The sequence below is a fragment of the Vicia villosa genome, linkage group LG1 (assembly GCF_029867415.1).
Source record: "Vicia villosa cultivar HV-30 ecotype Madison, WI linkage group LG1, Vvil1.0, whole genome shotgun sequence".
NCBI lineage: Eukaryota > Viridiplantae > Streptophyta > Magnoliopsida > Fabales > Fabaceae > Vicia > Vicia villosa.
In genome coordinates this window covers 130245436-130317524 of record NC_081180.1, presented here as the reverse complement: position 1 = coordinate 130317524, position 72089 = coordinate 130245436, and the positions used below count along the sequence as shown (strand labels likewise).

The window sequence follows — 72089 nt, the reverse complement described above, 5'->3', positions numbered from 1 at the left end:
AAGCAAAGTACTTTTTGACTATGTCCGCATTCACAGGGTGTGGGAAATCCTCGCCATTCATGGTGGTAAGCAACATGGCACCGCCGGAGAATATTTTCTTGATTATGAATGGTCCCTCGTAGGTGGGGGTCCATTTGCCTCTGGGATCACCTTGTGGTAAGATGATGCGTTTGATAACCAAGCCACCAGTTTGGTATGCTTGACTTTTGACTTTCTTGTTGAATGCTTTGATCATGCGCTTTTGGTATAGCTGGCCATGACAGATAGCTGCAAGTCTTTTCTCATCGATCAAGTGTATTTGGTCGAATCGAGTTTGAATCCAATCGTCTTCGTCTAGATCGGCTTCTTTCATGATCCTTAAGGAAGGAATCTGGATTTCGATTGGGAGAACTGCTTCCATACCGTAGACTAACGAGAATGGAGTTGCCCCTGTTGAAGTACGCGCAGATGTGCGATAACCATGAAGAGCAAAAGGTAACATCTCATGCCAGTCTTTGTAGGTTACTGTCATCTTTTGTATGATTTTCTTGATGTTTTTGTTGGCGGCTTCGACAGCGCCGTTCATCTTTGGTCGATATGGAGAAGAATTATGATGTTTGATCTGGAACTGCGTGCAGAGTTCAGTAATCATTTTGTTGTTTAGATTCGTGCCATTGTCAGTGATGATCCTTTCGGGGATGCCGTACCGACAAATGAGATTGTGCTTGATAAACCTGGCTACCACATTCTTGGTGACAGAAGCATATGAAGCTGCCTCTACCCACTTTGTGAAGTAGTCAATAGCGACCAGGATAAAGCGATGTCCGTTGGAAGCAGTAGGTTTGATTTCTCCAATCATATCAATACCCCACATTGCGAAAGGCCAAGGAGCCGTCAGAACGTTTAATGGAACTGGAGGTACATGCACTTTGTCGGCATATATCTGGCATTTGTGACAAGTTTTGGAATGATGATGGCAATCTGTCTCCATGGTAGACCAGTAGTAACCTGCTCTCAAGATCTTTTTAGCCATTGTATGTCCGTTGGAATGAGTACCGAAGGTACCATTGTGTATGTCTTCCATGATTTGTTCTGCTTCCTTCTTGTTTACGCAACGAAGTAAAGTCGAGTCATGGTTGCGTTTGTACAAAGTTCCATTGCTTAGGAAGAATTTGGAGGCAAATCTCCTTAGAAACTTTCTGTCGTTAATAGATGCCCCTTCAGGGTACTCCTGGGTTTCGAGATACCTTTGTATTTCATGGAACCATGATTTGTCTTCCATTTGTTTGGTATCGATCTCATTGCAATAGGCTGGTTTGTCTTGCCTGTAAATGGTGATCATAGGAGCTTCGTCGTCCCAATTGACTTTGAACATGGATGACATGGTAGCTAAGGCATCAGCTAGTTGATTTTCTTCGCGTGGGATGTGTTCGAAAGTGATCTCCTCGAAGTAAGGAATCAAACTCAACACATGTCCTTTGTATGGAATTAGATTTGGGTGCTTTGTGTCCCATTCCCCTTTGACTTGGTAGATTACCAAGGCCGAGTCTCCGTAGACTTCAAGGAATTTGATTTTTAGATCAATTGCAGCTTTGAGACCCAGAATGCATGCTTCGTATTCGGCTATATTGTTGGTGCAATTGAAACACAATCTGGCGGTGAAGGGTGTATGACCTCCTGTGGGGGAAATGATCACAGCTCCGATGCCATTGCCGAGCGCATTAGAAGCTCCGTCAAAAACCATAGTCCATCGGGATCCTGGTTGTTTGTAGTCATTGACTAGCATAATGTCTTCGTCTGGGAAGTCAAAGTTCAATGCCTGATAATCATCTACTGCTTGATGAGCTAAATGATCAGCTACCACACTTCCTTTGATTGCTTTTTGCGAAGTGTATTGAATGCCATATTCTGTTAGGATCATTTGCCATCTTGCAATCCTTCCAGAGAGAGCAGGTTTTTCGAACACGTATTTGATTGGATCCATCTTGGAGATCAGGAAAGTGGTGTGATTTAGCATATACTGTCTTAGTCGGCGAGCTGCCCATGCTAAGGCACAGCAAGTTTTTTCGAGTAGTGAGTATCTTGTTTCACAATCGGTAAACTTTTTGCTAAGATAGTAGATTGCGTGCTCCTTTCGACCGGAATCGTCATGTTGTCCGAGTACACACCCCATTGAATCTTCTAACACAGTTAGGTACATTATCAGAGGTCTGCCTTCCACAGGAGGTAACAAGATTGGCGGTTTTTGAAGGTATTCTTTGATTTTATCAAAGGCTAACTGGCATTTGTCATTCCATCTTTCCACTTGATCTTTCTTCAGTAATTTGAAGATTGGCACACAAGTAGGAGTCATATGGGCAATGAATCTGGCTATGTAGTTTAGACGTCCCAAGAATCCTCTGACTTGTTTCTCGGTACGGGGTATAGGCATTTCTTGAATGGCTTTAACCTTGGCAGGATCAACCTCAATACCTTTACTGCTGACGATGAAACCTAAGAGTTTACCGGATCTTACTCCAAAGGTACACTTGTTCGGGTTCAGTCGCAATCTGTATTTCTTGAGTCTGTCAAACAGCTTGTGTAAATGACTCAAATGTTCTTCTTCGGTGTTGGATTTTGCGATCATGTCATCGACATACACCTCTATTTCCTGATGAATCATATCATGAAATAGTGTTACCATTGCTCGTTGGTAGGTAGCTCCAGCATTTTTTAGACCAAAGGGCATTACTTTGTAACAAAAGGTTCCCCAGGGAGTTGTGAAGGTTGTTTTTTCCATGTCTTCGGGTGCCATCTTGATTTGATTGTACCCTGAGAATCCGTCCATAAAGGAGAATACCTTGCATTGTGCGGTATTGTCAACTAGTACATCGATGTGCGGTAAAGGGAAATCATCTTTAGGGCTTGCCCGGTTCAGATCTCTGTAGTCTACACACATTCTGACTTTCCCGTCTTTTTTGGGTACAGGCACGATGTTAGCTATCCAAGGAGGATAACTTACAACTTTTAGGAATCCGGCATTGAATTGTTTTTCAACCTTGTCTTTGATCTTTTTTGACATATCAGGCTTACTCCTTCGCAGTCTCTGTTTGACCGGAGTGCTTCCTTCTTTGATTGGCAGGCGATGAACTACAATGTCCGTGTCAAGGCCAGGCATATCTTGATAAGACCAGGCGAATATCTCGGCGTAGTCTTGCAACAATTGAATCAGTCTTTGCTTGACACTGTTTTCTAAGTCAGCCCCAATTCTGACCTCTTTCTTTTCTTCGTCACTGCCCAAGTTGATGACCTCAATCGGCTCCTCATGAGGCTGTATGGCTTTTTCTTCTTGTTCTAGAAGTCTTGCAATTTCTCTTGGCACTTCACAATCTTCCTCACTTTCGTCCTCAGTTTGGTAGATCGGATTTTCAAAGTCATGACGGGCAATAGCAGAGTCGTTATTGACTGGATCCAGCGTGTATGTGAATCTGCATGGTAGATATGTGAGTGTGTATGAAGAGAAAAACATAGCTATTTGAAAGCGAATAAAGAAAGAAAAAGGATCACAAAATTTTGAACATGCAAGCATCCCATGATTTTATTGAATGCACATAATCATGATATGACAAACCCTTTTTATAGAAGGACCGTTGTGCCAAGGCACACGGCTTTCAAGCTCATGGTTCGATTGTTCAGGAACCACTTTTATCTTTGCACAATATACACAAAGAAAACAGGAAATGGCATTTACTCCTGATCAAAGGAGATCACATCCTCTGCTTTCCAGTTGTTCAATCCACCGTTGTTAGCAGGGAGCACCCAGCTGTTCCAGTTGCAGTTGTTCTTTTCGTCTTCCGTAGCATTGATTCCGCTAGTGGGAAAATGCGTAGGTAATTCCTCAGGATAAGTTGGATGATTTGTTGGATATGAGAATCCAGGTGGAGGTCCCTCTATTGGCTGAGCGAGATGCTCGATAAGGCCGTCCCATGCAGTAGGAATGATGTTTTGAATAGAGACTTGTGCATCCTGATAAGGAGTGTACTGTGACAGAAAATAACCTTCGTTGTTTGGCATCTTCCTGGCTTCTTCAAGAGCGAAGTTGTCGTCGTACTGTTCGTCCCATCCAGTCGGGACAATGTCTTTGATGGGAGTTGAAAAGCTCGGAGGAGCGGAATATTTCACCATATAGTCGTATTTGCCGCTGGGTTCTCCTAGCGTGTCCCATACTTCTTTGGGTGGATTTTGATATTGCTGAGTGACGGGACTTGTGATACTTCCGTCATTTTGATTACCCTCTTCTGTTGGAGTAAGATCTTCCAGAGCAATGTAAGAATTCTGAGGTGTGATATACTGGTAGTTGTAACCGTCATTTGGTCCTCCCACAGCATCCCACATTCCCATGGTAATGGGTGGAATTTCGTCTGGATATGGCTGAATGATGTGGTTCAAGTATGTTCCTTCATCATCAATGGCGTTTACTTCTTGGCTGGCGAAGTGTGATATTAACCCTTCAGAGCGAGGATTTTGATCATTCTTTTGATTTTCACCATTATAGCCCAGACCTAGCTTGTCGGACTTGTAGGGTATATCAGGGAGTTGTCCCCATACTGTGCGATCACCCTGTTCAATCATGGCTTTGGCATCTTTGAGAGAAGCCATAGTTGTAGCTGGAGTAGCAGGAATATGCTTGGTGGTAGAGATATCTGGAGATACAACCTCAAAAGCTTGATACGGAGTTTCGATGGATTCGCCCTCCATCTCAACATACTTGTCGTTGCTCAAGTGACTGACCATATATTCTTCTTCGCCATAGACTGTGACAACCTTTCCTTTTACTGGGTATTTTAACTTCTGATGCAGGGTAGAAGTTACAGCGTTTGCCCCATGTATCCAAGGGCGTCCTAGTAAACAGGAGTATGTTGGAAGAACGTCTATTACGGAAAAGATAACATCGAAAGTTTGAGAGCCCACTCTGATTGGGAGCTTAACTTCTCCGTACACCGTTCTTGTTGACCCATCGAAAGCTCTTACAACCACATCACTTGGTTGTAGCACAACTCCTTTGAAGTCAAGTTTTTCCAGTATTACCTTTGGTAACACGTTTAGAGAGGAACCATTGTCTATTAGCACATGAGACAGAGTGGTGCCGTTGCATTCGATAGAGATGTGCAGGGCCTTGTTGTGATTTCTTCCAGCAGGAGTTAGATCCACATCAGAGAAACCAAGACCATTGGGCACTGTAAGACTGGCGACACAATTCTCAAATTGGTCGATTGGGATTTCTTGAGGCACATGCGCAGCTTGAAGGAACTTCATTAGAGCTTTAGCATGAGCTTCTGAATATTTTAGCAGAGATAACATTGAGATTTTTGAAGCAGTATGCCCCAGTTGTTCGACAATATTGTAATCACTTTTGCAGATGATTTTCAATATTTCGTCCATCTCTTGCTTTGATGGATCCTCAGCAGTGATCTCTACCGGATTTTGAACTGGTTCGATCAGTGGCTCTTTGCCTCGAGTGTTGATATCTGGAATAGGAATTGGAACCTGGATTGGACTAGCAGCAATATTTGGAGAAATTTCTGGTGAAAAGATTCTTCCACTTCTCGTGATCTTGCTAGTGCCTGCAATGTTACTTACAGCTGAAGTAGTTAGTGTTGCGTCCTCTTTAGTCGAGGGATCCTGCTTAACTCCATGAATGTAAACATTAGTGTCATATCCCCATGGGACAGCTTTGTCTGAGGAGTATGGAAATGGAGTTGGTCTAGCAATGACTACTGATGCCACTTTGAGTGTAGCAGAAAGTTTGAATGGAGCCTTGGTAGAGATTTTGAATGGTAAGCTGGAGATCACTGAGACGTCTTCCATTCTTATCCCGTTGGCAAAGACTTTGCCCAACATGTCCATAGAAGGGAGCCTCTCAAACATAATGATACGGCGATCCATGTATTTTTGAATTCCCATCTTTAGATTTTCACAACCATTGGGTTGGCGTGAGCAATAAAAGCAGTCGGGATCACAACCTGGAAAGTAACCAGCTTGGATGAACTTTCTTTTGACTTCGAGGAGTGGAATTGATACTTCGTTCACATCATAAATGTAAACTGTGTCTATGATAGCATTAACAGTTTTGTCATGCTTTGGCATAGGTGCTGTGATGACATTTGGAGTTTCTGGAGGATCGAATTCAATTTCCCCAGCATCTATCATGTCTTGGATTTTGTTTTTCAGGGCCCAGCAGTGATCTGCGTCATGTCCTGGACAGTTTGAATGATAGGCACATGTTGCATCAGGGCGATAATTCAGAGAAGAAGTGTTGACATTCTTCGGAGGACCTCTTAATGTGATCAAATCTGCTTTTAGCAAGTGCTGCAATGCCTGAGAGATTGGCATGTTGATTTTGGTGAAAGTTCTTCTTGGTGCATCTGGTCGATGCGTATATTTTGGCTGTTGATCTTTTTGAGGTGCAGATGCGGAGATCATAACTGCCCCTACAGATTGATGCTGATCACTTTTGTGACTTGTCTGAATTTGCGCTGTATTGACCTCATTTCTGATGGGCCTTTTTGTAGTACCAGAGGAGGATCCTACTTGAATTTTTCCATTTCGAATGCCACTTTCGACACGTTCTCCGGTCAGTATTAGGTCAGTGAAACCTGATGATGAACTTCCCAGCAGATGGCTATAGAATGGGCCAGTTAAAGTGCCCATGAACATGTCGACTAGTTCGCGATCAGATAAGGGTGGTTGAACCCTTCCAGCCATATCTCTCCACTTTTGTGCATACTCTTTGAAACTTTCTTTTGGTCCCATAGACATGCCTCGCAATTGAGTACGAGTGGGTGTAAGATCAGCATTGTATTGGTACTGTTTGTAAAAAGCAGCAGCTAATTCTTCCCAAGTATGAACCTTGGTATTTTCTAGCTGGTAGTACCATTCGAGTTGTGTACCTGACAGACTTTCTTGGAAAAAGTGAATCCACAATTTGTTATCTGTTGTATGAGGTTGTATCTTCCTCACATAAGATCTCAAATGTAGTTTTGGACAAGAAACTCCATCATACTTTGCAAAGGTTGGAACTTTGAATTTTGGAGGGATGACAACATCCGACACGAGTCCCAGATCATTGAAATCTAAGCCAGGTATTTTTTGTATTTCCATAGCTTTCATACGATCCTCCAACTGTTGGTATTTGTCATCATCCTGTTCGTCTCCAGAATGATCTTCTTCTTCATTTGAAGAGAGAGAGGGTTTAGCAGAACCCTGGTTGCTTTGATTATCTTCTTGTTCACCATCACCGACTATTTCAGGGATTGGTGGCTTTTTGATCTTTTTGACAGGGATCTTGATCTTCCTTCTCAGGTGACTCAAGCCTGCAGATTCTTTGGGCTTCTTCTTCTTCTTGAGTATCAGGGCTTTCAGCTCTTGTTGCCCCTTTGCCAGTTCCAGAATTGCCACTTGAACTTGGGCATTCTGTACTTCGAGATTCTTGATGCTTGCCTCAGATTCCATCTCTTCTGACTGAAATAAACAGCGAAGAGATGAGAAACCCGTCATGAGAACCTGTTATGAAATGTGTATGACTGGATGCCATGTATGCAATGTGTATGCAATGTATATGAATGCAATGTATGAAATGCAATGTATGAAATGCAATGTGTATGCAATGCATGTGAATGCATGTGTGCAATGTTTTCAAGGATCATAGAGTCTAGATTTGTTAAAGAAGCAACAAACGTTAGTTAATCAATTTATTCTTTTTTCTTTGCCTCATTTGGGCTTACAAGACAGAAAATAAAATAAATGATCTTTCAGGTCTCCCGTGGGCGCTTTTTCTTTGTCCCCAGGAATGCGTTGATTCTTTGTTCTTCTTGAAGCTGTCTGGTGAGCTCGAATAGCCTTCTCTCATAGTCCTGACAGTGTTCTTTAAAGGTGTCTCTTTCCTCTTTGAGTTGAACCCAGGATTTTTGCAACTCTTCCAAGTCAGTTGGCATATCCGGGTGTAGAATAACTTGAGGTTCGTAACCTTCGACTTCTGATTCGATAGTCACAGGTAGAACAGCGGGATAGGGCATTATGAGTTTTTGAGCATGAGTACGCACCCATCTGAGGTAAAGTTCCATAGGAATAGAATTCCATTGCCCCAGAGTTTTGCTTTTTATTCTATAGACACTGTCCCAAGCCTGTATGAATCTTCGTCGGTGTCTGTGAGAGTCATTCTCGTAGTCAAACACAATGCCACGGATAATCATGTCATGAGGACCGTTGTTTCTTGCATATCCGAATTGGCGTAGAGCTAGAGAGGGATTGTAAGTGATACCTCCTTTAATGCCGAGTAGTGGCACGTTAGGGTATTCTCCACAATGATCAATGATAGTAATGTCTCTTTGAAAGAAGTTGTTCCATCGGATATCTGAATGAGATAAAGACATGATTCTGTAAGACCATTGTGCTCTTTGTTCATTTCTCAGTACTGATCGGGGAAGATGACATGTAAACCACCTAGCCAGCAGTGGTATACAGCACATGAGAGTTCCTCGCTTCTTCGTGGTACGAGTGTGTAGAGAGTGTAGGATGTCTCCCAGCAATGTTGGTACCGGGTTGCGAATTAGGAAAAGGTTGATGATGTGTACACTTATGAACTGGTCGGAATTAGGGAACAAAACCAACCCATAGATCAAAAGAGCCATAACTTCTTCAAAAGCTGGATAACTTTTGTTTTCTAGCAGTAGTCGAGCCTTTTCCAGTAAGAATTTGGCAAGCAAACCCTCAACTCCACTCTTTGTTTCCCAATTGGATTTGATTTCTGACTTTTGCAGATGTAAAGCAGCAGCAATGACTTCAGGTTTTGGTTTTCTTTCTAAACCAGTGAAAGGTAATTGATCTCGGATTGGTAATCCAATTAATTCAGAGAATTCTTCCAAAGTGGGTACCAACTGGTAATCAGGAAATGTGAAGCAATGATGTTCAGGGTCGAAGAACTGGAACAGGACCCGTATCATGTCTTCTTCAAACTTTGAGGTAACCAAATGGAGTAGGTGACCATGCTTTTCAGTGAATTGAGCATTCCTGGGGAATTCTGCTACCAAGACTTTGAGTTCAGATGGCACCGTTGAGATATTGATTCGGATGTAATCTCTGGTGGCGGGAGCCATTACCTGCAAAAACAAAAGTAAACTCTTTGATCCTTGAAATGTGTAGTGAAAAATGATGTGTTTATGATGCAAACATGTGGCACACAAAAACAAATCAAACAATAGCCTTAGGTTTAAAGGCTTGCATGAGGTTGATAGGTGATACCCTCCCCTCTGAAGTTGAGTTGGTTGAAAACCTGTCCTAGAATAGTATTCGGGTTCTATGATCCTTGGAGACAACATCTCAATACGGCGCTCGGACGGCCGATCAAGAATATTCCTCGAGGATAACTAGCTTCGATCAATTTCAAAGCTAGCCACTTAATAGGCCACAAGTCAAGTTCAACTAAAAGGTTCTAAGACAAATTAGTGTTAATGACACTTCGGAAGCCTAATATACTCCTTGATCGCTTTCAAGGGACATCAGTATAAACCAAAGTATCACACTAACGATGACTACCAGATCAACCGTATCGGTACATGCCGTACAGTTTCCTTGGTCTATTGTCATATACTTAAGGTATCTCGAGATTCGGGTTAGAATCTTTCACACAAGCAAAGTACCCAAGCAAACCTGTGAAAAGTAAAGCAATCAGATCAAACAATTGAAAACATCGAAATGATCTATACTCTAAAGGTAACCCCTTTTGAAAACATTTTGAATTTGTATTCCCCAGCAGAGTCGCCAGTTCTGTGGACCGTCCTTTCGGGCCATACCCCTCCCGTGGGTGGGATACGTGAACTGACTCTTTTTTGTCGATCGGACGCTTTCGCGTCTCTTTTGAAAAAAAGTTTACAGAGTCGCCACCGACCTTTTATTTTATCCAATGAAGGAAAGGTTTATAAAAGAAACAGAAAAAAGACCTTTGAGAGATTCTGGGTAAGGGGGTAGGTTATACAAAGGGAAGGTGTTAGCACCCTTTGTATCCATGGTTATCCATGGGCTCTTTAGTTTGCTTAGCTCATTTGCTTTACTTTTCAATTGATTCGGAATGCTTTACCTGTGTTTTTGAAATACCTTTGCAAATAGAATTTGTAATGATCCTTGTGCGAATATATACAAATGCTTGTTTATCTTTCGAAAGATGTTTTGAAAAGATCGTTAATTCTGTAATGATCCGTGTTTGGATGTATACAAAATATTGTCTTTTGGAAAATTCATTTTAAAAAAACAACAGTGTATGAGAATTTTGTTTGTTTTGATTTTGAGCAAGCAAACTAGGAGGTCTACCCTGAGTTAGGAGGTCTTTATCCTTGTTCCCTTTAAAAATCTATCCATTCGTCGGATATAAACAAAAGGTTCGATTTTGTACTCGAAACAGTAGAAATGTAACTTTGATTTTGAAAAGAGTGAAAAGGGGTTACCCTAGGAGGTGCAAATGTGATTGTGATTGAATTCAGATATTTATCTTTGAAGTCAGTGATCTGACGGTTCAGTTTTATCTTTGACATACACGCAGTTTATATGGGTGCTGGAAATTAAAATGCAGAAATGTAAAGTGCGGAAAGTAAATCTACGCTATTACATCGATTGTGCGGGAAATGTAAACTAGCCTATTTACATGAATTTGACATCCTATACATTTATCTAGGAATTTTAAATTGCAAGAAATAAAAGGCATATTTTTGTATTTTTGTGATTTATTTTAAATATAATTAATGCATTATTAATTAATTTAAAATAAAGAAAAGATGGAAATATGATTAAACCTAGCAAATAAGTTTAAAAATATGTACAAAATGTTTGTTAATTGATTTTAGAACAAGACTGATTTTTTTGTAATTTTTGCAATTGTTTTTGGATTTTTTTTAAGTTAATTAAAACATAATTATATAAATAATTACACAAATAATTAATGCTTAAAGAGAAAATTATCCTAAATATGTACAAAATTAGTTTATGATATATAAACAATATTTGATATGAAGAACAATTTTTTTTATGATTTTTTGACTAATTAAAATAATTAATAAGCAAATATATAAATACATACTAATTAATTATGAAAAATATTGAAATTTTGAAGAAAAATAAAATATTTTTATTTCAGAAAATAATATATATTTTTAGAAGTCTAAAATATTTTTTGTGGGATTTTTTGAATTTTAAAAAGATTTTTAATTAATTTAACAAAGAAATTAAAATAAAATAGAAAATAAAATAGAAATAAAAGGATACTAATCCTGTGTGGTTTGATTGAGGGGCCATAGCATGGAACTGCGTGTCTGGAGCGTTGGATGGTGGATCAATGAGATCAGATGGTGTTCAAATTGAGACACATGGCACAAGCGTGAGCTGCAAAGCATTGGATCAGAAATTTTTTAAAATAAAAACACGCGCGCGCCCTGGCCAATAGGAAGGAGCCACGCATCATCTTCTTCACCAGACCCAGTCTTTTACACCTTGCGTTTGCAGGTGGTGTAAAAGCTTCCATCTATTACACCTGCAAAAAATAGCGAATGCAAGTAAAACGAAGCATTAATCTGGCGCGATACCATGGTTAAGTTCGTCTGGTTCATACGAATTCAATGGAACCTATTTGAACCTATAATTTGGCCTATTTCAGGAAACCCTAATTTTGAGCTATGAAACCCTAAAATGGCAGATGCATCAAACAGTCATGGAAATCCAATTGAAGCTCCAGAAACGACCAGAGCTTCAAACCAAACATAAATATGCAATTACATCGTGCTAGATTTACGTGTATGATCAGATATGAGTCAATCTTAGTTTGCACCAACCGTGGCTTGTATAGCTCGATTCAGTGGGTTTTAAGACTTGGAAATGATTTGAATAGTTTCAGTGAATCTTAGAGATGATGTTTAAGTGTTTAGTTTGAACTGAAACCAGCTGGAAATTAAAATTCGAATTTTAAATTTCCTTGAAAAAGAACAAGTGAGTACAAGTATGTTATACACTATTCTTTTGTTCTGAACTTGTCCCCCTATGTTATTGAAGTATGCTAAGCTATATATAAGCATTTGAATGCTTATAATTGAAGCTAAGTTGCCTTGTTGCCTTTGTTGAAAGTTTGGTTTTTAAATATTAAAAACCTTGAATTTTTGACCAAGTCTTGACTTGCCTTCAATGCACTTGCCTTGCTCTCCAATCTTCTGCAAAAATCAGAGATTCTTTGTGGTGAGTCATGCTTGGAGACCAAGCAACCATTATCCATGCATTTTCTTTTTAATTTTAATCTTAAAGTAAGATAAAATTATGCAAAAAATGGCCAATAAAGATATGGGCTTAATCTTGGTCGTGGGAGGCCCATAGTAACATGGCAAAGATGTTTGGACCATAAAAACTTGGCATCTTTTGGAAAAAAAAACATTTTTGAGCAATGTTGATTTCATGCATTTTCCCAAAATTTAGCCAACTTCAACAAGGTGTAAATCCTTCAATTTTTGTCATATGAAGGAGATCTTGCACTTTTTGGAAACCTCAAAGAGTCCTCTAACCAATGTCTTTGGTCTCATATCAAAATGATTTTTGGTTCTCCTTGTGTGTCCATTTAAAAAAAGTGTCTTTTTGTTGACTTTGAAAATGACCTGTAATGTCTTTGGCCATATTTTTCAAATGGTGAATGCTATGACCATGGGATCAATTGCATTTGAAAGATAATTGAATTTCCTTCAAAATGAGCTTTGGTTGACATTTTTTGGATGAAGGATGAGAGAGTTATGATCAGTCAAAGTTGAGTTGACTTTTCAGGCAAAAACCCTAATTTTGAATCTTAGGGTTTTGTTGATTTTTGATCTTTCCTTGATGAATTGTGATCATCCAATGATCAAATGTTGAATCCTTTGACAAAATATGGACTTTGGCAAAAAATTTCATTTTTGACTGTCAGTTGACTTTTTTGGTCAAACGGGTCGTCTGTTGACTGTTTGAGCTGCTGACGGTGCGTCTGAGTGAATTGAAGTTTGAAAATTTGTATGATGGTACTTTGAGATGTATGGATGTATATGAAATCCATTTGAGCTCTCAAAACTTGTTGCTCCTGTTAAAACAAGAAAAACCCTGATTAGGGACTGTCTGTATAGGAGGCAGTTAAGCGTACCTGATTTTTGTGCAGTGCTGAGTTTCTGCTAATCGCGTGATATTCAGAAGACTTCTAACACAAAAATCTTGGAAATTTGAATTGTGAATGATTGATTTGATTGATTGTACAAAACACTGTGAATTGTACTGTCTGCAGTTTGTCTGTCAACTGACTGTTCGTGTACTGAAGCAGCAGTTAAAGTGAAAAATCAACCGTCAAAGTTAATTTTCTTTTTTTTTTTTTGTTGTTATTTTTGTTTTTGTTTGGTGTGAAGCATGAAAATTTATTTACATGACTTGTTAGAAACAGAAACATAATAAATAACTGATATTTACGGTATGCGGGCAAAATTACCGATAATAACCTGAAAATTGTTTACTGCACAGAAATAGAAATATTTGACTGGCAGAAAACACACAAGTTAAGATTTGATTTTTGAAAAAGAGATTTGAAAAGATTTTGAAAATAATGGAATATAGTACAAAAGTTAGTGGGAAACCAAAAACAATTGTTACCAGTATAGTGTGAGTTTCCTGCTTCTGCGCCTGCAAAAAGAGTTAACTCTGCATGAACTGTGTTAGTACTATTTATCTGTAAAATAAATAAATAGTATTTGCGGTGTAATGAACAGCATTTGGCGTTTGCGTAAGAATAAATTCCACTGTTAGCCAAGTTACTGTGTAAGAGAAATTCTGAAATTTAAGCACTTCATATGTTTAGGATATTTGAAATAAAAATCCATGTTTATATGAAACTCTTAATTTTCAGATTGAAGTTTTCTTAAAAAAAGATGTGGGCAAATTTTGGGGTATAACACTATACTATTCCTACTTGACACTTTACAAGCCATGTGTCCTTATCCATTAATAAGCATATAGGAAGCCAAGTCCAAGCTTCTTGAAGCGGCAAAACTTCATGCTCACATAGGTGATCCTTTTAATCTTGCACCTGCATTTGCAATTTTTCAAAAGAACCATTAAGAAGATATACTTCAACCTAGCCATCACTTGCAGGTCTGAGCACATACCTTAGGAAGATAAACACAATTGCTCCAATCTTTAATTATGATCTTTCAACATTGAATTCTGCTTCTAACGTTGTATTAAAAGGGAATTGGGTATACCATAGTTAATAGATTTAAATGGACTTTAATCCCATCCCAATTACCGACTTCTTCACTAAGTCTCTAGCTAACCCCTTCGTCAAGTGGTCAGCTAAGTTTTGTTGCGACCGAACAAACTCAATAGATATCACCCCATTCATGATTAATTCCCTAATTATACTATGTCTAATACCCAAATGTCTAGACATTTCCAGTGTGGCACTACTATCACAACGGATAGAAATTGGTGATATCGGTTTAGGCCATATCGGAATCTCATATACCAAGTTCCTTAGCCATTCTGCTTCTTTACCAACAGCAGCTAATGCTACAAACTCAGATTCCATTGTGGAACTAGTTATACATGTTTGCTTCTTGGAAGCCCGTGAGATGGCACCTCCCCCAAGCAAGAACACCCATCCACTTGTAGAGGATGAATCTTCAACATTATTTATCCAACTAGCATCCGAATAACCCTCTAACACCGAAGGAAATCCCATATATGATAATCCATAATTCATAGTACCCTTTAAGTACTTGAATACCCTAGTTATCGCATGCCAATGATGTCTACTAGGATTACTAGTAAATCTGCTCAACTTTCCAACCGCATAAGCAATATTCGGTCTAGTGCTAATCATAGCATACATCAAAGAGCCTATAGCTCTTGAGTATTCGAGTTGATCCACAGGTTTACCTGTATTTGGCATAAGCTTTTCTCCTGGATCCATGGGAGTAGGAGAACAATTTTCATAATTGAACTTCTTGAGTATTTTCTCAATGTAGTGAGATTGCGTAATTACGATCCCCTTATTCTCCCGTTTAATCTTAATACCAAGAATAATGTCCGCTTCTCCCATTTCCTTCATGGAGAACTTTGATGACAAGAAATTCTTTGTTTTATCAACTTGATTTTGGTCGGTGCCAAAAATCAACATGTCATCAACATATAGACAAATGAAAACTCCTTTACCAGATGTATCAAATTTGCTATATACACATTTGTCAGCTTGGTTTAGAATAAAACCATTAGACAAAACAACCTCATCAAACTTTTGATGCCACTGCTTCGGAGCTTGTTTCAGCCCATACAACGACTTAACTAGCTTACACACTTTATGCTCATTACCAGGCATTACAAATCCTTCAGGTTGCTTCATATACACTTCTTCTTCCAAATCACCATTCAAAAATGCTGTTTTGACATCCATTTGATGAATCACTAGATTATGAATAGCCGCCAAGGCAATCAACAATCTAATAGTAGTGATACGGGCAACTGGAGCATAGGTATCGAAATAATCAATCCCTTCTTTTTGTCTGAAGCCTTGGATAACTAATCTAGATTTAAACTTGTCAATTGTACCATCGACTTTCATCTTCTTTTTGAAGATCCATTTGCAACCCAATGGTTTGCAGCCTGGTGGTAAATCAGATAATACCCAAGTATTATTTTCCATGATAGAACCAATCTCTTCATCAATGGCTTCTTTCCAAAAAATAGAATCTCGAGATTTCACAGCTTCATCATACGTTCTTGGATCCTCCTCTATACTATAGCAATAATAGTATTGAGTTTCAATCTGATCCTTTGATCCCTCAACTAAATATAGTTGAAAATCAGATCCATAAGATCTATATTTTCTAACATTTTTGCTCCTACGGGGTTCAAGTGTCTCACTTGGCACACCATATGAATGATCATCCCTTAGAGATTCGTCTGAATTAGGTATAGATATCTTTGGTCTAGGTATAGAAGAGAAACAATTCTCATCAAATATGGCATCTCTTGATTCTATAATTGTGTTAATAGAAATCGAGTCATTAGGTTCTATAACATAAAACCTATAAGCCTTGGAGTGTTCAGTATATCCAACAAAAATGCAAGCTACACCTTTTTCGCCCAAAGTTTTCCTTTTTGGGTCAGGGAGTCTAACCACGGCCCTACAACCCCAAACACGTAGAAATGTTAAGTTGGGTCGTTTCTTATACCAAATTTCATATGGGGTAGTCTTGTTCCTTTTATTAGGAACCCTATTTAACAAATAACAAGCCGTTAACATAGCTTCTCCCCAAAACCCTTCACTCAAACCAGAGTAAGATAACAAGGCATTTACCATTTCTTTAAGAATTCTATTTTTCCTTTCAGCCACACCATTTTGTTGAGGTGTATAAGGTGCCGTAGTCTCATGAATGATTCCTACGGATTGGAAAAATACAGGATCATAATATTCACCACCTCTATCGGTACGTAATGTTTTAATCAGCACATTCAGTTGCACTTCAACTTCAGTTTTATAAATTTTGAATTTATCTAAGGCTTCGTCCTTAGCATGCAACAAATAAACATAGCAGAATCTAGATGCATCATCAATGAAAGTGACAAAATATTTTTTATTCCCTAATGATGGAGTAGCATGCAAATCACATAAATCACTATGTATTAACTCAAGAATGACAGATTTCCTTGTTATACTTTTAAAAGGTTTCCTAGTGATCTTTGTTAACATGCAAGTTTTACACTTTTCGTTATTTTCATTAAAAACAAGAATTAAATCGTCTTTAGACATTTCATGCATTCTTTTATAATGTACATGTCCTAAACGAGCATGCCATAACGAAAAATTGATAACATTCGAAGAAGACATAAATATAGAACCAGAATCTTTAGGAACTCCATTCAAATTCATCATAAACATTCCATTATTATAATATCCAAATCCTACAAACACACCAGACTTTGATAAAACATATTTATCGGATTCACACACTTGCTTGTATCCAAGCTTATTCAATACAGGACCAGAAATTAAATTCTTACGTAAATTAGGAACATACAATACATTAAACAAAGTAATAGTCTTTCCAGAACTAAATTCTAGCACCACGTTTCCTTTGCCTTCAACGGGAGCGAAGTGATCATCTCCCATGTATAGAACAGAACCATCTTCCACAACAAAAGTCTTGAACCAGAAACGATCCTTGCAAACATGTGTTGTGGCGCCAGAATCAATCCACCACGCGATAGCATCATCCTGCACATAAAATGCCTCAGAAGTTAGTGAAACTGAATGTTTAATCAAATTATTCAAATCACAAATTGATTTCTGACCTTGGTTTTCAGATTGGTCCTTAGACCCCTTTCCTGAACCACTTGCGTTCGCGTTGTCGTGCTTTTTGTCGAAACGAAAATCCTTCTTGAAGTGGCCTGTTCTGCCACACTTCTAGCATTCTAGTTTCGGTTTCTTGTTAACACCGAAATTGCCCTTTTTGTTATTGAAAGCACGTTTCTTTCCTTTGTTTTTGTTGTTATCGTTCTTACCACCCTCTTCGAACATATTAACCGAGGGTCCAGCAATTTCTTTGCCTTTTCCTTTGTTATCCTCATGCGCTCGTAGAGATTCCTCTATGCGCAAGTGACTTCCAAGTTGGATCAAATACAACTCGTCTTTTCCATGTTTCAGATTGTGTTTGAAATCCTTCCATGAAGGAGGCAACTTGTCTATGATGCTTGAGACAGATATTGTTTCATCCATCTTCAATCCATGTTGTGTGAACTGTCCAAGGATTCGGAGGAGTTTATTGAATTATTCCATGAAAGACCTCGATTCAACCATTTTGTAATTGTTGAAATCGGTCACCAGGAACTTTTTACTGGATGAGTCCTCTGCCATGTACTTGGCTTCGAGACAATCCCACAATTCCTTTGCAGATTCCACGTTTTGGTAAATATCAAATAAGGGATCAGACATACCGTTAAGAATGTGCCCTCTACATATGTAGTCGTCGTTCTCCCACTTTGATCGGCGTCTCAGATTTTCAACCGTGTCATCCTCCTCAAGTTCTAGAATTGGTGTAGACAGGATGTGTACCACCTTCAACGTTGTCAACATGAAATGCATCTTCTTCTGCCAACGCCTGAAGTCTTGTCTTGAAACTTGTCCAATTTCCCGAAACTTTTAGTCATCTCCTTGACGGTGCTTCCTCCTCCAGCCATGACTATCAGAAATAATACTTTGTTCGTTTGTTATAAATTTGGTATGATAATCCTGGATATCTTCGAAGAATCGTGTTCGTTCACTTTCCGAACAAAGTATTTCGACCCTATTCTTGTCTGGGTTCACGAAATCTTTGCAGGGATAATTCTCGAAGAGCAATCTGTTTTCTGACAATAGAGAACAGATCAGAATGTAGAGAGGAAGTATATTTCGTGTACCAAAATCGAGGCCAAATGACTCCTCATATAGGAGACCAATAACAGAATACGAACAGACACACCTTTTCGGAAAAGAACGGTCATGTCTGTTGGGAAAGGGGCGGGACCCCAGCCAGGGGCGCTGCCCCTTGGACCCCGGCAGGGCGCTACCCCGCACCCCGCCAGGGGCTCTGCCCCTTGGACCCCGACGGGGCGCTGCCCCGCACCCTGCCAGGGGCTACGCCCCTTGGAACCCCGTTTCTATTATTCGTATTCAGTTACACGTTTGGCTCGACGAGCGTGCACTCCGCACTACCCTAACTCGTTTCAAACTTAACGCATAATTGCATTGGCCTATAGTAAATCACATTACTACCAAAATACATTGATGATACTAAAATCACCAACAACCTCCATTGAGAAAGGATCTACCCCGTCTGGGTTATCCACAAAATTATCTTCTAAATATTCATGAATGATATCCCTATCATAAGGCACTTATCACCCCCTGACCCAATATGCTCTTGATATCATAGTATCATCATCTGAAGGTTTAGCATTAGCGTAAAATTCTTTGATGATATCAAGATTAATTTCTTCAGGTGGGTCTGCCAATACATTTCTCCCTCGATTTTCTAGTTCTTTCAAAAAACTTGAAAAGTTTCCAGAGTCTTCCAATTGTGCCTTTGTTTCAACAACTAATTTTCTATTGCTAAATTGGTTATAAACCTCTTCATGATTAGGGATCTCAAATTGGTTACGATTATACGAGACTTGCCAAGATTTAATTTCTGATTGCATTTTCCTTCCTATAAAAGTCATTGAACAAGATATATTTTGACAATTGAATTTGGTTGCTGCATTGTGGTTGTGATGTAGATATAATTTTATTATGTTTGGTATCTGAAGTCAGAATCCAATGTGATTGCACCGCAACCATTATTATCACAGTCACAATCAAAATTTTACTATTGTTGTGGTGCGGTGCTCAATTTAGAACAATAATACAATGTTTTTTTTTTTACGAAAAAGTATAACAGAGATATAAGAAATCTTAAAAAACTGTGAATAATGAACATTTACCGTATTTAGAAAACAATCATTTCCTATTTGCCCAAATTTCTAAATCTAAATTTGTTCTAAGCTTAAGCACAGTGATTGTAATCAATCAACAACCTTTAAAATCAAACATAAATTGCTAAACATTAAATAACTTATAAAAGAGCTCTAACTCGTGATCCCATCTACAAGCTTCACACGATTCAATGTCATCCTCTTCATCGTTCAATAATAACCATCTACCTTTCTTCACTCTCTACCCCTTGCAAGTGTCCTTTGAGTTGCACAGAGGAGTTTGATTGTGTGCCTATACGTCGTTATTTTTCCATAAAGAACTTGTTAAATATTGAACATTCTTTCTTGTAATCAAAATACATTTCGATATCCTCAATTAACGTGTATGCTTAAGTCATTCTTTTCTTGATTCGTAATCTTTAGAAGATAACATGATCATAGTGTAAATGTATATGACTTCCTTATGACCCTTTTGAGTGACTGTTTTTAGTCTCTCAAGACCACTGATATTTCCATTCGAATTACTAAAATATTTGAGAAATCCTTCTCCGAACAAGTTTTTAATATTTTCACTTTCCATGCAACACCTTAAAAAGATTATTCTTTCTTGTTAGGAAAGTGAAACCATTGGATCAATGGAAATTGATTTAGCGAAACTTTTGTATGTTATTGTGAGATGAGGAGAAAAATTAACTCATTTTATTCAATAATGAATCAGCCAATAAATAGGCAAGATACATCAAAACTACAAAGCTACAAACTTGGGAAAATAAGTGCAACGTGCAGAGTGCTGCAACAACCTCCTAAAGATTTGGTAAACTCAGTTAATATCTAAAACTAATTAAATAAAACAAATACATAACTTCCAGCTAATTAATTAATTTCAACAGCCTCCCTTAAACTTAATGTTTCAAACATAAGTTTAATGAACTCAAATCTAAAACACGTTCAAGTCCCTTGCACGGCTTCTTCCACTGTGCATACTTCAAGCAAGGCTCTAAGTTTCTGGAATGATGCTAATTTGATAGGCTTTGTGAACAAATCAGCTACTTGATCTTCACTTTTGCAGTGAATAAGCTCAACAATTTTCTCCTTTGTTAGTTCACGCAAGAAATGGTATCTCACGTCAATATGCTTGCTCCTTCCATGTAGCACTAAAATTTTTAAGAGTTTGATAGATGAGTTGTTGTCACAAAAGACTTGTGTAACTTCTAATTGTTTGAACTGTAATTCCTCCAAAATTCTTCTTAGCCATATTTCCTGACAAGCGCAAGCAGTTGCAGTAACAAATTTAGCTTCTGTGCTAGACAAAGTGACTATCGGTTTCTTCTTGGAGGACCTTGAAATAACACTTGTTCCAAACATGAATGCATAACCCGAAGTGCTTCTCCTATCATCTTGATCTCCTGCAAAATCAATATCAGTAAATCCCAACAAATTTGAATTTGTACCCTTCTTGTAAAATAGCCCAAAATCTCTTGTTCCTTGCAAGTAACGAAGGATTCTTTTGGCAGCTATCAAATGTTCTTCTGTAGGATACTTCATCTACGTGCTAACTAAGCTTACAGAATACATTATGTCTGGTCTTGTTGCAGTTAGATACATCAAACTGCCAACATTTTGTTTGAAAAATGTGTTGTCAACTTTTTCCCTTCATGATCTTTGTGTAACTTGCAACCAAATGTTGTTGGAGTTGTTGCAGAATTACAATTATGCATGTGGAATCTGTCCAAGATTTCTCCCACATATTTCTTTTGGGAAATAAAAATACCAGCATTTGATTGTACCACTTATGTTCCAAGAAAATAATGCATCATTCCAAGATCAGACATTTCAAACTCATTCATCGTAGACTTCTTAAATTCTTTGAACATGGCATCACAATTTCCAGTAAAAATAAGGTCATCAACATATAAGCAAACGATGAGAATTTTCCCTTCATCCCTAGTTTTAATTAAAAGTGTATGCTCATAAGGACATTTTTAAAAACCAGATTGAATGAAATAAGATTCAATTCGACTATACCAAGCCTTAGGGGCTTGTTTTAGTCCATAAAGGGATTTCTTCAATTTGTAAACTTTTTCCTTAGTTCCGATCTTAACATAACCAGGGGGTTGATCAACATATACCTGTTCTTCCAAGTATCCGTGCAAGAAAGCGGATTTGACATCGAGCTGGAAAATTTGCCAGGATTATTGTGCTGCCAACGCGACCACCAATCTAATTGTGTCATGCCTTGCAACCGGGGAAAACACTTCTGTGTAATCAGTCTCATATTTTTTCTTGTATCCCTTAGCAGCCAAACAAGCTTTGTACTTGTCAACTTCACCATTCTCATTCAACTTTGTTTTGAAGACCGATTTCACACCAATTATTTTTTGTCCTCTTGGAAGATCACACAACTCCCATGTGTCATTTCTTTCAATAGCATCAATATCATCGCTCATGGCTTTGCGCCATTTTTCTTCTTTGACAGCACTCTCAAAAGATGTAGGATCACAATCTGCAAACAAAGCAAAGTGAGTAATTGGATTTTGAATTCTAGTTACCTCGTAATATTTCATCCACACTGGCCTTCTTCTAACACGAGAATGAGATTTAATTTCTTCTTCATTGATGCTAGTGGTTGTTTGTGAAGTTACAACAACTATAGGAGTTGAATTTGTGGAGTTTTCAGGCATGTAAGGTGCGAATATTTTCTCGTGTTCAATATCGTTTTCGTAAATGACTTGACTAGGTTGCTGCCTTTCCCATTCCCAAGTGTTTTCTTCATCAAAAATAGCATCCCTGCTGGTCACAATCTTCTTTTTTAATGGGTTAAACAATTTATATGCTTTCGAGACCTCACTTATATCAAGGAAGAAACATTTTTCAGCCTTGTCATCCAGTTTCTTTCTTTTTGACTCTGGTACATGAGCATATGCTATGCATCCAAAGATTCTGAAATGATCTACCGCTGACCTCCTCCCTTTCCAAGCTTCTTCTGGTGTCATATTTGGACTTCTATTCAAAACATGAATGCTCCAATTTATTGCTTCCGGCCAAAATGATTTTGGGACAGTTCTTCTTTTTAGCAAGCTTCTCACTATGTTGAAAATGGTCCTGTTTTTTCTCTCTGAGACACCATTTTGTTGTGGTGTATATGCAGTTGTAAGCTCTCTTCGAATGCCATGATCTGCACAAAAAATTTCAAATTCTTTGGAGTAATATTCACCACCTCGATCTGTGCGAAGAGTCTTTATAGACTTTCCTGCTTCATTTTCAACACTTGCTTTGAAGCTTATAAATGTAGAAAACACTTCTGATTTTTCCTGTAGAAAATAACCCTAAGTTTTTCTTGAAAAATCATCAATGAAGCAAATTAAGTATCTTTTACCTCCATTAGAAGATGAGTTTATTGGACCACAAATATCATAATGCACCAGTTCCAAGATATATTTTTCTCTCCATGACTTTCCTTTTGGAAATTGAGATCGATGTTGTTTGCCAATAACACATTCTTCACAAACTTGGGAAGGAATAGTAATTTGAGGAAGGCATGTCACCATGTTTTTTTGTTGCAGGGTCTTCAGTCCACCAAAATTCAAGTGACCATAACGAAAGTGCCACAACCATGATGGATCTTCCATGCCAGTCTTGAAGCAAGTCTGAATACTTTCAATTTTCAATGGTAACAATCTGTTTGAACTCATTTGAACAATTGCAATGGCACCTCTAACATAATCATAAATTTCACATGCTCCCTTCTGAATTGTAATGACATAACCCTTCTCTTGTAATTGACCCGCGCTTAATAAATTGCTTTTTAAATCAAGAGCATACAACACATTTGAGATTGTTTCCACAAAACCATTCTTGGTTTTTACCTTGACATCACCTTTTCCCATTACTTTTATAGAAGAATAATCACCAAAACTCACAGTAGAATGAAAATCTTCATTTAAATAAGAAAAAGAAGACTTACATACTCATGTGGTTACTGCAACCTGTATCCACATACCATATATTTGACTCAGTTTTTCCTCCTTCTTGAATAGCCATCAGTAGAGTTCTGGCTTCCTTATTTTCAGTAAAATTTGAATTTCCCCCCTTTTCTCTATCATTAGGAAGCCTAGAATAGCATTCAAAAGCATAGTGGCCAAATTTGTGACATCTAAAGCACTCTAGCTGGGATCTGTCAGAGTATTGTCCTCTGCCTTTGCTTGCAGTATTAGCTTGTGATTCTTGTTATCTTCTCTTTTTCCACGTTCTCCTCTTTCTCTACAGTTACCTCTACCTCTCCCCTTCCCATTCCTCTAAAATCGGAGGAATGAGTATTGGTAGCGGTAGAGGCCTTCAGTGCTCGCTCCTCTGTAGTAGAACTTCTGTGCATTTTCTGCTCATGAACCAACAAGGAGCTTTGCAATTCATCAATAGACATCACACCTATGTCTTTTGATTCTTCAATTGAGCAAACAACATAATTGAAATTTGTTGTTAGAGATCGCACAATCTTCTCAACAATAGTGACATCCGTCATCTTTTCGCCATGGAACCGCATCTTGTTAATAATCTCCATTGTTCTTGCAAAATAGTTGGTCACAAATTCTCCATCCTTCATAGCCAATGTCTCAAAATCTCTCCTCAAGGCTTGAAGTTGTGCACGTTTCACTCTGACAGAGCCTTCATATTTTCTCTTCATGGATTCCCAAATATCCTTGGAAGTTTCTTTGCAAAGAATAGTTTCCAAGATTGCATGATCACTTTCCTGAAAGAGGTAATTTTTTGCTTTTAGGTCCTTCAACTTTCGAGCTTCAAACTCTGTTTTCAGGGCATTATTCAAGACTGCACCTACTGGCGATTCTTGAATCCCTGATTCAATAACTGACCAATATTCATTTGATCGTAAGAAATTTTCCATGAGCATACTCCAATGGTCATAGTGACCATCAAAGTGTGGGATGGCTGCTTGCACAAAACTAGACTCAGTGGCCATGGGAAATGAAAGAGGCTCTTGATACCACTGTTACTGTGAGATGAGGAGAAAAATTAACTCATTTTATTCAATAATTAATCAGCCAATAAATAGGAAAGATACATCAAAACTGCAAAGAGACTGCAAAACTACAAACTAGGGAAAATAAGTGCAACATGCACAATGCTGCAACAACCTCCTAAAGACTTGGTAAAATCAGTTAATATCTAAAACTAATTAAACAAAACAAATACATAACTGCCAGCTAATTAATTAATTTCAACATTGTAACCCGTAGTTTTCTTCCGCGACTTCAAGAAAATCTCAAGAACATAATTTCATGCTGTAAAGATCAACAAAAGATTGGGAGGTTACACTTATAACCATGTCAAGTAACAAATCTCTTGAAAGTGATTGTATGGAAGATGAAAAAGGTAATGCATCTTGTTTTTTTTTTGTTTTTTTTTTCTTGAATGATATCTTTGGTGCCATTTGGGTTTTCAAGAATATTGATTTCTTGGACTCAATTATTTGAAAATTTCTAATGTGTTTTCTTATTTAGTAGTATCAATTTGAGTTTTTTTCCTCTAAAAAATTGATCAAAAGAGATTCAAACGGGTGATTTTTATACACAAATTTAGACTAACCTTTTGTTTTTACCAAATCTTAGATACACCTTTTTTTACTAGTCAGTAAAATTTATTTAAATTCCAACAAATTTAAATGAGATTTACATGATTTAATTTGATTTGGTTTGACCCATATAGATTTTAATCAATGACATATAGTACTATGTTAAAAAAGAGAAAAAATTTGTATAAAAGTTAATCTTGAAGAGTCAGAACAGGTGGGCCAGCAGCGACAACGTGATCTTCGACGATGGTTGAGAAAAAAAGGGGGTTGTACCTGCAAGGCTCTCCGATGTCAAAGTAAGAAAGAGAGCAAAGGTACAACATAAAGTATAGGTTTGAGATAGAGAGTTCAATACCTTGCCCTCAAGGAGGTGAGGGCTATTTATAATGCTCTCCTTAGTGTATGTCTATTGGGCGTAATATTCCGGGCTAGACGTGATTCAAGGGCCCAAACACGAGTGACTGTTAGATTAGTCCTCGTTCATTCGGGAAGATCGAACTAGATGTTGGCGAGGTACAACCCCTTTTTTTCCTGTGAAAGTCTAATAACGGAGAGTCTTGCAGGAACAACCCCCTTTTTTCTCAATAACTAGATGTTGGCTCTCCGTTATTGGACCTGCACGGGAATATTAGCGTGCTCGACTAGTCCTTCATTGCGAGGGAGCTGTCGTTCGCTCGTGCTCGATAGGTGGGCAAAGGGGGAAGTGCAACCCCAGCTTGCCCAAGTGTATGGACCAACGTTTATTGGACCGTTTTTCACTTATGAGTGGATTGGGCCAATTCTAACAATTGGACTAGTCTATAACATAAACTAAACTAAATCCTTATTTTTAGAAACAAACAATAAGAAGAGAGGAAATTTGTAATTTATTTAAAAAATTTAATTGAAATCATAGAATGATTTTGATTATGAAAGAAAAAAATATTTGACTTTTATTTTTTAATTAATTAACTTTAACTAATTGTTTGTAAAATCAAGTATTATGTTTGGGTCTACCTAAATCTAAATTTTTTTAGTAACAAATGTGTGTTGTTAGGAATTAGTACTTTTAAAAAAGAATGTACTAGAGAGAGATAAACAAATCTATTATTTAATGACAAAATTATCTTTAAATCATAAGATATTAACATGAAGTTTTGTGGAAATCAAGGTACCTCCACGTACTTTGAAATTGCAAAAAATTTAATGAATGATTGATTTGATAATAAATTCTTCAATTTAAATAAAACACTTTTATATTACACGGATAAAAGTAATTTACAGTTCTAATTTTAAAAATTATATTTCACTAAGGCGCATTTAAGATATAACTAAGGCATAGTTTAATAAAAGTCCACAATTTTGGTTCAAATTATTTCAAGTTTTTTTTAAAAAGAAAAAATCATTTTTAAAGTGTTATATATTTTGGTTTAAAAAATTATAATATATTTAAAAAATCATATGAAAATTTAATTATTTTAATTATTTTATCATTTTACTATAATTTGTTTGAATATCAAAATTTTAAAATCACTTGAATTTGAACTTATTTTAAATAATTTTTCATTAAATTATTTTTGAAATATTTGGATTTAAAGAATATATTAATCTTCAATAATAATATTTAAAAAGTATTTTAATAAAAAAACTAAAAAAATACAAAATATATCTATTTTTTAAATGTTAAAACATATGGACCCTTAAAAACACATCTTATGACTTGGAGAGGTATTTATAATGTGCTATTATCATTACTTATATTAGACATAATATATGAAAGAAAATAATAATAATAATAATAATAATAATAATAATAATAATAATAATAATAATAATAATAATAATAATAATAATAATAATAATAATAATGGACGAATTTAAAGAGAAGGTATTTTTGGTTGGAACTTGCAATTTTACACTTTTTATTTGGAATGGCAATGTCAATAAAAGAAAGTAGGTTACTATTTCTTGGAAGAAAGTTTATCAACCAAAAGTTAAGGGTGGGTTTGGTTTAAGATCACTGAGTTGTTTGAATGAAGCTTCCAATCTTAGGCTTTGTTTTGATTTCCTTAAGTCTGATGAGGATTGAGCCTGTATTCTTAGAAGCAGAGTTTTAAGATCTGGTGTATTTTTTAACAATACCGAATGCTTAAAATAGTCACTTTATTTTGTAGTTGTCTTAGCTGTGATTGAGTCTTTTGACAGTGCAGGTTTTGACTCGTGATTGTGTTGCGGCTATAAACGTGCTTGCTGCATTCATAATCCAATGCGATTGCAACCACAACCGAGTTGTTATTACAATCGCAATCAAAATGTTACTACTGTTGTGGCGACGTTCATAATTTAGATCAATAATACAGTGTTTTCTTTTTTTATGAAAAAAGTGTAACAGAGATAAATCTTAAACAAACTGTGAATAATGAACATTTGCAACATTTAGAAAACTATTATTATAAGCTAAAAAAGCCATATAATCACTTAAAAAGTTTGATAAATTTCAGAATGAAACTAACAAGACAATCATTCACTATTTGCCCAAATTTCTAAGTCTAAATCTGTTCTAAACTTTAAACATAGTGATTGTAATCAATCAACAACCATTAATTACTAAACATTAAATAACTTATAAAAAAACTCTAACTCGTGATCCCATCTACAAGCTTCACACGATTCAATGTCATCATCTTCATCGTCAAATAACAACCATTTACCTTTCTTCACTCTCCATCCCTTGCAAGTGTCCTTTGAATCGCATAGAGGAGTTTGATTGCGTGCCAATAAGCCGTTATTTTTCCATAAAGAACTTGCTAAATATTGAACCTTCTTTCTTGTTATCATAATACATTTCGACATCCTCAAAGAACGCATATGCTTAAGTCCTTCTTTTCTTGATTCGTAATCTTTGGAACACAACATGATCATACCGTAGATGTATATGGCTTCCTTATGACCCTTTTGAGCCGATGTTTTTAATCTCTCAAGGCCACCGATATCTCCATTCGGGTAACTAAAATATTTGAGAAATCCTTCTCTAAACAAGCTTTCTATATTTCCACTTTCCTTACAACGGGCTAAAAAAGATAACTCTTTTTTGTTAGGAAACCATTGAATCAAGGGAAATTGATTTAGCGAAACTTTTTGTAACACGTAGTTTTCTTCCTCAACTTGAAGAAAATCTCGACAACACAATTTCATGCTGTAAAGATCAACAAAAGATTGAGAGGTTACACTTATAAGCATGTCAAGTAACAAATCTCTTGGAAGTGATTGTATGGAAGATGAAGAAGGTAATGCATGTTGCTTTTTGTTGCTTTTTTTCTTGAATGATATAGTTGGTGCCATTTGAGTTTTCAAGAATATTGAATTCTTGGACTCAAATACTTGAAAATTTCTAATCTGTTTTTCTTAGTTACTAGTATCAGTTTTATGCTTTTTTTTTTCTTTCTCTAAAATACTGATCAAAAGAAATTCTACTTGCTACTTTTTATACACAAATTTAAACTAATTTTTCTGTTTTTACCATGTCTAAGATACATTCTATTTCAACAATTTTAAATAAAATCTATATTTGATTTGATTTGGTTTGACTCATAGATTTTTTTCAATAACAGATTGTACTATGTTAACAAATGTTTGTTATTATTACTTATTTGAGAGAAAAAAAACAGTTATTTAATGACAAAATTATCTTTAAATATTAAATAATAAGACATTAACATGTAAATCAAAGTTACCTACCTACACGTACTTTAAAATAGAAAAAATTTTAATTAATGATTGATATAAGTAATAAATTCGTCAATTTAAAACACTTTTTATACTACACATATTTTAAGGAGAAAATTAATCTACTCTAACCTCAAAGGGTTGGCTCAGTTGGCAAATGAGCTTTCTCCAAAAAGGGATGGAACCGACTAGTACCCAGGTTCGATCCCGGGGACCACGGTGCCGTCGCCTCCGAGCCCGGGTCCGGATTAGTCACGTGGGGCCCCTTTCCCCCGCGGATACCGGTCGGTTAACGCCAAAAAAAATAAAATTAATCTACTCTTGTAATTTTAAATACTATATTTCAATAAGGCACATTTAAAGCTGGATCTAATAAAATCTCCCAATTTTGTCTCCGAATCTTTCTTCTTAAAAAGTTTGCAATTCTCTTTTTTAAAATTACAAATAAAAATTATTGAATAAGGCAATATTTCAATAAGAATCGGAATATTGAATAATTATTAAAAATTATTGAATAAGGCAATTTTTTAAAACTGAAGTATTGAAATATTGCCTTATAAAATTTTTTGAAATTTGCACATTTTAATACTATATTTCAATAAAATTACTAATAAATTTTTTTTAATACTATATTTCAATAAGGCACATTTAACTATATTTCTTAAATAAAAGGTAAGCACTTTTCATACTATTTTTATTTAAAGGAAATTGCAAATTTCTAAAAAAAATCAAATAAAAATTGAGTTTTTAAGAATATTTAATTTTTGCTTTCAAATACTGGAAAATGTCTAATCTGTTTTTTTAACTTATTAGTATCAATTTGAGCTTTTTTTTCTTCTAAAACAACTGATCAAAATAGATTCAACCGAATACTTTTTACACACAAATTTAAACTAACTTTTTTATTTTTATCAAATCTTAGATACATTCTATTTCAACAAATTTAAATGAGATTTACGGATTTACATGATATGATTTGATTTGCTTTGACCCAAATAGATTTTTATCAATAACAATAGTACTATTAGTACTATGTTAACAAATGTTTGTTGTTAGTACTTAACTCTTCAAAAAGAATACTACTATCTTTAAATTATAAGACAATAACCTGTAAATCAAAGGTACCTACACGTACTCTAAGATAGAACTTATTTATTTTAATTAATGATAACTTAAATAATAAATTCTTCAATTTAAAACACTTTTCATATTACCCATATTCTAAGGATAAATTAATCTACTTTTTAAATACTATATTCCATTAATGCACATTTAAAGTTGGATCTAATCAAATCTCCCAATTTTATCTCCGATTCTTTCTTTCTTTTTTTATTTTTTAAATAATTTTAATAGTATCATATATTTTTATTTAAAGAAATTTTAATACTAGAAATACACGTATTATCTGCAAGATTTTCTGCGGAAAAATTTCCGCAGATTTACCTGCAGATTTTCCTAGGACTTTCTTAAACAAAATAAATTTTTCTGCGGAACTAAAATTGGCAGAAAATTCCGCAGGTAAATTTTCCTAGGACTTTCTTAAACAAAATTAATTTTCCTGCGGAACTAAAATTGGCAGAAAATTCCGCAGGTAAATTTGCCTAGGACTTTCTTAAACAAAATAAATTTTCCTGCGGATTTTCTCAAACAGAAAAAGAAACTATAATGCAGAATCCGCAGGTAAATCCGCAGGAAAGTTTCCTGCGAATTTTGCTACGGATATCTATTTTATTAATACCAAACTGTTATACAGAATCCGCAGGAAAGTTTCCTGCGGATTTTGCTGCAAATTTAACTATTTTCTCAAAATAATAATAATTTTTGTCTAAATTTTTTTAAATAATTAATTATTATATTTAATGGTTTAATCATTAAATAAGTTAAATATTTAATATTATTATATTAATTAATATTTAATATATATATGAGAAAACGGATGGTGCACTAACACTGTCAATTATTTTTACACTGTCAAATAATGACAACTAGGGGTGGCAAACGGGCATGCCCGCCCCGTTTAAGCCCGCCCCGCAAAAGCCCGCGAAAAAATGGGACGGGGCGGGGCGGGCTTTTTTAAGAGTGCGGGTCTAAAACCTTGCTCCGCCCCGCAAAAAAGTGAGGGCGGGGCGGGGAAAGCCCGCGGGCATTTGGCTTTTTAGGCCTAAAAATAGTAAAATTCTATGAAAAAACAAATGCCCGCAAAAGCCCACAAAAAAATGGGGCGGGGCGGGCACATTAAAGAGAGCGGGCCTAAAACCTTGCCACGCCCCGCAAAAAAGTGCGGGTAAAACGGGCTTTCCCCGCGGGTCGGGCCCGTTTTGCCACCCCTAATGACAACTATGTATCCTGCAAACTATATATATTAACGTGAATTAATAATATATTAAAATATTATATTATTTAATATAATTTTAGTAATATATTTTATTTTAAAACAATTTTCTACCACTAAGAGAAAAGGGATCATGCACTGACAGTGTAAAATACTTTTACACTGTCAACCAATCACCACCATGCATCCAATTAAAACATTCTTTTATTTAAAAAAAACTTTAATGACATGGCACATTCATGACTCCCTATTGGATGACAGTGTAAAATAGTTTTACACTGTCAGTGCACTACCTTTTAACTCTTTCTCTAAAATAAAAATTATCCATCATTTACTAATTTCTCTTTTAAAATATGGCCGCTTAATATAAATTTAAATTAAAACAAAAAAAAAATCAAGGAAAGGAAGTGGAAAAGAGACGATCAATAGCGCTAAGGACTTTTTCCAAAAACTCCAGGAGCCCTAAAAGCTATTTTTTCTCTCATCTTCCTCGCGTAACAACAACAATACGCTCAAACTCTCCATCTATTTTTCAGATAAAGAGTTTCACGGTTATGTTTGGTGTTCGAAAAGGTTTTCTGTTCAGAATCGGGTTGCTACTCAGTTTTGTTTTGGTTCTAGTTTAGAGGTTTCAACTCAGTGCAGAGTTTGGATTCGAGCAGAGCTTTTTCACAGTATAGATTTTGCATTCTAGCCAAGTTTTTGGTACAGGTTTGTTTCTAATTCAAAACTTTTGTTTAGTTTAGAATTTGATTTACTTTCTGTTCAGAATTGGTTGCGTTTTGAATTCTTGCATTTTTACGGTTTCGACTCAATTACGGGTTCTACTACAGTTTGATTGTGATTCGATTTCGGTGCAGTTTTTGGTTTGAATTAAAATTAAAGTGAGTATACAACATCATAAATCTAAATTGGATGAGAGCTTACCGGTAGGAATGAAGAAAAATGCAGAATTTGTCCTCGCGAGCGAGGTGTTCGATGAAATGTCCCAACCGAATTCAGAAGAGTTTACTCTTCGTGCGTTTCTAAATGGTGATTGATCTTTTGGTCTTTCAGGAGAGTTTACTCTTCGTGCGTTTCTAAATGGTCGATTGGATCATATATTTTTATTTAAAGGAATTTACAAATTTCTAATTAGAATTCAAATAAAAATTTAATTTAAATAACTTTTAAAAAAATATGATTTTAGGTATTTTATCATTTTACTATAATTTTTTTGAATATTAAAATTTTAAAATATCACTTAAAGTTGAAATTATTTTAAACATTTTTAATATTTTTGAAAAATATTTGGTTTTAAAAATATATTAATCTTCAATATTGAATATTTATATTATAAAATTAATATTTTAAATTATTAAAAATAAGTTAATTTTTTTAAATATTTTAAAAATAAAATCTATTTTTTTTAATGTTAAAACAAATGGATCCTTAAAACACGTCTTATTATTGGGAGAGGTATATCTATAGTGATTTCCACCCCTTACATCATGATCCAACATAGGATTTTCTGTTCTCCCACCAAGTCGAACTATGGCTCTTAGTCATTTGTAAGAAAGTTCTTGGGTATAACATATCAAAAGCTCAAATATATTATTTTAGTGGAATTCTCAGGAAGAATTTTTTTGGAAGTGAAGTAGGCCAAGAGATCAAAATAACCTCTAAAAATTCTGGCGAAATCTCTATAAACTCTTTCTCTTCATTTTCTATCGTTTCCTTTTATATTTCCATGCTTTATTTTTCCGCTGCTTGGAGGAGGTGATAGAGTGGAAAATCTTGACTGGTGCGTGGGGGTGACGGGCTTTTGATATATAGTCCAAAATGAACTGCAAGTGCACAGCCTATCAAAGTAATATATAAGATTGTCAAACCATAGAGACCAGCCGTCAATTTATCAACTTTATTGCTAAGGTGCTTATCTAAGGTAAATCAATATAGTGAAATGAGTGTAGTGCAAGGAAATTAAAGGGATAAAGTAAATAGCAGATAAAAATAACGGGATCGAATGTAAATCACGTAGATCAGACAATGTTCCAGTTACACATGTATATAACTACTTCTGAGGCAATATTTTCTACTTATAGAAAAGAACGATTTAACGGGAACTTGTCGCTTTCGCATACTAAGAACCGAGTTTACTCTTTAAGTCTACCCATTCATTTGTCACATATGAACAATGCGCATTGCGTTAAAGTAGTGACCTATTTTTAAGAAATCAATTACTTGTCTTAGTAGAAAAGTGATTTTAACTTGGAAGATTTAACTTAAAGAGATTCTTGGCTTTTGGCCAAGAATCAGATTTCAAACCCACAAACGCGTCCAAAAATAGTTTCAAAATCGTTTTCTAAAAATGTGTCAAAAATCCCTAGTTAACCAAACGAACTGCTTTCGCTCTTTTCGTTCGGTTAAGAACTAATCTGGTTTGATCTTAAATATGGACGAATTTCGATCTTACCCATAAACATTAAACACAGTAAAATAGTATTAAAAGTTAAAACATTCCCAATAGTGTTTCTATTAGTATAACATCGAAACACGATCGTGATACGATCCTTACATTCTAACTCATATAAAATTATCCAGACATGGAAATAAATGCAAGCCTATAAAAACGTGTAGGCATGGTAAGAGCAAGAAAGTAAATAAAACAAAGCAGTTGTGCGAGCCTATAAAACGTGTAGGCTATGATTAGAGTGGTTAAGTAAATAGTGCGAGCCTATAAAACGTGTAGGCTATGATAAGAGCGAGAAATAAATAAAAAGCGATTAAATAAAAAAACTGTTCCAACGAGAGTCTTTGGTTCTGGTACAAGGAAAGTAAATGCGGTATGATGAACTTCAACCAAAGTGCTCCAAACCCCGATTACAAACTTAATCTACACAGCAGCGGCTCTTCGATGTGAAGGGACTGTCACTTTACTGATACTGATGGTATATGGTTTAAGTAGTAACTAAGCTTGGATGAAAAACGAAAATGAAATGAAGTTCCTATTTATAGAAGTTCCTGAAGTTGCATAAAGACGAGCATGCCCCTTAACTCCTTATGAGCGGGAAACATTTTGTGAAGACGCGTCCGCGGAGGTGGGGTCTGCGGCCGCGGAGCAGGCCAACATGGAGATCGTGGGAATGCGGCAGTTACCCCTCTGGTGGAAACTAGTCATGTCACCACGCTCCCTTCAGCGGGCGCTGAGCTGGACGCATGTGTACAAAATGACTGAAAATCTCTATTTTATTTGGCTTTCTCGCTCGTTTCTTCAAGCAGAGCTCCAAATGGACACAAAACCTAAAAACAAAGCAAACACAAGCATAATACAAGAAAACAACAATAAAAACTATAAGAAACATGTGAAATTCGAGTCATAAACATAGTGCGAATTTGTCTTATTAGGGGGAGGTTATAATGTCTCTGGAATTTGCCAAAGTTTTTGACAAACTCATCATTGTCTTTCATGCAGGTTTGTCAATACTAGTTATCCCTTAATACCTTGTGGGTGAGTTCTCTCCCACTAATGCGACTCTCGCAATCCTCTTTGTAGACCTCAGTGAGAGCCAAATCAGTCCCGACCTCTCCCAAACATCTCAACATTGGGAAGTCTCTTCCCATACTTTAACAAATTTCCTCCCACTACGTTATAATTCACACATATAATCTAATGTTCTTCTTTGCTTTTGACTTCGCCTGGAGGAATCTCTTCTATTGTCAAGTACCGAATTATACGAGTAATCTAATTTTAGGTGTTGACGAAGCCTATGAAGTTAACTTTCATCTTCTTTGTGTTGGGCATGGACAAATTTTCCTGTATTCATGTTCTCTTACGACATGGCTTCTTAGTAATGGCAAGCTTTGACAAGAGGTTCACGCAAGCGTTTTTACTCTGTAGGCATGTAGACTATCTCAAAGAACTTGAATTTTTTAGCTAGGTTTTGAAATCTTTCGAGATATTTGACGTGTTACGCCTATTTTGTATGATACTCTCATGTTACTTGATTATCGATTAATTGTGAGTCTCTTTGGGATTTGAGATTCGAAGTGTCCATTTCTATGACGAGGTTCATCATAGTGATGAGGGCCTCGTACTTAACTTGGTTGTTTGTGGCCACAAATTCAAACCTTGAAGATTGTTCTATAAGGATGTTACTCGTGCTTTCCAATATTAGTCTGACACCATTTCCTTTAAGATTTGAGGCACCTTCAACTAATAAGATTTATACGTGTGTGACTTCCTCATTTACAAGAGAGTTAATTTCTACTAGAAAGTCTGCCTGAACTTGAGATTTAATGATGCCTCTTGGCATAAAATTGTTATCATACTTTAACAACTCTACTAACCAAGAAACCATCCTTCTTAACAGATCAGGCTTCTTTAAAATTTGACAGATGAGATAGTTCGTCTTTACTGCCACATGGAGCCCCTGAAAATAAGGCATTAATTTCCTCGTCATTACAACGACTGTTGTTGCAATGCAGTTAACAAGTACAATATTATCATATCCACATAAACTAGTTGTGCTTAAAGACATATTCAACTGTTTTCATGTCTCTAAGTAAGGGCTTATAATTGTATGGTTTCATAAAAGTAAATTACAAAAAATAAATGTATATTTCAGTGTTAACAATGAGAAAAAATTTCAAGGGCAAATTTCATCATCATTTATACTCATGCATGAACCATTGGTCAGTAATATGCTCTTTTACTCAATTATTAATATTACCTCTTGTTATTCTCATTGTATCTCATTTCTGACTCAACGATGTGAGGTCAATTGTATTACCTAATAAGTGAGTTATTGCATTATTAAATACAACAACATTAAGTTCCAGAAGTGATAAAAAGATATTGATTATCAATTATCAGTATTATGTGCATATTAAACCTAACTTTATGTCTAGACATTAGCATTCAATAGATGGATACTTGGATCTAGTAACGACCAACACCTTTTGTATATAAAATCGTACCATGAAAACATATTTTAGGTAGCTAATCCAAAATAGGCATTAAGAATGAAGAATCATCAATATTAAAACTTAAGTAGAATTACATAAAATGTTATGACAATAATTAAACATAAGATTATAATGACTACATCTAGCCCCAATAAAGAGATTTATAACTACGCTTACTTATCATAGCTCTACAAGTAGTTATGAGAAGACAAACTTGGAGAGTCGTCTACAATGGTCTCTTGAACAACGTTTCCGCCTTTAATCCCCCATCCATTCTCCCGTTGAAACCAAGGTGTACCTACTACCTTTTTGTACCCTTTTGAATCCACTTAAACTCTTTCAGGACAAAAGGTAGACTTTATATCTATAGGATTGAAAAAGATAGGCTCACCGTCAGAGCCGTCTCAGACAATTTGGAGGCCTTGTTCTAATATTTCTTTAAAAAGTTCATAATAAAAAATTAAAAAAATCCTATATCAATGTTAATAACATTAAAGCTTTCAATAATTTTCTTTTTATTTTATCAAGATTTTTTGTTTGAAATTAAGTTAACTTATCAATTTTTTCATGCTTCTCATATTCAAAATTAAATTTTCTAATCTTAAAATATAATTTAAGAGCTATTCATAAAAAATGAATGGAAGAAGTTACTTATCCAAGAAGTCTTCTCACGTATGTGCTTGCCTAGAGAGTCCATAAACGTGTCCTATTGAGCCTTACTTGTAGAAATTTAGTCTTGGAAAGGTCTGTGTTTCTTGATTGGTGGTTTTTCAATCATTTTCATTGAGCCTTACTTGTAGAAATTTGCAAGTAAAAAATCCTAATAGGCATTTTTATTATTTTTCGTAGATAATCGGGTGTCTTGTATTGATTGCTTATAAAAGAAATCAACAAGTGTCTACATGTTTTACTTAATTTTGGCACTTTTCAACTCTCCTCAACTTATATGTTTTTTTGTCCTCAAACAAAAGTCATTTAGATGGTTTAGAATTTTTGAAATTCATGTTTCATAAGAAGGTTAAATGGCTAGGTCAAATATTTTTAAAAGAATTTGAATGACATGAAATTCTTTCTAATGCAAGTTCATGATCAACATCATTAATATCTGTAGACCATAACATGAAGATAAACTACTTGCTCCACTAAAGTAAACTTTTAAAACATGTTTAGATCAACATAATGGTGGTTGACTTTCAACCAAATATTATAAGATGATTGATATGGGCCAATTTTTCCTTCAAAAATAAAGCTGAGAGTGAAATAATCTTCCTTCCCAACGGTGGACTGAAGTGATTAGTCTCCTTTACACGAACACAGACCTTGGAGCAGTTAGTCTTTAAGTTCTAAAATATCTGAGCTCAATTCCTCTAGCTTAACAAGATAACCAAACAACCACTAAGATTTTAATCAGACTGATTTCTTAACTTAGAAATTTTTTAATATTGGGCTAATCTTCAACCTATAGTGGTTTTAACCAGGCTAACCAAGAACCAAGGAAGATTTTAATAACGACTAATCTTCAACCTAGGACTGTTCACATAATCCCCAACCAAAGCTTTTATCGGGTTTAGCTTATAACCCCAAACAATCCCTAATTGGACAGTATTTAACCAAGGTATGTATAAACGATATCCTTAGTGAACTTTTACAATTCTATCAATTCTACAATTAGACAAATAACCTCACTCACAAAGAGACTTTCCTCACAAAAGCATTTAGAGAGAGAGAGAGTGAGAGAAGGTAGTGTCAAAACACGATAATGGATTGTTTGAAAAGAGAAAAGGAACCTCTATTTATAGGCAAAAGGTGTGCCAGAAACGGAACTTGCAATTAATGAATTTTACTATTGCCTAGTAGACTAACATTTATTCTAAATGATTAGATTTTGAAATATAATCTATTGTAAACATTTTAAAAGGAAAGAAAATATATCTAGTTGTTGCACATTATTAACGTGTTGTCTAAATGGTTGGTGGCGTAAGTTTAAACTAATCTAATCGATTAAACCAAAGACCCAATCGATTAGATAAAACAAATATTTCTCTCTAGCTATTTCCACTGCTATTAAGTTATCTGGCACAACCTCAAGACATTTTTGAAGTTTTTTTTTGTTGAGAAAAAACATTTTTAAAAGGTCTTATTGTGTGCGCTTTTAATCTTATGCTTTTACGGAAAATCCCCTTGCTTAGATAAGTTTGCTCACTTACTAAATCAAGATATTAACTCCTTTCTTGTAAACCCTTTGTCAGATACTATCTTCGTGTTGACACTACTTAGGATTACTTTGTCATATATTATCCTTGAGTTGACATTTCTTTGAGATTACTTGGGGTCTTGGATACTTTCCACTTTGTTTGCCTTCTTTGGGTAGTATAATGCTTTGCTTTGCATTCTTCGGATGGTTAAACTCATCAAACCATAATATTTAGGTTTGCATCTTTAACTGCTTAAGTGTTGTGCTTGACTCAATATTAGTTATCCTTAGTTGTCATCATAGCTGTCATCAAAAGATGATGTTTTTATTAAAGTTATATTATTTACAAAATAAGGTTCCACAATTATTATATGTTAATGCTCCCCTTAACTTACACATTATTTTAGGTTAATAACATAATACTTCTCATCTAAGTAAACTTTTAGATGTGTTATGTATAATACAATTGCTCTAATATAGTACACTAAGATGAGTCTTGAAAGAATATTGGAGAAAATGAATTTTTATGAATCTCGTATGTGAGGATATATCTTGATCCAATAATTGGATACTTGATTGCAGCCCAGTAGGCTGATTATTAATTGAGAAATTAATTTTTTCAATATTATGGGGAGAAAATAAGCAGTTGGAAAAGTGAACAAGACGTTCAAATGAACAATTTAAAATAAATTGTTATCTTGACCCTTGTACAAACCAATATGAAAAAAAATCAAAATATTATTCATTTGCAAAGTTTATGAAATAAATTATCAGTTGCTAATACTTAACTCAAAGTGGATTCTCCTATTTGACTATCTAATATTGAAAATGAGTTGTAAGTGGGCCTGAATCATGGTAGAAAAGTCGGTTCCAATGTTAAAATTCTTCTACCAAGAAAAGATGACCCCAGTGAGCATCTGAAAACTCTAAGAGTACTTTGACTTAATTTACTTTTAGTTCTAAAAGAATTAACCTAGTACCTGAAATTTATAAAAATAAAGAGATCTCGATATATTATATCATAAATGGAATATGATAGAACCAAAATAAAGTCAATATGTGTTAAAGTGCCAAAATGTACTTATTTTGTATATGTTTTGTGGCGCTTATCGAGACTTTTATTGATCTCCGTTGAATAATTCTCCGTTTTGTGTATAAATACGTATACTTTGTGAATAGTTGTATTTCCATATACTTTTATACCGTTTGATAGTTTTGTGTCTTTTTGTAGGTATTCTTGCGATTTGGAGCATGAGCAATAACGTGTCGAAGACACGAGTTCAAACGCACAATTTTGAGCAACGGAACCAACTCGTCAACGAATAAGGCTCAAAATCAAAGAATAATAAATCATCAATTTGGTTTATATTTTGTCATTGTTAGATAGGAAATTGAATAAGCTTTCCAACGTTTCGAACCGAGCGCAAATCGGAGTTACGATTCTCAAGTTATGACAAAACCACTTGTGCTGATTTTGGCATGACAGCACAGTGGGAACGTAGCGCCCTCCTACGCGCGACGCGCGCTCTACCTGATTCAAAAGTGTATAAATAGGGGGGAAATATATTTTTTTAGGTTATGTTTTGGATATTTTTGAACCCCAACTCATCATAGGTCATTTTTTGGTAGATTTGGCTTGGAAACAATATTTGGAGCTAGCAAATGGATGAACGGAGGTCAAATTTCTCATCGATTGGTGTTGACAAACCAAGAAATGTTTGGTTCCTCTTCTTCTCTTCTCTTTGTATATCTCTTTTGTTGAGTTTGTATGTAAATATTCTAAACCCATGGATGTTTGTTACTCTTTCTACTAGTTGTATAAAGTTTACTTTACAAATCTTAATCGGTGTTTCCTTGATCTTCTTGCTTAAATGCTTTGGATTTGTGTTGTTGTAGAAATAGACACCATAAATCTTGATTTGGGGGATATATGTTACTTCTAGATTCTATATATAGGATTTGGGGCTAACATCCACATAATATCAGAGTTTAATGCGTCTGTGTTGTTCGATCGGTTGAGACATCGTCGAAAGAGCAATATGGTTCAACTCTCGTCAGTGTTGCAGAAATGGACATTCATGTGAGGGATATGTGGTGATTCTGACGAGTATTATAAATTGAGTGCGGCGGAGTGATAAATCTAAGTTTGTGGGAGTAGTTTATATTCAAACCAGATAAGTTATTCTCTATCAAGAATGAATTCTTTTTATGTTCATCTGTTATATTTTCCGTTTTTACTTAAAACCCATATAACCCAAACTCAAGAACTAAGAATCCGTCGAACGACAATTCAGTAGCACTAATCTTTGTGGACACTATAATTTCCCGGATAAATACTTCCAAAACTTTTGTTGCTTGCCGCTTTACCGCTCCAACAATATGGACAATATCTTTATATAAAATATAGCACTAAAGATGTTAAATGATAACGAGGATCATGAATCAAAGTCTATCAAATATTGTAGACATAGTGAGAATTGGGAAAAATGAACAGATCCTATTGAAGAAGAATTAAACTCACTTTACAAGCGACTCGCTTTTGGACCTGTAGTGTGAACATCTCAAGGTGTTAAACCAATTGGATATAAATAAGTTTTTGTGAAAAATCAAAATAGGAATGGCATAAAGCTTGATTTGTTGCTAAATGATTTTCACAAAGACATAAGATTGATTTTGATAAAACATATCCACTTGTAGTGGATTCAATTAATTTTCGATATTTAATTAGCCTTGTAGCACATGAAGGGCTTAATTTGAATATAATAGATGTTGTGACGCTTATTTATATGGCTCACTAGATAGTGACATTTACTGAAACTCCCTAAAGGGTTTAATATATCAGAGATGCATAATTTTAGATCTCAAGAAAGCTACTCCATCAAGTTGAATATCTCTCTCTCTCTCTCTCTCTCTCTCTCTCTCTCTCTCTATATATATATATATATATATATATATATATATATATATATATATATATATATATATATATATATATATATATATATATATATATATATATATATATATATGGATTAAAATAATATGGACACATGTGATATAATTGTCTCAATGAATATTTTCTAAGGGAGATATATACAAATAAGTCCATATATCCTTGTATTTTTATGAAAAGATCTAGAAAATAATTTTCTATAATAGTTGTCAATGACTTAATGTATATTGTAACAGCCCGATTTTATTAGTATTTATTTTATTGTACTATTTTATTATTTAATTGATTATTTGGTGCGTTGATTATTTATCTAATTGTTATGTGAATAACAATAATTAATTTAATTAATTGATTATGTGTGTATTGGTGTTAATAATGTTTAATTGGTTAATTGAGATAATAGTTTATTATATTAATTAATTTGGTGTGTATATTTGTGTCTATTTAATTATTGGTGTTATTTAATTTAGTGAACTAAAATAGAGATAATAAATAGGAGTGAAGACCCATTTTGGTCCCTCAAAAAAATCACACAACCCAAATTAGTCCCTCACAAAAAAAAGGACTTGATTTAATCCCTTACAAAATTTAACCGGACCATATTAGTCCTTATGTTAATATTTTTACCAAATCGGTTTTTTTCATACTTTTAAACCGTGATTGGACTGCCACGTTGGCTTTTATTTTTTATTTTTCATTTTTTAAATACTAAATTAATTTTTAATTATAATTTCATTTTTAAACAATTCTGAATTAATAATATAAAAAAAGCTAAAACTGTTTTTTATATGGAATTGAACCTATGACCTTTAACCAATATCTTAAGTCTTTACCACTAGTTCAATGTATATTTATGACAAATAATTCTTATAATTTTTAAAAATATTAAATAATACAGAATTTAAAACAAAAAAAAAGTTAAAATTTATACCAACAGGGTCTCAAATTCAAATCCGTTCAAGTTAAATGATAGTCACTTTACAACTAGACAGATCAATTTATATTGTTAATATTATTAATAATGAATACTTAAGTTAATAATTCAGAACAAATATTTACTTATTTCAAATGACAAAAAAAAATATTTACTAATTTTTAATAATACAAAAATTTAAAAATAAAATTAATAAAATATAAATCCTAAATAAAATTAATCAAGTAAAAATAAATAAATAAATATTTAATTGAATTACTATTAAATTGATTGATTACTGTTTAGTTTGTATTAACTAAATAATTTTAAAAATTAATTGATTATTTAATTTAAATTTATTAAATATTTTATTAATTAGTTGAATTACTATTAAATTAATTAATTATTATTTAATTTGAATTGATTTGAAATAAATAAATATTTATTTGTGTGTTATTTAATTTCAATTACATATAATTTAATTTATTTCTAATTCCTTAAATATATTTACGTTTTACATTTAATAAATTTTATTTTTAAATTGGTGTATTATTTGAAATTAGTAAATCAAAGAGGTTCCAAACCCATTGATATCATTTTTATAATTTTTGTTTTAAATTCATAATTATTTAATATTATAAAAAATCTTGAAAATTATTTTTCATGAATGCATATTGGCCTAGTGGTAAAGACTTAAGATATTGTTTAATAGTATTGGGTTCGATTCCTTATAAAAAACAATTTTGCCTTTTTGATATTATTAAATCAGAATTGTTTAAAAATAAAATTATAATTAAAAATTAATTTAGTATTTAAAAAATGAAAATAAAAAATAAAAGCCAACGTGGCAGTCCAGTCACGGTTTAAAAGTATGAAAAAAATTGATTTGGTAAAAATATTAACATAAGAACTAATATGGTCCGGTTAAATTTTGTAAGGGATTAAATCGAGTCCTTTTTTTTTTGTGAGGGACTAATTTGGGTTGTGTGATTTTTGTGAGGGACCAAAATGGGTCTTCACTCTAATAAATAGTATATGTTATATTGGGCTTATTTATAGATGTTGGGAGTAAATAGGGGGTGTTATATTTAGGCCCATATAGTATAACTTAGTAAAGGTTAGAATGAGGGAGTGACCTAGATTCTACTCATTCCTTCATTTCTCACGGATAGAGGTAGAGAAAGTAGAAAAAAGAAAAGAGGAAAAAGGGGAAGAACAAGGAAGATGAGCTAGGGTTTGGAGGAGAAATTAAAGAGGTAAGGGGGAGAATCCCTATTATTATGGGCTAGTATGATGGGAATAATGGGTAGATTAACATATTTATGTTTGTTCTTAGTTGAAATCCATAAAAATGCTAAATTGAATATGTTATGGTATACTGAGTTATGTTAATGGAGCTTGGAAATTTAAATTGACGCTATGCATAAATGTTAAATGTTACGAAGAACATTCTGTGCGTGAGAGACATATAAATTTTTTTGTTAAAGAGAGTGTTCATGTCCTCTACCAGACAGTTAATACACAAATTAAACATATAAATGTGGTCTCATTATTTCAATTAACACACATGCTTTTCTTATCTCATTCACTCGAAAAAACTTATCACCTATGAATAATCAAAACAGAAAGCTGAAGAAAAAAAAAAGTAAAATGAAAAACTATATTCCAACTAAAAATGCCATAAAATTATTGCACATTTCTAATAAAACGCGGCTGCAATTCCCAGCACTCGCATGGGGTTACCCCTATTCCAGAAGTTCATAACTTATCGAAGGTTCAGGGAAAAATTAAGAGTTGATCCCTTGATTCCTGTATTGAATTGTTTAAATAACTGCTAAGCAAAAAAAAATGGAGTTCATAACTTTTCTTTTCATTTCCCACTACTTGTTAGTTTATTTGCCAAATGTGAAAACTGTCAGTGCTAGTATTTTGAAACTTTAAGTCAAATTCATTTATTTGATGCTATCAAGCTTGATTATAACAAATCAACATGATATATACAAATGTAGTTTTTTTTTTGTCTGACTTGTATCTTGGATGATTCCTTTAAAAAGAAAATCAGTTAACACACCACCTTTTGTTAACTTGCTTGAGAATATGCTTAATCATACATACCTGCACAGCTTCATATTAGTTGGCCAATCGACTGTGATAAGTATTGATAGCATGAAAAGTTAGGTCAGAATATAAGCAATACCACAAAATGAATGTTTTGAAATGGGATATTTTTATGTCTAACGAATTCACATCCAAAATAGTGGTAATAACTGGTACTGAAATTATAAGCCATTGAGTTGGAAATCTCATTCATTGATGTGAAGAATAAGGGTACTCAAATTATAAGTCATTGAATTTGATTAATTGTTTGTGAAAATTTATTGTTTTTAAAGTTATTTCAAGGGGTTTAAAATTCCCGCAATCTATTTTTTTTTAGGGTTAACTTTAATTGTCGTGGCATGACACGCGGTGTGCCACGTAAGTCTCTGCTAGTGGAATCTAACGGGAGGGACCAAAAATAAAGAAGCAAAGGAAGAAAATTTTTGTAAAGACTAAAATTGAAGGTTATAATATTTATAGGAACTAATAACATATTTAATCTAAAATTTTAATTTTATTGAAATCATAGAATGACTTTGATAATGAAAGAAAAAAAATATTTAATTTTTATCTTTTGTATGTAAAATCAAGTATAATGTTTGTATCTATCTAAATTTTTAGTAACAAATATGTATTGTTACTTATTAGGAATTAGTACTCTTTAAAAAGAATACTAGAGAGAGATAAACAAATCTATTATTTAATGACAAAATTATCTTTAAATTACAAGATATTAACATGAAGTTTTGTGGAAATCAAGGTACCTACACGTACTTTGAAATTGAAAAAAGTTTAATTAATGATTGATTTGATAATAAATTCTTCAATTTAAAACCCTTCTATATTACACAGACAAAATTAATTGGGAAATGCTAACGAGTGTCCCAGGGGCACTGGTTAAGAGATTAAAATGGTAAGTTAAACATTATTAAATAAATTAAAAAGATAAGTTTTTTACCTAAAATATATGTAATCAATGCATGAAAACATAGATAATTAACTTTTTTAAAGAATATTGTGTATATTCAATGCATTGAATATATATATTTTCTTTATTAGGAATGCTTAACCAGTGCCCCTGGGGCACTCGTTAGCATGGCCCAAATTAATTTACTGTTCTAATTTTAAAGATTATAACTAAGGCCAAGTGACCAACTCTAATAAAAATCCACAATTTTGGTTCAAATTGTTTCAAGTTTTTTTTTAAATCATTTTTAATGTGTTATATATTTTGGTTTAAAAAATTATAATAAATTTAAAAAATCAATGAAAAATGAATTATTTTAATTATTTTATAATTTTACTATAATTTTTTTAAAAATTTTAAAATGTCAAAAAATTACTTAAATTTGAAGTTATATTAAATAATTTTTCATAAAATTATTTTTGAAATATTTGGATTTAGAGAATATATTAATTAATCTTCAATAATAAAATTTTCCCGTCTGTTCTGTCATATTTGCACAAAATTGGCTTTCAAACACTCTTGGGAAGATTTTACTATGACCTTCTAGTCACTTGACATAAACCTCAATCGTTGTGCCGAGACTCTTTCACTGATTACTTATACTTGACAGATTTTTGTAGGTTCCTCTCCATACTGGTTCAACTAATAATTGTCAGTTCTCTTGGTTATAACCAAAACTCTTTTAAAAAAATTTCATATTAATTAACAAAACTGATTACTTATCCTTTTATCCAACCAGTTGCTTTTAGAATTCCAATTTGAACAAAACTACACAATTTGGTGTCTGCAGTCATAATCCAATGCGATTGCAACCACAACCGTTGTTATCACAATCGCAATCAAAATGTTACTGCTGTTGTGGCGACATTCATAATTTAGAGCAATAATACAGTGTTTTATTTTTGTTGGAAAAAGTGTAACAGAGATAAATCTTAAACAAACTGTGAATAATGAATATTTGCAGTATTCAGAAAACTATTATTATAAGCTAAAATTGCCATACAACCACTTTAAAAGTTTGGCAAATTTCTTAATAACAGGCTTACCAGAATGAAACTAAGAAGACAATCTTTCACTATTTGCTCAAATTTCTAACTCTAAACCTGTTCTAAGCTTAAGCATAGTGATTGTAATCAATCAACCATCTTTAAAATCAAACATAAATTACTAAACATTAAATAACTTATAAAAAAACTCTAACTTGTGATCCCATCTACAAGCTTCACACGATTCAATGTCGTCATCTTCATCGTCAAATAACAACCATTTACCTGTCTTCACTCTCCATCCCTTGCAAGTGTCCTTTGAATCGCATAGAGGAGTTTGATTGCGTGCCAATAAGCCGTTATTTCTCCATAAAGAACTTGTTAAATATTGAACCTTCTTTCTTGTTATCATAATACATTTCGACATCCTCAAAGAACGCATATGCTTAAATCCTTCTTTTCTTGATTCGTAATCTTTGGAACACAACAGGATCATACCGTAGATGTATATGGCTTCCTTATGACCCTTTTGAGCCGCTGTTTTTATTCTCTCAAGGCCACCGATATTTCCATTCGGATAATTAAAATATTTGAGAAATCCTTCTCTAAACAAGCTTTCAATATTTCCACTTTCCTTGCAACGCGCTAAAAAAGATAATTCTTTCTTGTTAGGAAACCATTGAATCAAGGGAAATTGATTTAGGGAAACTTTTTGTAACACGTAGTTTTCTTCCTCAACTTGAAGAAAATCTCGACAACACAATTTCATGCTGTAAAGATCAACAAAAGATTGAGAGGTTACACTTATAAGCATGTCAAGTAACAAATCTCTTGGAAGTGATTGTATGGAAGATGAAGAAGGTAATGCATGTTGTTTTTTGTTGCTTTTTTTCTTGAATGATATAGTTGGTGTCATTTGAGTTTTCAAGAATATTGAATTCTTGGACTCAAATATCTGTTTTTCTTAGTTACTAGTATCAGTTTAAGCTTTTTTTCTTTCTCTAAAATACTGATCAAAAGAAATTCTACTTGCTACTTTTTATACACAAATTTAAACTAATTTTTCTGTTTTTACCAAATCTTAGATACATTCTATTTCAACAAATTTAAATAAAATCTATATTTGATTTGATTTGGTTTGACTCATAGATTTTTTTCAATAACAGATTGTACTATGTTAACAAATGTTTGTTATTATTACTTATTTGAGAGAGAAAAAATTCCAGTTATTTAATGACAAAATTATCTTTAAATAATAAGACATTAACATGTAAATCAAAGTTACCTACCTACACGTACTTTAAAATAGAAATTTTTTTATTAATGATTAATTTAAATAATAAATTTGTCAATTTAAAACACTTTTTATACTACGCATATTTTAAGGAGAAAATCAATCTACTCTTGTAATTTTAAATACTATATTTCAATAAGGCACATTTAAAGCTGGATCTAATAAAATCTCCCAATTTTGTCTCCGATTCTTTCTTCTTCTTCTTTTTTAAAATTTTAAATATTTTTTATTATAACATTATACATTTTATTTAAAGGAAATTACAAATTTCTAAAAAAGTTCAAAAAAAAAAATTGATTTAAATAACTTTTAAAAATATTATTTTAGGTATTTTATCATTTTACCATAAATTTTTTAATATTATTATTTTTTTAAATATCACTTAAAGTTGAAATCAATTAAAATATTTTTTCATAAAAAATATTTGATTTTGACAATGTATTAATCTTCAGTATTTATGTTATAAATTAATATTTTAAATTATAAAAAGTAAATTAATTATTTTAATATTTTGAAAAAAACTTTTATAAAAATCATTTTTAAAAATAAAAATAATTTTTTTTTAATGTTAAAACAAATGGATCCGTAAAACACATCTTATTAATTGGAGAGGTATCTATAGCGTGTTAATATGATTGCTTATGTTAGATATAATATATGGAAGAAAATAATAATACTAATATTTTTAGTATTTGGTGAATTTAGAAAGAAGATATTTTGTATTTTTTTTTGTAAGCTAAGATATATTTAAAGGAGTATTAGAGGTATTCCAACTCAGGTACAAAAGGAGGAAAAGAAACGGCAAAAAAAAATTACAAACCAATAAGAACTTAGACTAAACAATGCAAATGATCTTTATAGAAATTATAAAAGTTGATATTGGTATGAGTAATATTTCCCACCATAGACCATTTCCAAGCCGTCATCTTGATTTTTCAAACCAAATCTGACAAATTACATACTTCGTTCTTGAAAATCACCGCATTTCGGGTAGTCCAAATGCTCCAACAAACAACCAGCCAGATAAAACCTTCCTTACCAGCTCTCACTTTTTTATTTCTGAAGTAAACAAGCCAAAAATCAAAGTTGTGTCCTAAAGTTAACCCATGCTCAACTTCAAAGCCAAACCAAATTTCAATTTCCTCCCAAACACTTTTCGCAACCGAACAAAGAATCAGAATATGGTTTAAAGATTCTTCTATCACATTACAGAAGCAACAAGACATCTCTGACGGTAAAGACACAATACCTCTGACAAGAAGCAAATCTTTTGTCGGTAACCTATTGAAGCAACTGGAAAACTCATCGAAACAAAAACAATTAAGTCGCCATCGAACATATATTTATCCTACGTTAAGGAATGGAAAATATCGAAGAAAACCAAAACAAGCACAGGTCTCAAAGAACGGGTAAGGTGTCTGTTACGTGAGGGGAAGGTATTAGCACCCCTCACGTCTGTGGTACTCCACAGGATCCATTCTTGCTAGTTTTCTAATCTAAGTGTGTGTGTGTGTGTGTGTATCATGCAAAGTGATAAGGGAAACATGCAATGGAAGGATATATAAGATAACAGGAAACATGCAAATAGTAGGCAAACAAGATAAGAAGAAAAGGTAGAACAAAACAACAAAAAAAGAAAAGTTCGCTCGCTAGGGTGTTCGTACCCTGTGCCTACGTACCTCCAACGTGCAATGGAGAAATCAAAGCGTCATAGTTCGACTCAAAAGTTTCTGTTTCTATCTCGATTCGCATCTTCTAGAGAAACGGAACCGAGCACCCTAAGGGAGCATGCAAACAAGGAGCAACACAAAGATCCTAGAAAACATGGCATGTGAACAGGCAACATAGATAAAAATAGGCAAACAAGCATCGCAAATAGAAAAACTGACATGTAACAGGCATACACGAATGTGAGTGTGTGAACAGGCATCACAAGGCGAATAAGCATCACAAAGGGATCATACGAACAAGTATCGCAGACAAGAAAAAGGTATATCACATAACGCACAACAAGCATGTACACAGTAATAGCACACAATGGCACACAATCGAGCTCAGCTCGTAAAATCAAACAAAACTACCGGAGTAGCGACCTGGGGACAGGGGAAATGCCCTAGCTAATGGGGAAAGTCCTCCGAAGCCATTGTCAACAGGGAAACTCCTCCGAGACAAGCACACAATAAGCTCTAGCTAACGGGGAAAGTCCTCCGAAGCTGCTGTCAACGGGGAAAGTCCTCTGAGATGAGCTAACAAGAAAAATAAACGTTCTAGCTAACAGGGAAAGTCCTCCGATGCCACCATCCACGGGGAAAGTCCTCCGAGACGGGCGAACAAGAAAATAAACGTTCTAGCTAATGGGGAAAGTCCTCCGAAGCTATTGTCAACGGGGAAAGTCCTCCGAGACAGGTGAACAAGAAAATAAACGTTCTAGCTAACGGGGAAAGTCCTCCGAAGCTACCGTCAACGGGGAAAGTCCTCCGAGATGGGCGAACTAGAAAATAAACGTTTTAGCTAACGGGGAAAGTCCTCCAAAGCTACCGTCAACGGGGAAAGCCCTCCGAGACGGGTGAATAAGAAAATAACTGGAAATAATAAACAAACAAAAACAGAACCTCCGGCCCACGCCTTAGAGGATTTTCCAGATGCAATGAATGCCTAAGTCCTACTTCTGATGGCAAGTATGATGCTGCATGCCTACCCTACTTCTCATGGCAAGATATGGTACGCGAGTAGATAAAAGGGAAAAGGAGCAGTACCGTACGGATAGCAAATCCGCAATGAGATAGCAAGCGTAAGCACACAATTCCGAGAGTATCGCGTAAAAACTGTCCACAAGCAACAAGCGACATCAGGAATCCGCAAAAGAAAAATATCAAAGCATAGCAACGTCGCGAAAATAAATCGCACGTCGCATCGAGTCATATATCAGCACAATCGTGCAACACCTGCAAGCGAATACACGGTACATACAGACAAATATCATAGTATCGTGTCCCACAAATAAAGTGGAACACGAGGCGACTCGCACCATACAAGAATCTCCCGAATGTACCTTGCATACACTAGCAACAACGTCAGAGATAACAAAAACGCAACCCGAAGGTGTGGCAAAATTGAAAATGATATAACAGGGCCACGCGCACACCGGTGATATGTGGAACCAAACCTAAGTAGCCAACATAATCGAAATAGTATGCAAATATTAATAGGATATGAATGCAAATGAAATTCAAAGCAAAACTACACATGTCAATTGGACCCGGAAACTAATGAAAATGGTATAAATCACTAAAAAAATAAAAGTCATTGGAATTAAACAAAAATCACACAGTAACTATAAAACGTGCCAAGGAACTCAAAAACGCGATTGAAATTTATTAAATCGGCCCGGAGGCACGATTTTCGAGACGGGGCAGAAGCAAAATCGGTGGAACAAGTTGGCTGAAACCGAAAATAAAGTGCTCAAACAGTTCCGAAAATATTATTATGTATGAAAAACATTATTCAAATGCGTCAAAACTCCCACCGGTCAAGAAGTTATGATGAAAACACAATACCAAACAAATTACGTCTATTTACACCAATCACAACAATATCAAGCAAAAACAATAGAACATGACACAAAACAAACACAAAGTTCTAAAACAAGACAACATGATTTATCAGAATTTTCGGGAATGATTTCCACACAATCGAAGTCGGCAAAACGATCGGTTCGGTCAATTTTCGGCCAAAAAGTCAAATTTTCACACTTGCTGTCACGACTTCCAGAATCGACCAATAATTGCCCGAATCGAAATTCCGTTCACGTCGAAAGATTCGAAACGCTCGAGAAAGTCGATTTTCACTAAAACAACTTCGAAAAACACCTCACGGTTCAAAAATTATTGCAAAAAAACAAGTTTTGTGTCATTTAGGTGTCAATATTTCCTCATACATTTTTCTTAATCAAAGCAACAAGAACTCCATCACTTGAATTTCCAGCACCTCATTCTATCATTAATCATTAAACCAAAACAACAAATTTAGTCATTTTTCTTACAAACTCATGAACTTCTAAACAACAAACACAACAACGTTATTTCTTTTTTGAAAGAACAACATTGTTAGCAATTCAAGGTTCAAAACACAACACAACATCACATTATCAACATTGCATACAACAAAGAAAACTCTAACACTTAGCACCAAGTGTTATCAAGTAGTAGCAATTAGATAAACAAACCAAACATTCAAAAATTCATGCAAGCATAGTGTCATTGAATTTTCCAGCACTTACACACTTGTAATCAAACTATTTTCACTCAAATATCATGTCAACAACAACATTTTAGCACCATAAAATTCCAGCATCATTGAATCATCGGATTGGCACTAAGAAGTCACTAAATCGACACTAAATCATGAGTAAGCATCAACAATTAGCCACAACATCCATACTACTCATTATTCAAACAATTATAGTCAAAACAACTCTCACAATTATTTATTCAAATACTTGGAATGCACATTTTTAACAACAATTTCTCATGATCAAACAACAACATCTAATCATCAAGGATTATGAATCAAACATGAACATTATTATCTCAATCATCAACAAATTGTATTAACAATTTCCATGATTCTAAAAGCGAACATCAATCAACAATCAACAATGGAGGAATTGAAAATTTACCGAATCGAAGAACCGAATGCAATGCGAAATCTACGGAAGAAACACGGATGGAATCACGGAAGAGAGGAGGAAAGATTGATCGGAAGCAAATCGTGATAGGAGCTTCGCACGGAGGGACTCGCGGCGGTGTCCAGCAGTCCTCACGGCGGCGGCCGGTGGCGAGGCGGCGGTGATCGGAGGAAGAGAAGAAAATTCGGTTGAATCCTTTAAGGTTTTGATTTTTAGTGATGAATGTTCTTGATGTTCTTCATAATATTCATAGTGTTCTTGATATTTTTGGATTTTTGATTCTAGAGAGAGGTCGGAGAGAATTGAGTTTTTGTTTGGGCAGAGAGAGTGGAAATTGATGAATGAATGAAAATTTGGACAAAATGGAATATATAGTGTAAGTGCTAATTGCCCGAAATACCCTAACGTATCTCTTTTTAGCTCGTTTTCAAGGAAATACGACTCGGCGCAAAAAGTGAAAACGAAACCAATGTCAAGTCGAAGATGATTGAATTTGTGACTCGTAGCCACGAGAATCGTCTCAATCCGACAAACGTGAAGAAATTACGCGCGTTCGAATGACGAGAAACGTCAGTTCATCTGGCGCGAATGTGCAGAATTTTGTGAGTACCTCTCAAAGAATGCGATCAAACTCATCCTTCGGCTCGAAATCTGACTGAGTGCGTGTGACAAAGAATTGAAGCTAACAAAATTTCCGAGAGAATGCCGCCGGAATGGACTTCATACGAAAAAAATCGAAGAAGTTATGAATTTTCAAACTTGTCGTGACATTTCAGAAAACACACTTTTTTGCCGAAAAGTCCCGACGCTCTTCAAAATTCTGGGCGTTTTCAGTGCATAATTGGTCTTCGACCCGAACATATGAAATTTCGGGAATAATGGCACGGATCTGCAGTTAAAATTTCGAGTGAATCTGACAAGCGGATTATGAGATATGAATTTTTTAATGTCCGAAAACCTGCTGTTCAGCATCATTTTTCACTGTAACAGCTCAGGTAATTTGCAAATTTGACCACCTTCTTCACATAATACATTATCGAACCCAACAAGAAAAATGAAGTATACATCAAAAAAAAACTTTCTACATAGGTCTCGCTTCAAGACAGTAATCCACACAGGAGATATGAATTTGTGAATATTCGATGGACTGTACAGAGCGGCAAACCCGAACTTTCAGAAACAATTAATTCCCGCCACTTTCCTTGATGAAATAGCTTTCGACTCGAACACAAAAAATGTAGGGAATGTTGAAGTAGTCCCGACAACGAGGGAATCAGACTCATAGCACCTTCCAGATGAGACTTGCAAATTTTATATTTCCGCTGTATAAACCGAATTTCACACCGCATTTTCTTGAAACCCTGAGACCTCTTTATTATTTTTCTCCAATTTTGATTGACGAAATAAACGTCATCCATAACTTATAGCTCAGATAAATTAAGAGGGTAAATTTTGGGGTGCAACACCTGTTCCAAAGACACCTCCAGCCAAAAGCTTTGATTCTGAACGGAATCGACGTCTTCCACAGATGTTCAAAATGATGTTTGCAAACCGCTTCTAAGACCATTTCATTCTGCACAGGCGAACATGGATCAACTTATATCCGCTTTTAGTTGCATAAACCTCCATTTCGTTGTTGTTCTAAATAACATAATCCTGCACATTACATTCCAATAAGCATCCAACAGAACCATCCTTAAGTTTACCTTAGTTGAGTTGACGACGGGATCATGTGAAATTGGAATTCCAAATTCCCCCCAAGTCCAACAGTTATCGTATCTACTCCCAGCTTCTTCTACGCTACAGCCTTTTGAATTACTCAAAGCCTAAAGATCGGGAAACATTGATTTCAGATTCTTATCTTTGATCCACACCGCGCTCCAAAAAGGTGTGCTAGCGTCATTACCTACTACGAAACTGCACCTATTCAGAAAATCCTAGCTAAAATACCTCTTCTCTAAATTAATAAGGTCTTTCCACCAATTAGATTTAGAAATATTGTTATTAGAAACGATGTCGTTTTGAACCTGCAGTTGTATGTTCCTGTATCTAGCAGACAATACTTCCCACCATTTCGAACTTTCACCTTCCCGAATCCTCCATTCCCACTTTAACATCAATGCTGTATTGAAGTCCTCAATGTTTTTCAGCCCTATTCCTCCTTATTTCAGCGACAGGGTCAGGAAATTTCACCCTATCTGTCATACCCCAAAATTTGCCCATACTATTTCTCCTGTTCAAAATCAAATCAAGGTACAAAGTTCAAGTACACCTCCATACAATAAAAAATGAAGGAGTTATGACTTGCACAATTTTGCAAAAATTGAGAAAATACGTGGAAAGTCAAATTGAGTAAATTTGATAATTTTTTGACTAATTGGCCCACTATTTGGCTTCCAAATAAGCCCATAATATCAAAATAATTCTTTATATCCATTATTTTATTTTTATGATATTTATTTATGTTTATTTTGAATTTTATTCATGTAAACATTAAATAAATTATTAAAAATAGAAAATGAAAGAATTAAATCATATATGCTATTTCAATTGCTTCTAGAAACCAAATATTTGGCCTTGGACAGCAAATGGAGCGTGTGAAATTGGATGAAGATTTGATTGAGACCAAAATAGCAAAATTTCATATGAATCTCAAATCAAACCTCAATCATAAGAATTATGTAGATTTGGTTTAGTTTTGTTAACCTAAATAAATCTCTTATAAGTACATGACTCTCAAAGGCGACACGAAAAAAAAAAAGAAAATAAGGATTGGAGGCAAAAAAAAATCGCAACTCAGAACCCCTATACAAAGCAAGAAAATCGTGAAAGGGAAGGAGGCAGAAGACAATCGATTCAAGCGAAATAGAGCATCCCGATTGACTCCTTGGTACTTTCTGAGCATAAATCGACCTTCACCATCGACCAAAATACCCAGAAACGTAAAATCCCGCTCATGAATGAGTCATATATTTTTTGATTCGATTCCATACATCCACGCGTTTTTCATGTGATTTGATTACATGTTTATGTTCATAACTGTGATTCGATGCTTTCTGGATAACTGGATTAAGTTTTAAGTGCAGGATGAAGAATTCACCATGTTTATGGTTCTTGGACTGAGAATTGGGAATTCTGATTACAGGTAGAATTAGCCCAAATTAGGGATGCTATTGAACTTAGGAAGCGATTTCCGATTGATCGATGGTCGTATTTGGAATTTATGTATGGTATTCTGTTGAGTTTGTTATATGCAGGGCTATGGCTACCCACGAAAACCGTGGGCAAAACTGTATGTATTTGCAGGGCATAAACGAAGAAGAAGACCCCTGGATGGCGCGCGTTTTTTAATTTTCCAGCAACTGTTTTATTTTATTTTATGTTGTTTAACGCAGAATGGATTGACAACAAATGATCATTGGCTTGTTGGTGAAGAGAAGCGCGTTGGTGTAATACGGAGGGGGTTCGATCTTTGCTCCCCACACTATTTTGTTGAATTTCTCTGATTTCTCACATTCGTAGATCCTATGTATGCAATTAAGGCGCGCCTACGGTGTTCCCTAATCTCTGGCCATCAGATGTGTGCCCTATCAGATCTCACGCACATCAGAATCGCACCTCTACCATATACCCTCAGTCATGCGCAGCATAGAATCCAAGCTGAGTTCCTTTTAATTTTTATATACAACTTATCTATTTTTATTACTTTATACTATTTATATGTTGTTTCTTTTAACATCCTTTTAATTATCTTTTTCTTCACGAAGTTTTATTCTTAATTTCTTTTTCTTTTTTTCATAAAAAATATTAAAATAAAAAATATTTATTTTAATTATTGTTAATATTTCTATTGGATTTTAATTGATTTACTTTGTTTGAATTACTTAATTAATTATAAATATTTTTGTTGATTTGATAAAAATATGTATTGGGGTTAGAATATTTAATCGAAACTCTATTTTCACCAATTTAATTAATTAGGTTAAAAAAACCAATAATTAATTAATCTGATCTTATTTATTCTATTAGCCATGGTTAACTCGTACCCTAATTAGGGTTTACGATGATCATTCCATACACTGAAATATTTGTTTCTTCGTGTCTTTTTTCGGGTTATTCTTCAAATACACTCCGACTACGCGCCACGTCAAATGCAAAGCTAAGTTCTAATTTCTTCTTATTTAATATTTTTCGCCTATTATTTTGTTTTAATTAGGGTTTGATTGCCCCTGTCAATGAAATCCCTCTACACTCACTTCCTCTTATTTCTCTGTTCAATTATCAGATGGTCAGAGTCAATGCTTCAATCTACCTCCAATTCTCAACCTTCATCAATCGAAGCTAAGTTTTCTTTTACCCTTTTTCCGTAATGTTATGTTTATTTTTTAGGGTTAACCCTAGTTGCCTCAGAACAAATAATACACTCACTCTCTTCTGTTTATTCTTTCCTTTTCAATTTTCAGGGTTTGTTGACCGCCAAGGCTACGAGTGTTGGTAACCCTAAACCCTAACCTTAAATATTTTATGCTTTATTATTACTTATGTCAAACCCTATTAAGGGATCCGCTGGTTACAATTTCCCTCCCCCGTATTTGTGTGATTATATTATTTAAATTGCGTGGTTAGTAATTTAGGGAGTGCAATCTTGAACTGAATTAGAGCCATTTAATTATAAGATAATATATTCCGAATTGAATCACGTGATTGTTGCACACACGCACCCTTTTGGGGTAACCTCTCTGTTGCCTTGTTGCCTGTTGCATGTTGCCTTTGTGTTTTTGCAGAATAAGCTATGTCCCTCGAATTTGAGGATACCTCAGCCATGCTGCCTCGATAATTAAAGGTCATACGACCCTAAATGATGCTGCCTTCAATACACAATATGACCTTGACCCTCGGAAGTTGCCTACGGAAAAAGGCTGAGGTATCTTCTGGCTGCCTACGAAAATGGCTTATTCTGATCCTTGCCTTAGACTACCTGCCCTTCTATGGCATGGGACAGTCTTATGGCAAAGGATGCTTCGACGACCCTTCAACCTCCAAACGAAAGGCTTCCTGCCCTCTTATGGCAAGGATAGACTCTTTCATTCTGAAAGGCTAAAAAGAGACCTATCATCTGAGTTTAAGTAATTGCCCCTAATTGCCTTGCAATGCTCAAACTTTCATTATATTCTTTCTCATAATTTTTCAAAAGGGCTACGCTCATTTACGAGCTAAAGTCCCTATCTCTTTCATCTACATTTTCTAAACAAACGAGCAAGCAAAGCAATTAAGAGCCCATGGAAAACCATGGATGCAAAGGGTGCCTTACACCTTCCCTTTGCATAAATTACCCCCCGAACTTAGATTTCTTTAAAGGGTTTTTTTCTGTTTCTTTTAGCCTTTCCGAATACTGTTTGGATAAAATAAAAGTCGGTGGCGACTCATGCTTAACCGCGACATTTCGATCGATAAAAAGTCAGTTCACCGTATTACAGAACTGGCGACTCTGCTGGGGATTAAAATTCGATAAAAGAGGGGTTACCTTAAAAGTTTAGGAATCACTTAAATGTTTTCTATTGCTTGCTTTGCTTGTTTTATTTTTCAGGGTTGTTTTGGGAAAATTGAAGGACGAATCCTATTCCCGGATTCAAGAACACTTAAGATTAGGAGTGGCATAGTCATGGAGACCCCCCTTGTGCATGCTTGGGGTTGGTCAAAATGAAGTTCACACTTGAGTTAGGCCTCCACTGGTTGTTGTGTACCTCTTTTGCATGAGAGAGGTTTATGCATGTATCTTTGGGTGCGTCGGAGCTCAAGGACCTTTAGTCACCTTTAACCCATCCTGACTTTTAGGAACGTAGTGGGAGGGCTATTCTTGGTGCATGCCAAGTTATGGTCGCTACCCGATACTACAGCTCAGATAGGTTTCTTCCTAAAGTATCATTGCGTGGTATGCATTTACCATGTTCGAGGGTGCTTTAGAGGGGGCTGACAATTCTGAGTCACTTGGTAGAACCCGTTGCTGAAATCTCCTTATTCATAGAAATACCCTTGGGAAGGACACCTGATCAGACTCCATGCAAGCCTTAAGCCAAAAATTGTGTGACTTGTGTGACTTGCGTGACTTGTGTGACCTGTTTATGTTTGCTACTAACCTTCGTTCTTTGCAGGTTTTGTTAAAAGGACATGTTTGCCCTTACCATCTCACACTATGCCTAACTAACTTTATTCGCATAACATCATGACATCATGACATCATAAGCATAACATGATTAACTAACCCTTTCAAGGATCTTAGGAATTTAGGGCGCACAATTTCAGGTGCTCTTATCAAGGACTGAATTCCTATTTAGGGGCAAGAGGATTTATTTTCTTCTGGCCACAGACCTCCCAATTCAAAGACTCAGTACTTAGCAAGGGGCAAGAGGATTTATTTTCCTCTAGCCACGTACCTTCAAATTCAGAAGTATCCCGAATCAGGGACGATGACCCACTCGATATGGTGAGCTTGATTCTCGAAAAAGGACGTTCAAAGACAAAATTCAGATTTCCTCAGACAAAGACGCGACCAAATCATCTTCTAATGTTGCTAACTAAATTCCTAAAGATCCTTGAAAATATTGCATTTAGCATTCATAACATCGCATAATAGGTTTCTGATAATAGATCTCTCATCCTGCCTCGCTGTTTATTTCAGCATCATGAACCTTGAACAATCTGTTAAGGATCTCCAAGCTCAAAACACTGAGTTCCAAGCCTTGATTCTGAATTTGTCCAAGGGGCAAGAAGTGCTGAAATCCATGCTGACTAAAAAGAAGAAGAAGGGTAAGAAGACTCGGGTGAAAAAGCTTAGACCGACCTTGCAACTCAGGGATGCTGAAACCTCTGAAGACAGTGATGAGGATGAGCAAGGTGATGATGCTAGTATCAAAACCGAGGCAAAAAGTAACCATGATACTGCCAAGCCTTCTGAAGAAGATGAAGACTATCACCATGAGGATGAACATCCTGACGACAAATACAAGCTGCTTGAAGAACGTATGAAAGCCGTAGAAATTCAGAAGATACCTGGACTGGATTTTGAAGAATTGGAACTCGTTCCTGGAGTCATTATTCCTCCGAAATTCAAGACTCCCGCCTTTGCTAAATATGATGGGATTTCATGTCCCAAGTTGCACTTGAGATCGTATGTAAGGAAGATTCAACCTCATACTGCTGATAAGAAACTTTGGATCCATTTCTTTCAAGAGAGCTTGTCTGGAACTCAACTCGAATGGTACTATCAACTGGAAAGTACCAACATCCATACTTGGGAAGATTTGGTTGTTGCCTTCTACAAGCAATACCAATATAATTCTGATCTCGCACCAACTCGCATGCAACTACAAAGCATGTCTATGGGACCCGAGGAAAGTTTCAAGGAGTATGCTCAAAAATGGAGAGATCTAGCTGGAAGAGTCAAACCCTCCTTAGCTGACAGAGAATTGGTCGATATGTTTATGAGTACACTGACTGGTCCTTTCTATAGTCATTTGCTGGGAAGTTCATCATCTGGATTCACTGAACTCATACTGATTGGGGAACGTGTCGAGAGTGGCATTCGAAGTGGTAAGATTCAAGTGGCTACATCCTCAAGTACTACAAAGAAGCGTTTCAATGGGAGGTCAGATTCCAATGCTGTGTATGGGCAGAAAAGGATAAACCATGATCAATCTATTGGGGCAATTCTGAGCTCCACACCGGCGCCTCAACATTTTTTATTCTAGCAGATAGCATATTACTTTATAAAGACATCCAACTAAGAAGATGGGTCGGTAATCTTCTAGGCCAAGCGGTATGTTCTTCTTTGGAATCAAGGTAAAGAAAGATGAAGTTATTGCTTTTGATAGAACAGTAAATTCATGAAAATTATTGACGTAACAGATAAAATCAACCTTTAAGAAGGCCCAACACTATTTGATAAAGAAGAAATTATAACCTTCCGGCCCCAAACTCTTGGAACTATCACAACCCCACACTGCTTCTTTGATTTCAGATTCAGAAAAAAGGGAGCTCTAGAGAATTGGACTCCTCCTGAGATAGAGATTTGAAGCTGATGTCTTCCAATAGAGGGCGACTATTGTCTTCTTTTTTGAAAGATTCTGAAAAAAAACTCCTAGTCTCTTCCTTGACTTCCTCCACTGATTCTAGCAGGCCATTAGGAGACGGTAACATTCCTATGAAATTCCTTCGTCTTCCTTCCTTCAAAATTTTGTGAAAAAATCCGTTGTTACCGTCTCCTTCATTGTCCTATTTCACTCTCAATTTTTGAAGGATCATGTTTTCTTTAATCCTCAAGTCAAGCCACATCCGTATAACGACATCGCTACACTTTGCTATAACTCCTTCAGTATCTTCTTCCCTGCACAAAACCAGAAGATTGTCTGCATCATTGAATATTTGAACTCCTTCAATCTCCAAGTCCTATTTTCCAAAGACCGATTTGTTCCATGAAGTGAGTTTAAGATTCAGAATCCTTAATTTTTCTTTAAGGATGTAATATCCTCTCCCTATAACATCAATGCCCTTCCATCCGGTCTCTACAAAAGCTAGAAAGTCCTTATTTCCAAACTATTCGTTGTTGACACGGTTCGGTTTAGGACCCCAATTCAATCCATCTACGATGAGCCAAATAGGACAGTGGTCGGATATGTCCATGTTGCCAATCTTCTTCCCCGTGATATACAAGCTTTTAATCATATTTGTATACACAAGAAACCAAGTAACTATTTTAATTCATCATGGTATGCTTATTTTTATAATTTTGACTTTACTTACAGATAATGCAAGGATATATATTAATATTTCCATACTCTTAGGGTTTGGCGCAAGGCGTGTCACTTCTTCTAAAGTTTCAGACAGGACCATCACTCGAAAGATACGTGCTTGCACCTTAAGATTATTCAAATTCCCAGTGGCTTCAATATGTTGTTAGCAGATGAAGATGGTTTAAACAGGATCGTGACGAAGAAGCTACTCGAGAAGCTCGGTTGTCAAGTAATTGCGGTTTCGTCAGGATTTGAGTGTGTGGGTGTTATAACTGGCTCTGGTGGTAACGCATTTAAAATAATTATGTTGGATATTCACATGCCTGAAATGGATGGTTTTGAAGTCGCGACTAGGATCAGGAAATTCAATGGCCCTAAATGGCCTTTGATCATAGCTCTCATAGCAAATGCAGAAGAAAAAAAATGAAGGATAGATGCATGCTGGCAGGAATGAATTGAGTGATTTGGAAACCAATTCTACTTCATTAGATAGCGGACGAACTTGGAACAGTCCTGCATCGTTCAGGTGAAAAATTGTGAATACAGTTTCTATACTCCTCAGATATCTTAGATTTTTAACGATACCGATTGCTTAAAAATAGTCAGTTTATTTTGTAGTAGTTGTAGTTGTGATTGAGTCTTTTGACAGTGCAGGTTTTGACTCGTGATTGTGTTGCAGCCATGAATGTGGTTGCTGCATTGCAGTTGTGATTGTGATGTAGTCTTGCAGATACAATTTAACCGTGTTTGGTATCTGCAGTCAGAATCAAATGTGATTTCAACCATAACCGTTATTTATCATAATTTAGAGCATTGTATTTTCTTAAACAAACTATGAATAGAAAACTATTATAAGCTAAAACGCCATACAATCACTTTAAAAGTTTGGAAAATTTCTAAAATATTTGAGAAATCCATCTCTAAACAAGTTTTCAATATTTCCACTATCCATGCAACACGTTAACAAAATAATTCTTTCTTGTTAGGAAACTATTGAATCAAGGGAAATTGATTTAGCGAAATTTTTTATAACACATAGTTTTCTTCCATGACTTGGAGAAACTCTCGATAAGACAATTTCATTCTATAAAGATCAACAAAAGATTGAGAGGTAACACTTATAAACATGTCAAGTAACAAATCTTTTAGAAGTAATTGTAGATTGAGAGGTAACACTTATAAGCATGTCAAGTAGTAAATCTTTTACAAGTGATTGTATGAAAGATGAAGAAGGTAATGCATGATATTTATTGTTTCTTTTATCTTAGAATGATTTAGTTGGTGCCATTTGGATTTTCAAAAATATTGAATTCTTGGATTCAAATATTTTTGAAAACATTACAAAAACATTTGGTGTGATGTATAGTTGAGGTTGAAACTTACAATGTTAAACTTTTTAACTTATCTTGTATGACTTTTACTGCAGTATATTGTAAAAAAATATTTTTAGTTCAAAGAGAAGAATAAATCATTAATGTATTATATAAACTATTTATTCTTTTCAAATTTTGTTATAAACTAAAATAAACATAATAAATATTCTCTAGAGTATGTAAATATATCAATTTAAACTCTAAACTATATAAAATATATTAATTTAAATTTAAAATATATGAAAAAAATTAAGAGGAAAAAAATATGTTATATTAGGGGTTTCTAGTGAGTTTATGAACACACGGAAAAATGTTAAAACTCACATCATAAAAGAAATTTAAAACTCAATTATAAAATATGTATTTGGAGAATTTGAGGAAGGCATAATCAAAAACAAGAGTAATGTTTCATATTACAAGTGAGCGACATCACATGTTCATCAAAAACTTAAAATATTAGGTATTTGAGTTATCTCTCTTATAAATTTAATATTCTACAATTCATAGTTGGTGTAAGACTCAACCACTCACACTTGAACTCAAATATCTTTCTCACAAGGTGAATTTCCACCTCCTACAACATGATCCAACATAGGATTTTCTGTTCTCCCACCAAGCCGAACTAGGGCTCTCAATCAATTGTAAGAAAGTTCTTGGATATAACCTATCAAAAGCTAAAATATTTGTTTTAGTGGAATTCTCAGGAAGAAATTTTTGGGACGTGGAGTAGGCCAAGAGATCAAACGAACCTCTATAAATCCTGGCACAATCTCTATAAACTCTTTCTCTTCATTTTCTGTCGTTTCCTTTTATATTTCCATACTTCCTCTTCCCGCTACTTGGAGGAGGTGATACAGTGGAATATCTCAGCTGGTGCGTGGGGGACATTAGAATGTCTTTGGAATTTGTAGAGTTTTTGAGAAACTCATCATTGTCTTTCATATGGATTTTCCAATATTAACAAACATTTAATACCTTCTGAGCGAGTGCTCTCCCACCAATGTAACTTGTAACACCCCATTTCTACCTGGCGAATTTTTATGAGAATCAGAGTTACAAAATTCCAACACATAAGTAGGATGTCACATTTTCAACTTAAAACAACAGCAATTATCGCATATGCCAAAAAGATACATAACACTTAAAACTCGGATGAACCGATAACAACATATACTAATCTTTGAAAATAAACCAACTTTCATTAAATAAGCAGCAGAATCACAATTACAACTTAAATGACATATTATCTTGTCCAACTGAAAAAAACTTTAAAAACGACAAATCATTTATTAATATCAACTTAAAATTCAGCAACTAAACATGTATTAACAACGATAAAGCACAAGCGTTCATCCCCGAGTGTTACGTATCAGAGCGACCAACACCTGACTCGAACTAATGAAGATAATTAGCCTTCATCCTGGGTTACCTGCGCGTTACAAACATAGGGGTAACATTCAAATAGAAAGGGTGAGATATCGGACCATATAATTGAGTGTATGATAAACAATATATTATATCAGATTATATAAAATAACCACTTCAACAACTTTCAAACAACATTCGTCGCCATTAACATAATATAACAACTAAGTTATCATCGCAACAACAACTCAAAATGCAACTCAGAATGCGACTCATACAATGCACATGCATATGGTACCGATGGAGTAGAACTCCCAACTTAAAATCCGTCAATTATAAGAGGCGTCGACAAGGCATAAGCCTTCAACTTAAAAACAAGGCATAAACCTTCAACTTAATATTTGCCAATCCAGGCCAACTCACCGAGCATCAGCTCCAACTGGATATGCTATGTATGCGACAACAATATAAATGCGACAACAACAACACAACAACAACATAACAATAATTTCTACATCGGCCATAAGCCTACAACATACAACGATAACAACAACAACACAACAACAAATCAACTTTGGCGTAAGCCTACAACTTGATTTCTTTGCCAATTAATAGAGGCAAAACATCAACAACAACAACAACTTATCAACAATTACAACATAACAATGATAGAAACATTCTTCAACAAAATTCACGTCACCTGTGAAGGATAGAAAAACACTTAGAAAGGGGGGGTTTGAATAAGTGTAGCTTTAAAACTTGTAAGATAAAAACAATTCGCACAATGATTTTTATCCGGGTTCGTTGTTAACTAAAATACTCCAGTCCACCCCCTTGGAGTGATTTACCTCACCTGAGGATTTAATCCACTAATCACACGAGATTACAATGGTTTTCCACTTAGACAACTTCTAAGTCTTCTAGAGTATACTGATCACAACCTGATCACTCTAGGAACAATCTGCTTAGATACCCTCTAAGACTTTCTAGAGTATACTGATCAACAACCTGATCACTCTAGTTCTTACAACTTAATGTAAACAAATTCTAAGAGTTACAATGCTTCTTATAAAGCTATTATCACAACTGTTATTTTCTCTTAAGTTTAAGCTTAATCTCACTAAGATATTACAACAGCAATGTAGTGAGGTTGATGATGTTTGAGAGCTTTTTGAATTTGACAGCGTTTCTGTATATTTGTGCAAGTGTTCTTTTTTTAGCTTCTCATCGGAACTTCAATATATAGGCATTTGAGAAGATGACCGTTGGGAGCATTTAATGCTTTGCGTATTCCGTACAACATTGCATTTAATGTTTCACTCTTTTGTCAACTACCTCGAGCCTTGCTTTCGCTGTGTCTACTGACGTTTCCTTTAATAGCTTTCAACGTTCTTTTTTTCAGTCAGCGTAGCCTGCCAGCTAGTACTTGCTTCTGATATGATGTTTGTGTAAACAACGTTTGAATATCATCAGAGTCAAACAGCTTGGTGTAGAGCATCTTCTTGTCTTCTGACCTTGAAATGCTTCTGAGCGTGATACCATGAGAACTTCAGTGCTTCTGATTCTGATCTCAAGTCCTTCTGATGCTTCCACAGACCATGTTCTGATTCTGCTTGACCATCTTCATATGTCTTGCCAGACCATGTTCTGATGTTGCATGCTGAACCTTCTGAGTCAGTGCTTCTTGCGCTGATTTTGTGCATACTCTTTATATAATTCCTGAAATGGAAATTGCATAGTATTAGAGTACCACATTATCTCATACAAAATTCATATACATTGTTATCATCAAAACTAAGAATATTGATCAGAACAAATCTTGTTCTAACAATCTCCCCCTTTTTGATGATGACAAAAACATATATAAATGATATGAATTTGTGATCAGAATATCAGACGGCTAAAGACAATTACACAGCTATAGCATAAGCATATAAACATAGTGTGTGAATATGTCTCCCCCTGAGATTAACAATCTCCCCTTGAGATAAATAATCTCCCCCTGAAATAAATACTAGAAGAAATTTATAAATAAAGGACTTCCCTGAGTATTTTCCATTTCAGTTGAGACGATCACATATGCTTAGATCTTCAGAACATTCATAGCTTATGATTCTTGCTTCCATAGGACAGCTTCAGAACTTGAATTTCTTTTTGAATCATTGCATGCTAGATTGTATCAGAACATTGTTGAATGTACCAGAGCATCATCAGAGCATCTCTACATCCTGAAATGTTACAGAACAAACTAAACGACAAAAGTCAGAGCATGAATGAATCAGAACATAAAATATGTATTAGAACATATAATATGTATCAGAGCAAAAACAATAATGTTTCAGAGCATATTTAGAACTAAAACATGCATCAGAACATATAAGGAATAAGAATGAGTTAGAGCATATTCTATTATCAGAATATCATAACATTCTTCCTTCTTGCTTCTGATCTTGAAGCTTTACAGCACTCAGCTTGCTTCAATTTCCATGAGCTTTATTCCATACATAATTGCTTTTCCCCATGTCTTTGCTTCTAATGTTGAGCTTTTAAGAATATCTTCACTTCCTGTAAAACACTCAAAGACATAGAACTTGCAATTTCTTGTTAGAAATATGGAGACTTTCTCCCAGCAACTGATAATATAAATCAGATCATTTATCACATTTTCTCCCCCTTTTTATCATAACATCAAAAACACAAAAGATTCAGATGAAAAACAAAACAAAATGAGAGAAAAGAAGGATAACTTTCATTGATTGCAAAAGGAGAATTGTCAGAAGGTACAAGGAAGATGCATAGAAGATAGATGCAAGAAACAAAGAGAAACTACTAAGACACAAAAGGACTAAGATGACCCTCGCTTAGACATAATCTTGGCCAGCATGTCATGAATCCCAGCGTTGCTCTCAGTCTGCCTCTCCATGAAAGAGCGGAACTCAGCATTGATAGTATCTTGCGCGTCCATGCGAGAAGCTAGGTCAGCTTGGTTCTTCTGAATAACCTCTAGAGTCTTCACCAGAAGAGAGGGTTCACCAGAAGAAGCTTCACAACTTCTGTTCAGAGGGACAGCATTCTGAACTGCAGCTTCCATTGTGAGATCATCATCTTGATTTTCCTCAACAGGAATAGACTCAACAGGATGATCTTCAGCATCAGCTTCTCTCATATCAGCATCTTCTTCATACTCAGGAGCAGGAAGATCAGAATCTCCATTCTCAAGAGCTTGGAGAATGGCAGCAAGATTCCTTGGGGCAGAAGGACCTTCAACTTCTGGTGGGTCAACAACTTCTGGAATGACCAAGTTGGGGTCTTCCTCAGAAGGGTTTTCCCTCAGAAAGTCAAACAAGGACTTGAAGTCTCCAGTCAGAACTGGATACTTAGGTTTCCAGACCACAATATCCCTGCAAAGATTGGCTTCCATTTCCGCAGAAATTCGCGCTTCTACAAGTTCATCAATGAATTTCTTCTCTTCAAAGCAATATCTCTCTCCAAGACGACTGAACCAGAAGTCTTCATAGTTCCTCAGAATTCCACAAGGTCGTGGAGCAAGTTCTACACAAATTTCCTGAAGTTCTTCAAAATAAGCATCTGCTTTTCTTTGGAAGATTCTCCAGAATTTTCGCATAGCAACATCATTTAATCCAGCATGCTCAACTATTCTGAAAGTATTAAAGACTCTTCTGATATTCCTCTTTACCATTTCATAGATTACACCAATAGGGTATGCTCGGCGGGAGTTTATTTTGGTTATGGGAGAATCTGGGTTTGGGATAGAATAGGGTTGAGGCTCTCTATCCAAACGGAAGGATGATTCTGCTTCATTCTCAGAATCTAACACTACCAGCTCAGCTTCAGGACGAGGCTTGGGTGTGTAATTGCAGTCACGGAGCAATTGCTCATGTGATGCAGAATCTTGAATATCTGATACAGAAGGATTATTTTGAGAGGTGGAAGGAATGGGTTCATAGTTTGCATGAGGTGGGGGTTGAGAAATGGATATATTTGTGTGAGGTGGAAAGAGAGTTTGAAGGGGTTGGATGTCAAGAACAGGGGTTTCAATGGCCTGGTCAGAAGCAAGGTTGGTTGTGGGTGGAGATGAAGGAATGGGAACATTTGTGATGGGTGAGTGGGGAGGAGTAAGAGTATTGGTTACAGGAGAAGAAGGAGGTGTGAGAACATGGATATTTATGGGTGATTCTGATGGGGCTTTTTCTGGTTGATTTACTGGTTCAGGGGTTTGAGCAACGTTTATTGGTGCAACTTCTGAATGTAAAGCAGGAACAGAATCAGGTTCAGAGAGATGTATACCTTTGGATACCTTCTGAATGGCCTCAACTACAGCCTCCAGTTTCCTTTGCTTCTTACTCTTCTGCTCTTCCACAATCTTAGCCTTTCCAAGAGAAATTTCTCTTCTTCTGGCAGATCCCAGTCTCTCCTTCTCATTATCAACAGCCTTCTGACCTTCAACTACTTGAGTTGTTGGTCCTTGAATAATTGCTTCTGGCTGATTCACAGCTTCTGCTTGCTGATTCATAGCTTCTTGAGCTTCTTCTTCTTCATCCGAATTATTAATGATTAATTTTCTTTTTCTTGTCTCCTTCTTTTCAGCAGCCTTTTCACTTTCCACATTCTTATTTTTCATTTTTCTCTTCTTCTTCTTCTTCTTCTCAGCAGTCTCTTTTTCTCTATCTTTATTTTCAACTACAACTTCCTGAACTTCTTCAGCAACAACTTCTTCATGAGCAGCTTTCTCAACAACCTCAGTAGCATCAGCTACACTTTGGACTACCTTTTCCTGGTTAACAGAAGGATGATCAAATTTTCGCTTTGTCCTTCTTTCCTTCTTGACAACAGCATCAGATGCTGCTTCTGAAACATCTTCTAAAACAGCAGGCCTGGAAGTGGAAACTTTCTTGCGACCACCTTTAGCAAGAGCAACTTTGCCTTCTTCTTCCTTGAGTGAGTTCAGATATATAGTTCTGACTTCTGGAAGCTCACTTCTGAAGAAGGACTCAAAGCCAGCAAGAACAGGATCTCTTCTGCTTCTTGCTCCAGGAAGAGGTTGAGGAGTTTGTACGATAACATCAATAATACTCATCTTTCTCAAAGTGAGAGCATTCAAGAAACTTCCAGTATCAACAACAAGATCTTTGATGGTCCCTTGAGCTTCCAGGTCCTCAACAATCTTGGAATGAAGCAGAAGATTTGTAATAATTCTTCCAAAAGGAATAATAGTACACTTCTTCTTTCTGAAAGCATTTCTGGAATCCCTCACAGCATTCCACATGTGGTTGAAGATTATGTAGATAACATCAACCTTCTTCTGAGTGGCAATGCAATACAGAATGTATTTCTGCTCATTGTTGACAAAATCTGCAGAATGGGTTGCTTTCCTGTGATAGAAACACCCCAGAAGAATCTTGGCCCAGATTTTGTAGAGATCCTTCATGCCATTGACACGATCAGTTTTCTTCACATCTTTATAGAGAGTAGCCAATACTTCATCCCAATCAGCCCTTAGATCAATTTCATGAGCACCCTCAGGGTTTCTTAGATCAAACATCATTCTCAGGATGTTTTCAGTAACGACCACGAACTTCCCATGAACAAAGGACAGAATAGATTTAGGAGCTACAACAGCGTGCACCCAAAATTCTTTTACAAGGTCTGGGTAAACCGGTCCACAGAACTCAGCAAATAATGAAGTCCATCCTTGAAATATATCTTCTTTAAGATGAAACTCATGTTCTTCAAGACTATCAAAGTCTACCATAATTTCACAGATAACTTCCAACTCCTTTTTGGGAATAGAGCAGGAGATAACTGGAACAATTTCCGGAACTTCTTCTTGAAGATGGAGAGGAGCAGATGAACCAGCGTTGAGAGATGATGAGGCAGCCATTGAAACAGTACTGAGATTGCAAGAAATATTTCTGGGTTTGCGCTTAGGGTTAGAGAAAAGGGCAAAGAGGTTACAAAAGTGCATGCACAAGGAGAGAGAGAATGGGAGCGAAAAAGATAAACATTATGATTTGAAATGTATTTATAGAGACGGATTTGAAAAAGAATGCAATAAAATTATGAGAATGAACAGTTACAGAATCAAATGAAATCAACTGCATTAAATGATGAGTGACGTTAGGTGAGAGAACGTGGTAATTGAAATGATTTACACAGTTACCTAGGGCGGCATCCCATCATATTCACTCACGCTTTTACCATCCGTGCAAACACGTGTTCACCATCAGAAACACTTGATGACAGCTGTGTTGCATTGCATTTGCTTCTGATGATGAATAGAACTTTTCATCTTCTGATTCTGGTCACTGATTCTGACTACCAATCTTTAGAAATGATCTAGTTCTGATAGGATCATCTTTCTTTCCAAGGATCACATCTTCTGAGTGAGCTGAGATGAGTCTAGAAGATCTTCTGACTGTTGGCTCTTCAGAAATTTTGAGATTCTCTAAAGATGCAGCAACTTGATCTTCTGATTCTTTGCTTCTGAGATTTTCAGCTTCTGAAACTTTGCTTCTTGGTTCTACAGCTTCTGATATATCAATATCTATATCTGCAAAATTCTCAAACTGCTTTGGCTTTTCAAGACCAAGCTTATTATCAAATCTGATATGGATTGATTCTTCTACAACCAATGTTTCAGTATTGTATACTCTGTAGCCTTTAGAGCGTTCAGAATATCCAAGAAGGAAACATTTTTGTGCCTTAGAATCAAACTTACCAAGATGATCTTTAGTATTCAGAATAAAAAAAACACATCCAAAAGGATGAAAATATGAAATGTTGGGCTTTCTGTTCTTCCACAATTCATAAGGAGTCTTATTTAAAATAGGTCTTGTAGAGATTCTATTCTGAATATAACATGCAGTGTTTATTGCTTCTTGTTATACCCCAAAATTTGCCCGCATCTTTTTCAGAGAGAAGACAACAGACTTTTGTCTAAAAATTGGGAGTTTCATATAATCTTGGATTTTATTTCGTAAATATCCTGATTTTATGAATACTCAGTTTTTAGAAAGTTTTATACGGTATTTTGGTTCGCTGTTGAATTTATTCTTACACACACGCCAAATACTGTTTATCACTTCACACACCCTGTTTATTTGAGATTTATTTTCAGATAAATAATACTGACGTAATTGGTACAAAATTAAATTTTTGCAGGCGCAGAGTCCGGGGATTCAGACTGTACTGGTAACAATTAAATTATTATTAGTTTTTGTTTCCCACTAATTTTTGTACTATACTATTGTTTTCAAATCTTTTCCTTTCTTTTCAAATCTCTTTCTTTCAAATCAAATCCGAACTTTATTCCATACATCTTTCTTTTCAAACCCTACCATACACTTTCTTTCAAATCCTACTACCACTCAAATTTTCCTTTTTTGTACGGTATCACTTCATTCCCCAACGTCTCTATCCTTCTTTTCACTCTATAAATACCCCTCATTTTTTTCATAAATTCTCACATCAAATTTCACTCATTTCCCAAATTTCTACCTCATAATTATTTTCTCTTCTTCCCCAGCAAAAATGGCAAAGTGGATGGATACGTTTTTTCTTATGGTCATCACTGTTTTGGTGGTGATCATGTCTTTTTTCTGTCTGCATAGTCCTAAAAAATGCGGACCTGGGATACTTACACTCCCGTGCATCTATATGTTGTTATTTATAGCATGGGTTTTTAATCGTCATATTTAAAGTTTGTCGTATCTTTCGCTTTCAAATAATGTACCGTTCTTTATATTTGTCGTACTGTTCGTTATATCATGTAATATTTGTACTGTCAGTATTAAATGTTGTACTATCTGTCGTACTGTAGTTTAATTATCAAGATAATATTATGTGTGTTTATTGCTAGTTAAATATTTATTTTTCTGTGCATTAAATATTTTTCAAGATTATTATCGGTAATTTCGTTCGCGTACAGTATATTTTATTTATTTATTATGTTTGTGTTTTTCTAACAACTCAGGTAAATAAATTTTCACCATTAACACAACAAAAACAAAAAGAAAAAATTAACTTTAACTGTTAAGTTTTCACTTTAACTGTTACGTTAATGCCCGGACAACCAGTTAACAGTCAAACCCGCTGACAGCACGATTTTCTGTGTTTTGTATCACCATTCAAGTCAATCTTTTGCATTTCAAAATTCCAAGATTTTTGTTCTAGAAGTCTTCTGATAATCACATGATCAGTAGAGACTCGACACTGCACAAAAAGCAGGTACGCTTAATTGACTCCTACACAAACAGTCCTTAACTAGGGTTTTTGTTTTTTTCAGGAGAACAAGTTTTTTGAGACCTCAAATGGATTTCATGGACCCCCATATGTCTCAAAGTACCACCAGACAAATTTTCAAACTTCAATTCA

The 72089-nt window shown here is 35.0% G+C and overlaps 3 protein-coding genes and 1 pseudogene across 5 annotated transcripts; 2 read left to right on the top strand and 2 right to left on the bottom strand.

The window, feature by feature from the left end:
• Nucleotides 1–23716: 23716 nt before the first annotated feature.
• Nucleotides 23717–24481, bottom strand: LOC131654024 (uncharacterized). Its single transcript, XM_058924420.1, has one exon. It carries the CDS (start codon nt 24479–24481, stop codon nt 23717–23719), a length of 765 nt encoding a protein of 254 aa, XP_058780403.1.
• Nucleotides 24482–27679: 3198 nt separating this feature from the next.
• On the bottom strand, nt 27680–28414 carry LOC131654021 (putative F-box protein At1g67623). Its single transcript, XM_058924405.1, has one exon. It carries the CDS (start codon nt 28412–28414, stop codon nt 27680–27682), a length of 735 nt encoding a protein of 244 aa, XP_058780388.1.
• Nucleotides 28415–54759: 26345 nt separating this feature from the next.
• LOC131644194 (uncharacterized) lies at nt 54760–61144 on the top strand. 3 transcript variants are annotated; one of them, XM_058914628.1, is made up of 3 exons: nt 54760–55110; nt 55255–60933; nt 61009–61136. In XM_058914628.1, exon 2 carries the CDS (start codon nt 58852–58854, stop codon nt 59914–59916), a length of 1065 nt encoding a protein of 354 aa, XP_058770611.1. In that variant the 5' UTR covers nt 54760–55110; nt 55255–58851; the 3' UTR covers nt 59917–60933; nt 61009–61136. The 3 variants fall into 3 exon arrangements, with proteins under 3 accessions (XP_058770611.1, XP_058770609.1, XP_058770610.1); XM_058914626.1 differs by having other exon boundaries at nt 54760–60007; nt 61009–61144; XM_058914627.1 differs by having other exon boundaries at nt 54760–60007; nt 60970–61119.
• Nucleotides 60973–61497, top strand: LOC131644195 (protein EIN4-like; annotated as a pseudogene).
• The last annotated feature ends 10592 nt before the right edge of the window (nt 61498–72089 follow it).

Excerpts from the sequence above, each read along its gene's own strand:
- LOC131654024 (XM_058924420.1), bottom strand. The coding sequence starts at position 24,481 with ATGGCCACTGAGTCTAGTTTTGTGCAAGCAGCCATCCCACACTTTGAT.
- LOC131644194 (XM_058914626.1), top strand. The coding sequence starts at position 58,852 with ATGAACCTTGAACAATCTGTTAAGGATCTCCAAGCTCAAAACACTGAG.
- LOC131654021 (XM_058924405.1), bottom strand. The coding sequence starts at position 28,414 with ATGGCACCAACTATATCATTCAAGAAAAAAAGCAACAAAAAGCAACAT.